This window comes from Oryza sativa, chromosome 5, assembly GCF_034140825.1.
Source record: "Oryza sativa Japonica Group chromosome 5, ASM3414082v1".
NCBI lineage: Eukaryota > Viridiplantae > Streptophyta > Magnoliopsida > Poales > Poaceae > Oryza > Oryza sativa.
In genome coordinates this window covers 15,841,647-15,913,735 of record NC_089039.1, presented here as the reverse complement: position 1 = coordinate 15,913,735, position 72,089 = coordinate 15,841,647, and the positions used below count along the sequence as shown (strand labels likewise).

The window sequence follows — 72,089 nt, the reverse complement described above, 5'->3', positions numbered from 1 at the left end:
CAGACATCGACATCGGAGATGAACCTAGACAGACCCAATCTGGTGCTTGCGTGTCACGACCGGAATTAACCCAACGGGCGTTCCTTACGTGCATGTATTATTCCTTATCCCAGGAGGCAAGGTACACCAAAAGTTTATACATTTCAGAGTTTATCAAGCGGAAGCGTAAATAGTTAATTTATTACATGGGCGGCGAAGGCCCAGCACACACAAAGACAAACGGGAAACAGCGGAAGACTAGGGCGACGACCACAGGCGCTTGACGGCAGGCACGAGCTAGACACCAAAGCCTTCATCTTCCAGGAACTCCACTTCTGGGTTTGGAAAAAATTGAGCAAGACTGAGTACAACCACCGTACTCAACAAGACACACCCACAAGTGCAGGATAAATGCAAGGGAGTACAAGGGGGTTATAATATAAAGGGTTAGGGTTTGCAGTAAACAGCATTAAAAGACACTTAGTTGCTCAAAGATATTTTGTAAACACGATTCTAGAGCTATACAATATTATTAATCAAGGCCGTGAACCCACACGAACCTGCCTTAACCCAAGGCCTACGATGATTCAGACCGAACTAGCAACCCGACCCTGGGTCCCAGCTCGTCCCAAGCCAACCCAGGCCAACCATTCCACATTTTAGTTGTTAAGCAGGTTTTAAGAATTAAAACACTAACTTGAGTACATTGCTCGGCTTGCCCATAACCAAGGGCGCGGCTATTCGAATAGATTATACTCTGATCAGAGGTGTACATCTTTACCCACAAGATACATCTTCCTCACGTGTAACCACGTGCCACATACCACCACGGTATATAGATGGAAGACGTGACATAGTTTCCAACCCATCCTAGCCATAGACAAGAGTACCGACCCAACCCCACCTACGGCCGGAACCCCCGGGACAGGTAGGCAGGACTGAGCCCCTAGCAGCAGGACACCGGCCCTGTGCCATGACATCTCGACTACCGGGCCGCATCTCGTGTAGCCTTCATTTGTCCTAGAGATGTCCATCGACCCCCGACTTCGTCCATCTCCATCCGTGTACTTTTGTTTATAACCAGACTGAGCCACAAACTAAGCCTTACCCACTAGACATGTGGAAGTACGGTAGTGCTTTGCAACAGAGGCCCGAAGACCGGTCCTCATATGGCCGAGGTGCTACTATCAAAACCATGCACCCCGAGCCCAGCCTAAAACCATTTTGAGGGTTTTGAATAGAGGGGGAGGTGTGAATCCAATTCCACAATAATCCAACCATTCCATAGTGTCCAGGTGATGAGAATATTCCCAAAGTCTAGAGTTATAAAACCACCTAATGTTGCCTAATTAATCAGCGAAGCATCTACCTAAAATCATACTAGTGGTACCATGAGTAGAGTGTCCACTAGTTGGGGTTTTGTTTAATCTAGGGTGAACAAGGTAATAATAACAATAACAATAATAATAAGGTCATAACAAAGGTAAATAGGCATGGCTAAATAAAACAGTGATAACGCGGGAATTTAAATAAAGCGATAATGCAATAATTTAAATCAAAATAATTTTATAAACTGGAATTCAATATGTTCAAGGATGATGTGACTTGCCTTGCTCGCTTTCCCAAACGTCGGCTTCAACCTCCACGAAGAGCAGATCTTCCGAAGCTGCAGCGTCTACACGACCAACGGAAAAGAAAAGGCTTTTACTCTAATAAACTCCATATAACAAGCAGGAACAAAGCACAAAAATGGGTTCTTGACTTCTTAAGGAAAAATTAGAGACTTAAACGGTCCAATTCCGAGTTCAAATGGCCAAGTTATGGTCATTTGAAGTTTATATGCTCTTTAAATGAATATTTGCGAATTTCTTCATTTAAATTTTAATTTTAAAAGGGTTTATTGCGTCAGCCGAGGGGAGGGGGCGCGCGGACCGGGTCCACGGGAGTGGGGCCCACGCGGCAGCCTCACGGTCCACGGTGGACCGGGTGCACCCGGGCTCACACCGGCCAGCGCCGTGGGTCCCACGTGTCAGCCGCACCCGAGGGCGCGGGCGGCTGACGGCCGGGCCCCACGCGGCAGCCACTCGGCGCGCCCGAGGGCGGCCAAGCCGGCGCAGCCGGTGGGAGGCGGCGCACGCGCCCCTATGGTCGCCGGCGGCGGCCATAGGCACGGCGGAGCGGCGGCCGAGAGAGGGGAAGGGAAGGGGGAAAAGAGGCGGCGGTCCACGGCTCACCCTAGGTCGACGGCGACGACGAAAAAGGGGGCCGGAGCGGAGGAAGGCGGCGGCGCGGCTCGGGTCGACGGGGTCGACGGCGTTCCGACGGTCGGCGAGCGAAACGGAGGGGTGGACAAGGTCGGCGAGGATGCGGCGAAGCCGAAGGAGGCGGCGCCGAGGTGGGAGGTGGTCCGGGGCGACGATGGCGGCGGACCGGAGCTCGGCGGTGACGGCAGAGAGAGAGAGCGACGGCGCGAGCTCGATTCCGGCGAGGAGGAAGGGCGGCGAGAGGCGGAAACGGACGGAGGAGGTGCGGGGAGGGTTTAAAGAGAGCCGGGGCGAGAGAGGGCGGCCGGGGAAGGAAGGAAACCGGCGTGGGAGGTCGGCCGCCATCAATGGCGCCGGCGAGATTTGCGGGGGCAAATCCGCCCGTTTGAACGCGAGAGAGAGAGGGAAAAATGGGGGGAAAGGGAGAGGGAATCACGGAGAATAATTCCCCCCTATTGATTGCACGCGGGGACGACAGGATGCGGCAGATTCGGCGGCGGCGGCGGCGCTAGGGCGCGGGCGAGGCGGCGGGAGCGGCGGGAGGAAGGGGATGACGGGTGGGCCCCACCCGTCAGCGAGGGTGGCGGGCGGGCCCGCCCGTCAGCGGCGCGCGCGCGGGGAGAGGCCGAGTGGGCCGCGGGGAGAGGAGAGAGAGGGGGAGGGGGATGGGCCGGGCCGGCCCAAGGGAGGGAAGGGGGACTTTTAGGGTTTTTCTTTTTATAAAATCATTTTAACTTTGTTTATTTCTTAATAATTATTATTTGTGCTCTGAAAATTCCACTAAAATTTATTTACGCATTTTAGGCTTTTAGGAAATATACAAAAATCCTCTAAGCCTTGTTTGACTTTTAACTTTGCACATTTTAATTGTTGGAGGCTTTCACACGGATTTTAATTATTCTAGGCATAATTTAGAGGATGTATTTTAGAGTTGTTTTGGGACGTGACACTACAGAGGCCAACAAGAGGGATCTAGCGCCACCTCTGATCTCGACGAGATCATATTCGAGGAGGAAGACTACCCTGTTGTCTACTACGTGTTGGTGATCCATGCCGCAAAGTCGATGACAGCTAGATAGATTATCCCAAATATTGTACTTGTTTGATTCTGATCAATAAGAGCAACACCGGCTTTGGCCAACAGGAGTAGGGCTATTACCTGATTCTGATGAATAAGGGCCCGAACCTGTATAAAAATCGGTCTCTATATCTTTTACCTCAATCTCGCATATACCCTGGTACCAATGATCTCCATACCATACAAATACCATAGTCGTGACCTAAAACATCGGTAGTATCCTTTAGTTTTTAGGAAAGTGTGTTTAGTGTCTGATAAGGACTTTATGTTTTTCCTTTTATCTTTAGAAAATTAATTTTGTGTCCGATTAGGACTCTTATCGGCCTATGGGTATAAATATGTACAACCGGGGTCCTTGTAAATTATGTCTTGATCAACACAATTTCAGTGCATCGCCACCCTTTTTATTTTCATCTTTTTCGACGAGTTCTTGTTTCGAGTTGGGCTGCATCAGCTTCGACCTCCGACTAGGGCTAAGACTTGTTATGGTTGTTTCCATCAAAGGTGCTAGGGTCTGAACACTCTAATCTTGTTGATGTAAACCCCTATTTATCATACACCCTCTGTCCCATAAAAAACAAATATAAGATCGGATGTGACATATCCTAGAACTACGAATCTAGACATACACCGTCCCATAAAAAACAAATCTAGGATAGAATGTGACACATTCTATTGCTACAAATATGGACATATGTATGTCCAGATTCGTAGTACTAGGATATGTCACATCCGGTACTAGGTTGGTTTTTTATGGGACGAAGGGAGTGTTTCTTAGTTAATCTAAGTCAATGTTTCAATTTACCTGTACCGACTAGATCTTTCTAGGGTTTTGATGATATTAGTTAAATTGTTTCATCGATCTAGATTAGCTAAGGTATCTATCACCCATAAAAAAAATCAAAGGCTTAATTGTCTAGATATTATGTTTCTTTTCATACTTAGTTCTACATCAATTGAATTTGACCTACTAAGTCGTGCTTAAAACCATAATCTCTAGCCTGCTTTTTGATAGCTAATAAGGATTTAATTGGGGTTTCAGCCGATGAGTTATCAAGATGTTGCATCCACTCACAAGGATTATATACAAGTTGGATTTAGCCGATGACCACAAAGGTTTCATTGATTATCTGATCATTTGGATTTATTGACATCGGACCTCCAGCCGATTGTTGACGGTCGTTAGCGATCAGTTTCGACCGTCAATATTACCGAAATAGAGGAGAACTAGTTATGCTTGGGAAAAATAGGTTTTGGGAAGATATTTCTGGTGCTCCAATTTGCAAGAAACCTAGGACGAATGATATCCATAATCCTACACTTAGGCTTATGCACAAATGGATTGCTATGACTTTGTTTCCTAGAGGTGATCTTAGATCCATTCGTGAGGATGAATTGATTATCATGTTTGCCATGGTTACAAAAATCAAAGTTGCTCATGTGAAATGTATGATAAGGCAATGTTTTGAGATTTTCTGCTCCTGTTGAGTTCACTTCCTTGATTACTCGGATAGCAAAGGGGCTAGGGGTCATTAACAATGATCAAATTGCTTACATCTCAGCCGCTCGTCCCTTTATTGATGAGAATTATCTAGTGCAAGGGCATATTCTTAAACATGGACTAGATGGATCTTTGATATACTTTTTCCCCGGTTGTACAAATGAAATCCCATTGCCTAACACGGGATATCATTTGTACAACTGTCATGAACTAACCATTCCCCTGTAGACCATAGAAAAATCTCGTGCAGGTGGAACATACAGGGAGACACGCAACATGGCAAGGAATGAATGAGAAGGTTGGAAACCAACTGGGGATGCACCCGGATGGACCCAAGCTCCACGCCACAGCATCGGAGTCTCGAGCTGGGAGAGTGCCAGTGAGAACCGGTGGCGGGCGCCTCATGACATACAGTGGGGAGGTATGAACAATCAGTGCCCCAGATCAAGTACTATGTCTCCATCTCCCGGTGAATGGCGCTCAAGTTCCTCTTGTTGGGACTTGGGAGAAATCACCAGGAGAATGGATACCCTTGATATGCATATGGGAGAGATCCAGCACAACCTCGATGAACACACAGCACGGACGCAAGAATGACAACAAACTGATGAAGCTCAGTCCACCAACATCAACAACCTGATGCAGCAACAGCATGACGACCTTCAAGCATACTTCCCCTTGCAGGGGTTCAATCCTTAACAAGGACCCTGAGCGAAAGCCAAGCTTGGGGGAGATATCTCTCCCCTCACTGAGGTAACTTGAGTCACATTGCATATTTCCCTTTCTAATTGCATGTTTGCTTTTCAATTGCATTCTATAAATTTGAAAACAACATAAAAAATTTGCAAAATAGAAAATATCAAAAAGATAGGTTAGATTTTATTGTGCTATGTAAGACAAATTAGTTCTCTTTGTTGAGATGATAGTTGCTCTGTTTTATATCTCTCATATATGGGTTCATAGGTAAGTGCTCTCTCAAAAATTGAATATAAGTAGCGAACAATTATCTGGGAACCTGAGGTAAATGAGCTGCATTTGCTAATCTGAGTCTAAGTTATTGCGAGATATGAGATAGTAAATAAGAGTTGCTATGATCTTGTTCTAAGTTTGACTTAAATTCTGGATGTTTCATTTTTCTAAATGATAAATTTTTAAAAGTTCCTCATTTGATATAAATTCCTACCAGAGCCAAAAATATTCCATATTGATTAAACTATATATATTTTGGTTACTTGCAATTCCATTGAACTTTGTCAAATTCTTCTGACTTGTGTAGATACTTCTCATGCTCTATGTTCAAGATCATACACCTACATATATGCACATGCTAAACTCCTACACTGAGAGCTAGCAATTATTCATTCCATTTCCATGCTACCACCAAAATAAATTCTCCATGCTTTTATGTGCTTTCTTCTCCTAAAAAGAAAAATCCTTTCTAAAAAAAAGAAGAAGGAGGGAAAGGCATGATTATAAAAATAATAAAGTTACGCTCTCTCAAGCATGAGCATGATTGTTGGTATTTCTTAACGACATTACTAGAAATATAATTCCCAGCAATGACGCAGAAATACTTCTGGTATATTATGGTTATAGAGTTTATCCGCAAGCGCACGGATATACCATTGTACCATTTCACCCGAGAGTATTCCAAGGGTATCGTATTTATTTTATCCCGTGGACAGATCATGTAGAAAGAACTTGACTAATAATTTTTATATTACTTGGGATAATCATGTTCTAAGCAGGGGTTAAGATAATCCAAGGGTAGAGTGACCATTCTCATAATATATTATCTAAGCTAAGTGGATGGAAAAGAGAAAGATAATCTATTCCTATACTTCTAATATACATAGTATACATACATTCTAGTTAACCTATATACTAGCTTATACCCTCTATCCGATGCCCTCCTGGTACTTCGAGGAGCCACACCCTGACTGCTGAGTTCCTTACGACAGCCCGTTATGACCATATAACCAGGGTTAAATACGAAGGAATACCCTCCCCAGGGAATTAACATAGAATTATATACCGGCCCGGAGGAATATCCGTACTGAGCTGTCACCATCAGCGGCCCACCTCTCATCCGCAATATATAACCCCAAATAATGATATTCCGTAATCTAGACACCACGCCTAAACTACCAGATACTACTCTAGTATCATCGTCATGACATAGAGTAATTGCATATGCAAACATTATACCCGCACCAAAGCATCTCCCAGATAAGCTAGCCGTATATTCAGTATACCATGAACATTATGTAAAGTAGGTAGTCATAAACTCGGAGAGTATTTCTATACCATAAATGTATATAGAAGAGTATTCTAATAAAAGTACAAAGCTTACAGAAGAGGAAAGGAAAGCTAGTAGAGCCGTACCCGAACTCTTCCGAAGGCTTCCGGACTCCTGATTTCTACTCTTTTCCTATTCCACCAACTAGATACTACTAAACTAAACTTGAGAGAAATGAGAAAGCTATTACTTGAGGTGTATGAGTGAAGTGAGGAGAGGAACTCCTTAAATAGGCTGCCAATGATGGTTGTGGCAGTTGGAATGGTCGAAATTGCCCTCGAACCGTCATTGGGGAGTGATCCACGCCGTCCAGCCAAAACCTGGATCCAACGGCACTAGGGGAGGTTCGGCCAAACCCCCTGGTTTAAAATGTGTGTGTGGTGTATGATGAAAATGATATATGAAGAATAAAGAAAATGCTTTTCCTTTGTGCTTAGTTTCTTCTCCCAAAAATCCTTCTTTTATTGATTAGGAGAGGGCATGGCTACATTTTTTTTCATCATCATGCTCATGCTTGATGGAGCATAACTTTATTATTTTTTTTCTTTTCATAACCATGCCTTTCCCTCCTCTTTTTTTTTCTTTTTTTAAAAATGATTTTCTTTTTTTTAGGAGAAGAAAGCACATGAAAACATGGAGAATTAGTTTTAGTGGTAGAATGGAAATGGAATGGAATATTGCTTAGCTCCTAGTGTAGGAGTTTAGCATGTGCATATAAGTGGGTGTATGATCTTGATCATAGAGCATGAAAAGTATCTACACAAGTCACAAGAGTTTGACAAATTTCAATGGAATGACAAGCAACCAAAATGTATACGGTTTAATCATGATAGCACATTTTTGGCTTTGGTAGGAATTTATATCAAATGAGGAACTTTCAATTTTATCATTTTGAAAAACAAAACATTCGGAATTCAAGTCAATCTAGTATCAGGATCATAGCAACTCTTATTTACTATCTCATATCTCGCAACAACTTAGCTCATTTACCTCAGGTTCCCAGATAATTGTTGGCTACTTATATTTAACCTTTGAGAATGCACTTACCATGAACCCATATATAAGAGATATAAAACAGAGCAACTATTCATCATTTCAACAAAGAGAACTAGCTTGTCTTACCTAGCATGACTCAAACCTATCCTATCTTTTTGGTATTTTCTATTTTGCAAATTTTTATGTTGTTTTCAGTTTTAGAAGATCCAATTGGAAAGCAAATATGCAATTGGAAAGGGAAATATGCAATGTGATACAAGTTACCTCAATGGGGGAGATATGTCTCCCCCCAAGCTTGTCTTTCGTTCAGGGTCCTTGATAAGGATTGAACCCCTGAAAACAGAAATATGCTTGAAGGTCATCGTGCTATTGCTGCATCATGTTGTTGAAGTTGGCGAACTGAGCATCATCAGATTGTTGCCATTCTTGCGTTTGAGCAATGTGTTCCGTGAGGTTGTACTGAATCTCCCCCGTCTGCATATCAAGGGTGTTCATTCTCCTAGTGATCTCACCCAAGTCCCAACGAGAGGAACTTGAGCGCCATTTACTTGGAGATGGAGGCACACCACTTGATCTGTAAGGCTGGTTGTCCCCCCATTGGATGTCATGAGGCGCACGCCACCGGTCCTCACTGGCACTCGCCCAGGTTGAGACTCCGATGCTGTGGCGTGGAGCTTGGGTCCATCCAGGTGCATCCCCAGTTGGTGCCCAATGTGGACCCCCGTTTTTATAACAGGAATCAATCGTGTAAACAGTACCATTTCCCTGGATCAAGTAGTTTGGTACACACGAATTCATAGCTGGAATATCAAGTGCACATACACGAGTGTCTAATACGAATTATTACATCATAGGCCCGCAGGCATAGTCTTAAATCATCGGACCGAGAGGTCCGGAATACATCCAAAAGCAGAAATAGATAAGGCAGCGGAATTCAGGCCGCGGCATGCCATTGCCACAGGCAACGACCGTACTAAGACCTACTGGACGCCATCATCTTCATCTCCCTCCTGATAGTACGCATAGGGATCCTCCGAGGCTTCATCTCCCGCTTCTGATAAATTTTTATATTTGCAAGGATGAGTACCAACCGTACTCAGCAAGCCACCACAGCAACAATGCATATGAAAGGGGGAGTTCAAAGGATGGCCATAGTTCTTTTGCGCGAAGCAAGTTTTGTAATTCTTTTCACAAGCCTAAGACCTAGCATTGACTGATCAAATTTTAGTACCAGAGTTTGTATTTAAACAACGACGGTTCTGTCCACCATCCATTGTGATCCCAAGGATAGCTTCCCGCCATTGATTCGTCATGGTTTTCTGAGGACGTCCACCTTCCTGCCTCTCAGGAAGTGGCTCCAACAGCATAAAATTCATCATGCAATATCCCCTCCCACACAAGTTAAGAATTTAGAGTCTAGCCAAGTGTAATACACGTCCCGGTGCTCAATAACCGCGAGCACGGCTATTCGAATAGATTTGGTTTACTCACACTGCAGTGGATGTACACTTTACCCGCACTCCGCGACTGCCCAACACATGAGCCTCGTCCCAACACATGAGACGCGTCACGGCAAAGCTTTTCGATAACCTCGCATTGGCAGTACCCGCTCCATGAACTTTTCATCCTCATGCACTCTAGGCGTACACGGTTTCTAGCAGTGAGAGGAGTTCTGGCGCACCCGGGAAGGGAAGACTCACACATGCATTAAGTTATAATTATGTTTTAGATTCTCACATGGCAGTCCTACCGATGGCGACACCACTGTAGACACCCGCCTCGCGGTCCTACCAATGGCTGCCCCCACCGTAGAGCCCCTGCCTCACACATCAAGAAAACCACTATGCATGGATACTGCCTCCGCTCAGCTATCTACTCCGCTAGGTCTATACCCATACGAGAAGTGCGGTTGTACGGGGGTCGTTTCATGCTTAACTTCATGGCTCGGTCCTTAATTGACCAGGGACGGCACTAGCCTTTTCCGGACACCACCCAAGTCCTCCAGCCGCCCCAGTTGAAAACAGTTGTTTTACTTTATTTTCCTTTCACAAATTATGTCGTCAATATCATGGCAATGTGGCGCTCATGTCTCCACATGCCGCATCTCAATTACCTTCCCAAAGGTAATTGCCCAAGCATATAGCATTTGATAAATATGAGTATGCATGAATCTAAAATAGCATTTCTAAGCAAGTGTCATAGTTGACTAGGGACTCGTACGTATCTATGGTTACAAAGATTTAAAGGTGAACAATAATCAAGGCGTGGTATAATCACAAGTAGGATGTTCATAATTGCATGAAATTTTATTTGTAAACAAAACAATTTCGCAATTGGGATCAACATGTTCAAAGAATAGTGATGACTTGCCTTGCTCAAAGTCTTGCGGGTCTTGGCCTTCGCTTGGATCCGCAACTCCCTCGGGCTCTATAGTTACGTGCAAGAATTGATTTGAATTCGGTTAGAATTCAAATAAAAATCCAAATAAATCCAAATAAAAGTCACATGCGAAAGTCGATTCCTTCTTATTAATTTTACTATCTGCGAACTATGACAAACCCAATTTCGATTTAAACTATTTTGCGGGTATAAATGTTTTATTGTCACAAATTTTTAATTTAATCTACCAGAGCATTATATCCATATAATAGGTTAGAGATTTCTAGCGCGAGCTAACTATCTGACAAAATCCTAGAAACATTATATGATTTAATTTAGTCTATGACTAAACGATTAAATATATTACACGGCTATAATCCCTAGTAATTAAATCCAAATTTTCTACCGTTAATTGATTACTTATAGGGATTACCCAAAATAATCTATAATAATTACCGCGAATTGATCTAAATTATTACCGCGAATTGATCTCCTATAGACATTACTAAGAATAATCTATAACAATCTATTAAGATTCATCTAATTGTTTTAATTCGTAAATAATTAATTCTATAATCAAATCTTAGTACTTTAGGTATTTTAAATAGTAGGAGTTCATCTAACGATATTCTCATTAATCCTATAATTAATTTCTAATAGGTTTAATATTCTAAATCTCTTAAATTTTTCCTTTTTCTCTTTTCTCTTTCTTTTCTTTTTCTCTTTTTCTCTCTTTTCCTTTTCTTTTCTTTCCTCCTTCTTTTTCTTTTCTTTTCTCTCCTTCTTTTTCTTTTCTTCCTCTCCCTCTCGGCACTCTTTTCCTCTCCCTCTCCCGGCTCTATCTCTCTCTCGGCTCTCCCTCCTACCCGAGCGGCGGCGGTGGACGCGGGGGGGGGGGGGGGGGGGGGGGGGAAGAAAGAGGAGAAGGAGGGCGGCTCACCGACGGCGGCGACGGCGACGGTGGCGGTGTTGGCTCAAGGCGCGGCGCGGCGGCTTCAAGGCGGCGGCGCGGCGGCTTTAAGCGATGGCGTGGCGGCGTGGAGACGGTGGCGCGGCGGCGTGGAGGAGTGGGTAGGGGAGAGGGGGTGGAGGTGGAGGTGGAGGGGAAGAGGGGGATTAGTGGGGCTTATATAGGGGAGGGGAAGAGATAAGGGGGAGAGGGGAGAAGGGAGACGCGACGGCGGCGCGGGGTGCGAGGTGGGGGCGCGCGGCGCGAGGCGACGCGATGGCTGCGGCGACGCGCGTTGTGACAGCGGTGGCGACGGCGCGCGGCGACGGGATGGCGCGCGGCGCGGCGCGGGGCGCGGAGCAGCGATGGCGACGGCTCAGCAGCGGCGACGCGACGGCGGGCGGCACGAGGCACGAGGCAGACGGCGACCCGTGGCGATGGCGACGGCGTGGCGACATTGGCGCGGCGCGGCAGGGGCGAGGGGACGGGCGCGCGGCGCGACGACAGCGGCGACGCGACGGCAAGCGGTGCGGCAGCGGGACGGCGATGGGAACGGCTCGGCAGCGGCGGCGCGCGGCTCGGAGCGACGATGGAACGCGCGCGGCGATGGGACGGCGCGGCGCGACGGCGATGGCGACAGCGTGGCAGCGGCGGCGCGAGGCGCGAGGCAGCGGCACGGGGCTCGAGGCGGCGGCACGGGGCGCGAGCGGCGCGAGGCGGCGACGCGCGGGCTCGGGGCGGCTAGGGGCAGAGGTGGGAGAGAAGGGGGAAGCCTAGGGACACATCGAACACCTTAGGCGCAATGAACAGTGCCTTTTTCCTATTTCCCGATTTTAGATTACTTCTTTTATAAATTTGATTCCACAACTCCTAATTTTTGTATAAATGAAGTTTACTCCATATTTGTGTTATCCTAACTAAAAATTCACCTTAATTTAATATCTCTCATATTTTGTTTATATAATTTATTTTAATTAGGGTTAATTCTCATTCCATCGTACTAAAATTTAATTATTGCTAATATGGTTGCGATAATATTTTATTTATTTCCAAACCCACCTAACCTTTATTTCAATTTATATTTTAATTATTTATTTAGTCAACTTGATTTTTATGGTTTATTCCTAGCTAGTTATTCATTATTCGCGATTAATAAACTCCGATATCAAAATCCAATGAAACAGGCGAATAAAATCGGCATGATGCAATTGGTTTAAAAAGTTTTTGAAAGTCCGCATTTTTTTAGAGTTTTGGTTTCGTTGGTCGAATTTTCAGGGTTTTACACCCAACCTGCCTCATACATCTGTACGGGGTTGATGATGATGAACTCTCTCGTTCATTCCTTGTCATGTTGCGCGTCTCCTTATATGCTCCACATGCACGAGATTCTTCTATGGTCTACATGGGAATGGTTAGTTCATGGCAGTTGTACAAATGATACCCCGCATTTGGCAACGGGATTTCATTTGTGGAGCCGGGGAAAAAGTAATCAAAGATCCATCTTCTCCATGTTTCAGAATATGCCCTTGCACTAGATAGGTCTCATCAATACACGGACGAGCGGCTGAAATAAAGGCAATTTGGTTGCTAACAACCCCTAGCCCTTTTTCTATCCGAGTAATCAGAGAAGTGCACTCAACAGGAGCAGAGAACTTTATACTTTCTAACCATTGCCTTATCATACATTTCACAGGAGCAATTTTGATCTTTCTAACCATGGCAAACATGATAATCAATTCAACCCCCCTAATGGGTCTAAGATCACCTCTAGGAAACAAAGTCATAGCAATCCATTTGTGCATGAGCTTAAGTGTAGGATTATGGATATCATTCGTCCTAGGTTTCTTGCAAATTGGAGCACCAGAAATATCTTCCCAAAACCTATTTTTTTCGAACCCAGAAATTCCTTTCTGGAGATCGATTTTACAGGAATCGTGAAAACCAAGAAGTGTGCTGAAGCCTTTCCATGTAAGTGTGTACTCCTTATGGAAAAAGCGAAAGGAAATTCCATCTTCTATTTCTTTCAAAGTGCACAGAAATTGCAGAGTAAGCAAACGAGAACCCAGCTCATCTACCACAACAAATCTCTACAACCAATAGCTTTCCAAATAGCACAAAATTCAACATCCATACCTATCTTTTTCAGCAGCTCTGGAGAGTATTCTCGCGTGTGAGCATACTCCCGGTCGCTCAGCATATAGTAGGCTTGTCTCTCCCGATCACTGACAAGGTTGAGGTCGGTGTCGTTTAGGAGTAGTCGCGGAGCCTCGGCGTCTTCCATCGAGACTTCGGCTGATGAACGAGTGCTAGACTCGTCATGATGACTTGATGAAGAGCTGGAACCCTTGAACAGACGAGACAATCGCATCCTCATTCTACACAATGGAGCAAGAACGGACTAACTCGGCGGGTGTTAGGAATGACAAGAGTTTCACCCGCCGGTTAGTTTCACCAAAGCAACTTGTATATATACAACTAAATATTTGAATTTGAGGGAAACTATCAAAGCTTGACTGAACTTGAGAGCAAATTTTGGAGAGGGAATTAAAATGTGTTGAAATGGGGTGGAGTTCCCTCTCCCGGCCAGTTGGCTTAAGTAGTACACCCACAACGGTCAAAAATGACATGTGGGTCCCACTAGCCGTTACCCTGCCAAAAGTGGCAGGTAACCGTTGCCTGGCCGATTCGGCCAAACCCCTGGTGGGCCCAACCGGCCCCACTTTCGGCCGTTGGATTTCAACGGTCAGTGTGGTCATGGCACAATAAATTTTCGTTGAAAATTTTATTTTGGTTTGCTCTGAAAAATTTATTTGAAGAATTTCCTCAAAATTCAAAAATCCTAAATGCAACTTTGAAATTCAAACATGTGTTGATACAAAAGTTCAAATTTTTGAAAGCAAAAAAATGTAGATACATACCAATTTATCTGTTGGCGAAGGTCGCGTCATTTAAAGTCCAACGTGCAAGACCGTACCTCCTTTCAGTTTAGTTTCTGGATTTTCTACCCATCTCCGGAGGTGATGGAGCGGGCGTCTTTGGCTTCTCCCTCCACACCTTCCTTGGCTTTGGTGCGGATGGCGGCTTCTTTTGAGCCGACTGCTCTAGCTTCTTGGCCGGTATGGGTGGTTTTACCGGCGTCTTCCAATAACGGTTCCTAGGCATCATTGTTTCCTTCTCCAGGAAATTCTGCATGAACTTTACTAGGCTATCCGTCTTGGGTGGCTCTACTTCGACCACTTGAATATTCTGCGGATTCGGCCCGTACTTTATCCTGACCATGGAGCATTGTTCCGTCCTCGGTTGAAACTCAAACTTCTCTTCCTTCCCATTGGTGTGGAAACGGATACTCCCCGTTCCCACGTCGATGTTGGCTCCTGTGGTGCTAAGGAACGGGCGCCCCAGGATGAGCGGCGTCTCTTTTCCCGTGTCCATGTCCAGCATCACAAAGTCAACCAGGATGAAGAAGTCCCGTATCTTGACTGGCACATCCTCCGCTATCCCTGCTGGGTAACAGACTGACGAGTCAGCCAGTTGAAGGCGCATTGGTGTTGGTGCCAACACTATGAAGTTGAGCTTGTCGAAGACGTCTTTTGGCATGACTCTGACACTGGCTCCAAGGTCGCACAAGGCCTGGTCGAACTGTTCTGCCCCGATCAAGCTGGTGATCGTAGGACACCCGGATCTTTCTTCTTCTCCGGGAGCTTGTGGAGTATCACGTTGCTGCATTGCTCCATCAGCTTGACCACCTTTGTTGTTGGGAGCAGTCTCTTGTTGTTGAGTATATCTTTGAGATAACGGGTGTATGTTGGTACTTGCATAGCATCCAACAATGGCACGTTGATATGGATCTTCTGGATTACTTCAACAAAACAAGCGAATTGCTCGTCCACTAACAGTTTCCTCATCCGTTGAGGAAACGGCAGCAACCGTGTGTCGTAGTACTCCTGCGGCACTATCTTTTCTGGCTGAACTTCCTTGTCAGCCAAGTCATTAGATGGCACTTCTTTTGATATTCCATTAGTTCCTGCAGGGTTAGGATACGGCGGATCACGAATGAACTTACCTCCCCTCGTCGTGATCGCCTTAACATTTTCAATGGAGGAGTCGGGCTGTACCGGAATCCTCCCAGTTTCATTTGCAGGGACTAAGGATGCCAACTGAGCTAGCTGGGTTTCTATCATTTTGTTAAAGCTCAGCTGATTTTGAAAAGCAGAAGCGAAGCCATCTAACTTGACATTAATGTTTTCTAGGATCTTATCATTGGCCGCAAGCTTTTTGCTTAGCGCATGAGTGGTTTTAGCTTGCGCAAAAACGAGATCCTTCAAGGAGGGCTAGTTAGAAAAATTACCGTTGTTGTTACCTCCTTGATAATATGAGTGTGGTTGGTTCCACCCCTGACCTCCTTATGGACAGTACCCGTTGTTGTTGCCCATGTACATCGCCTCCTCACGGGTTTCGGAGCAGTCATTCTCAGAATGACCCGTGTTGCCGCAGACCTCACACGTAATGTGAGAGTCCAAGGCCTTGACGGTGCCTTGTGGCCATTTCTCATGGTCATCCAATCGCTTCATGAGGAGGTCCAGCTTGGCAGCAAGTAATTCCGTCTCTTTGACGGTATGCATGCCTCGCTGACGGGTCTGGAGTCGTTCCTCGCTCCAACTCATATTGGAGACCATCTTCTCTATTAAATCAACGGCTCCTTGAAACATTTTAGAGAAGAAGGCTCCTCCAGCTACCGCGTCCAGGTGATCGCGGGACATCGGGGTGAGTCCACTATAAAAGTTCTGCAGGATCAGCCAGTCATCCATCCCATGATGAGGACAGGCAGCCACGTACTCCTGCAGTCGTTCCCATTCTTCCAGAATAGTCTCGTCCCTTGTCTGCTGGAAACTGGAAAACCTTCCACAAAGGGCATTGGTTTTGCCCATCGGGAAGAATTTCGAGAGGAATGCCGTAGAGCATTTGTCCCAGGTAATGACAGCAGCATGGTTGGCATAGAACCACTTCTTCGCTCTCCCGAGGAGGGAGAACGGAAACAGCCGCAGCCTGACGGCGTCGGGACTGACGCCCTTGATGGTGTACATGCTACAGATCTCCAGGAACTGTTGCAGATGAGCATTGGCATCCTCATTAGGCTTGCCACAGAACGGGCTAGCCTGCGCCATCGTGATGAGGCTGGACTTCAAGTCAAAATCCACGTCTCCCATGTTAATCTGTGGCCCAATGGCCACATTGTTAGCAGAGGGAGCAGTGAACACGCGGAGAGTCTTGTTAGCCATAGTCTTGAAGGTCGGTGGCGCTGGTACGGCTGGTTTCTCTGTCGGTAGAGTTTTCTACGGAGCAGTGACTCGCGGCCTGACGCTCCGGAAGAAAGCTTCTAGATTTTCTTTGAACTTTTCCGGCAAGTTGAAACCAGTCGTGCACTACCCTGTTTTCACAACAAAAAGTGAAAACAACCAAGGTTAGCCTGCAAAGGAAAATGATTATACGGAGGTAAATATAAAGTATTAGTTCACATAATCTCTATTATGAATCTTCCCCGGCAACAGCGCTAGGAATGCTTGTTAGTATTTCTTAACGACATTACTAGAAATATAATTCCCAGCAATGACGTAGAAATACTTCTGGTATATTATGGTTGCAGAGTTCATCCGCAAGCGCACGGATATACCATTGTAGCATTTCACCCGAGAGTATTCCAAGGGTATCGTATTTGTTTTATCCCGTGGGAAGATCATGTAGAGAGAACTTGACTAATAATTTATATATTACTTGTCATAATCATATTTTAAGCAGGGGTTATGATAATCCAAGGGTATAGTGACACACAAGCATTAGCTACTCATTCTCATAATATATTATCTAAGCTAAGTGGATAGAAAAGAGAAAGATAATCTATTCCTATACTTCTAATATACATAGTATACATACATTCTAGTTAACCAATATACTAGCTGATACCCTCTATCCGATGCCCTCCTGGTACTTCGAGAAGCCACCCCTGACTGCCGAGTTCCTTATGACAGCCCGTCATGACCATACAACCGGGGCTAAATACGATGGAATACCCTCCCCAGGGAATTAACTTAGATTATATACCGGCCCTGAAGAATACCCGTACTGAGCTGTCACCATCTGTGGCCCATCTCTCATCCGCAATATATAACTCCAAATAATTATATCCCGTAATCTAGACACCACGCCTAAACTATCAGATACTACTCTAGTATCATCGTCATGACATAGAGTAATTGCATATGCAAACATTATACCCGCACCAAAGCATCTCCCAGATAAGGTAGCTGTATATTCAGTATAGCATGAACATAATTTAAAGTAGACATTCATATACTCGGAGAGTATTTCAATACCATAAATGTATATAGAAGAGTATTCTAATAAAAGTACAATGCTTACAAAAGAGGAAAGGAAAGCTACTAGAGCCATACCCGAACTCTTCCGAAGGCTTCCGGACTCCTGATTTCTACTCTATTCCTATTCCACCAGCTAGATACTACTAAACTAAACTTGAGAGAAATGAGAGAGCTATTGCTTGAGGTATGTGAGTGAAGTGAGGAGAGGAAGTCCTTAAATAGGCCGGCAATGACGGTTGTGGCAGTTGGAATGGTCGGAATTGCCTTCCAACCGTTATTGGGGAGTGATCCACGCCGTCCAACAAAAACCTAGATCCAACGGCGCCAGGGGAGGTTCGGCCGAACCATAGACTTGTGAATTTTGGCCCAATTCATCGTGTGAATTCTGAGTTCTTGGCCCATTCATGCATAAGCCTAATTCTCAACACGGTCCGATATATTTATCATCTGTGTTGATGTCGATTCTCCTCCACTTTATTGTCATTCTCTACAAAAAGGTTAGTATACCTAATACTAGTGTAATATTATTATTCTAACAGATATATGCATTGCAAGCATCACTAGTTCTCCTCTATTTTAGTTCTATTGACCGTCAAAACTGATCGATAACAACCGTCAACAATGATATAAAAAAAAGAAGAGAGAATAATGTAGCCATGCCCTCTCCTTATTTGTAAAAGAAGGATTTTTGGCAGAAGAAAGTAAGGACAAAGGAGAAGCATTTTCTTTATTTTTTCTTCACATTTCATTTCCACCATATATCACACACACACTTTGCACGATCTTGATCTTGAGTATGTTTAGTCATCTATTTTAATCTAAGTTTTTGACTTAGTAATAAATGTGAATGCAAGTATGCCATGTTTGATCCCTACCAAGCTCCATATATCCAACCTTAGAGTAGGAATCAAAAAGGAAAAATGGTGAGGAATTCATATTAATACACTTGGAGAGACTGAGTGAATCATTTGAGGAACTTTGCTTTCTTTTGCAAAATCATTTGAAAACTTCCGGAATAAAAATTAAATAAAGATGACAGGGATTGGAGGGACGGCTGAGATGACTCCCCAATGATGGTTGGTGGGTATTACCGACCTTTCCAACCGTCATAACCGTCATTCTCAAGCTATATAAACCCCTCACTCTCTCCATTTCTTCGCAACATTCTCTCAAGTTAGTTTAGTAGTCTTAAGCTAGTGTAGTAGAAATAGAATAGAAACCGGAGTCTGGAAGTCTTCGGAAGAGTTCGGGTATGGCTCTAGTAGCTCTCCTTTCCTCTTTTGTAAGCTTTGTACTTCATTTAGAATATTCTTCTTTATGCGTTTCTGGTATTGAAATACTTTCCGAGTATATGAATGCCAACTTTTTACTTTATGTTTATGTTATACTGATTATACTGCTAGCTTATCTGGGAGATGCATAGGTACTGGTATAATGTTTGCTTATGCAATTACTCTATGTCATGACGATGATATTAGAGTAGAATCTGGTAGTTTAGGCGTGGTGTCTAGATTATTGGGTATCATTATTTGTATTATATGCTGTGGATGAGAGGTGAACCGCTGATGGTGACAGCTCAGTACGGGTATTCCTCCGCGCGTGTATATAGTCCTAAGTTAATTTCCTGGGGAGGGTACTCCTCCGTATTTAGCCTCGGTTGTATGGTCTTGACGGACTGTCGTAAGGAACTTGATAGTCAGGGGTGGCTTCTCGAAGTAGTAGGAGGGCATCGGAAAGAGGGTATTAGCTAGTTAATCATATAACTAGAATGTATGTATTCTATGTATACTAGAAGTATAGGAATAGATTCTTTTCTACTTTCTTTCCACTTATCTTAGATAATTTAGTATGAGAATGAGTAGTTCTATGCTTGTGTGTCATTCTACCCTATGGATTTTATTAACCCCTAATTAGACTATGATTATTACAAGTAATATATAAATTATTAGTACGGTTCTCTCTACTATAATCTTCCCATGGGATTAAATAAATACGATACCCTTGGAATACTCTCGGGTGAAATGCTATAATGTTATATCCGTGCGCTTGTGGATAAACTCTGTAACCATAATGTACCATGAGTATTCCCGCGTCATTGTTGGGAATTATATTTCAAGTAATGTCGTTACGAAATACCAACACCGATGTATGTTTTAACCTTCGGATCAACGTTTATTCCATCATATCATTGTTACCCGATTGGTTTCTACTGGTTTATATTTTTGTCTTACTACATTATCATCAGCCGATAGTCTTTATATCATTATTTACTCAAGTATCAGAATATACATTGGATATATAGCCGATTGTTCAAAACCCTATCGACATCAGCTAGTATCGCTCTATCGGCTCGATAGCCGATCGGCTCTTCGGTGATCAATATATTTATCTATCTTGTCAGTTGCACGATCAAATTGACTAGCACGTCCGCATCTTATCAATTTTAGGACCTACACTGGAGTTAAGCAGAACTTCCAGGCCACCGTGTTTTCTCACCAACAGTGGGACCCATGTGCCTATGAGGAAGAAGGCACAGAAGGAAGAAAATGGATGGAAAACATGACAGAAAATCGGAAATGGCAAGGTCCCAATTTTGTAAAATTTCAATGGCATGGCTACGAATAGACGAATTGTAGTGGTATTAATCTGAATTGGTATATTTACAATGATATGGTTTCCAATTAACCCTAAATAAAATCTCACATAAAAAAACTCACATCTATAGTATCATACAACAAATTTCTACCCTCCAATAATATACTACAAAATTTTGTAAGTTTCTTCGTACTAAAGGAAAAATGGATATTTTAATAGGGAATGAGCAAAAGGGGATATACAAGCAAAATTTAAGAAGGCCGAAGGAGGCCATCCGAGAATATTAAGAAGAAATAAAGTTACAAGAAAAAATCGACAAAAGCTGTCAAGGTCAGAAGTGCACCAAAGTGCACAACCAAGAACCACGTGCTAACCACACAAGCACAAGCCACTAAGAGAGGACTCTGAAAACGATGGCCCCAAGAAGGTCACGACAACAAGGACACCGCCATCACCCATCTATACAAGATGTGGTTTTTCACCCAGAGAAACTCGCCAAGGGAGAGAGGTATCCTCGACAGCGCCCAAAGGGGGGTTTGCGACGCCCAAAGGTGTAGCCCCTACCGGCCTGATGAACCACTAGGTGAGGCTTTCGCCTGGAACCCCTTCAACCTTGCTTTGAAGCTCGTCACCCATTAGCTTAGAAACCACCGCACTGGCAGTGACAGCATGAGGCCTCCACCCCACTGCACCGGCACACCTCCACCGACAGACTTCCACACATGTTGCAGCACCTTGCCGCCACCCCTAGAGCTGGCCCAGGACTCCTCTGTCCCACCACCCGCTGGCCTCCTCACCAATTTTGGCCAAAGGAAAACCTGGGACTAGACAGCATCCTGTCGACGGCTAGAGCTTCCCCCATTAACCAGCTGCCACCTTAATTTAACTTAGAAACTCCCGGTAAAGAATAGGAGGACCTCCAAGGGCGAGGGTGCCCACCGGCAACGAGGAAGACGACCTACCGCTGCCAGCTCCCTTTGCACTGCCACCACTCCCTTGCACCTTGCCTCTAGGCCTGCACCAGTGGCGTCTGCGCCAGCGCCACCATTGCCACCCAACCTCCTGGTCATGGCGCCAGCATAGGTGCCACTCCGGCCGTCGCGATGACACCAGCGCCACTTCCGCCGCAACCGCCCTTCCGCCGAGCCATCCTAGGCCACACCTCCACCGGGCAGGCCGCTCCACCACGCCATCCCCAGGCCACCGCACCATCGCCGTTGGGCCATTGCACCGCCGAGCCACCACCTCAGGCCGTCACGCCTAGGTTTCCGCACCTAGGAGGGCCAAATCTAGACGTGGGATGACCAGGTGCGTCCTCAGAGACGCTGGATCCACCGCTTGTCCACGCCGCCCTACCGTCTCCACCTCCGGCTGCTGAGGTCGACGTCGTCGTCTTCGCCCCATCCTCCTCGCGCCGAGGTGGATGCCACCGATCTTGATTGGCCTCTCTACCGTGTTCCAGGCTCGCCACCGGCTTGCTGCCTGCAAGCTCCAGCGGCGGCACGGTGGAGGAGAGGACAGGGTTTTGGCGGCATAGGCGGCTAGTGTTTCGCCCCCCGAGCTGCCCGCGCGAGAGCGACGCGGGGTCAATGGACCCATTTTTCTGTAAAATCAGGTTTTACAGTTTGCCAAATTGGCTCTGTGAAATTCACGATCTTCATGGGTGGTTCTACAACTGCCTTCCAAAATTGAGGTTAAGCCAACCACCTTGGAAGATGTTTGTTAGCGAAAAAGATGATATACAAATAAAAAAAAACCCACATTCAGTTGCCCTCTGCATACATACGGTCCCATTTTCAGAGATCAAACACAATACAAATCAAATCAATATCACCACAAAAACAAGGTTCAACAAGATTCAATATTTACATAGCCGGTTCAACATTCCACGCGGATAGGAAGAACAAATAGAGAGAAACAAAACAAAAAAATTATGGATCTGGTGCTCGTGTGGTGATGAGGTGGTGGTGGCGGAGGAAGAAGAGAGTGGTCTAGAGCCCCACCGCTGGCAAAACCACCTGTCCCAAGCTCAACGGAGCTTGGATCTGTCTCTCCTGAGCGTGCTGCAGGGGGATCACGGTCGTATTAGGGAGCCTAATCATTACTACAAGCGGCTCTCTTAAATCCTGATACAGTTTTACAGGTATGTCGTTTAAAAAAATTGCCTAAAAAATAACGAGGGTGTTATTGAAAATGGTTTTTTATAAGTGCGGCCTGATGAAAATTACACCCTGACCAAGTTGTTGCATGAAAAAACCCAATCGAACCGTTCCCTTGAGATTAAGTACAATAACCCTTTAAGCACTTACCCTTAAGTTAAGTACCGTGTAAGCTTACAAGATTACATAAAAGAGAGAAATAAGGAGAGAGAAGGAGGCACCCCTCATGCTCATGCATGACCATCTCTATACAAACTAACAGAGATGAGAGAGGACAATAATTTGATAGTAAACAAATAAACTAGAACTTGCTCTGACAAGTTTTGACATCTTGAGAGCATGCAATTAATTTACTCTCCTCCATTGGCTTTTTATCCTAATCTTTTCGTACCCTTGGCTGATTAATTAGCCTAGGTTCACTTCGAGTAAACTGGCACCTTTCAATATAGCGAGAATTTGGGATTTTTGTGGCAATTATATTTGCATGTGTGCACTGGTGGAGAAACCATCTTTCGTCGGTCGGCCGAATTCCACAATAGTCCCGGATGCAATAAAAACCGGGACTAAAGATGATCTTTAGGCCCGGTTCAAAATGGTAAAGATCAAATTTGATCTTTAGTCCCGGTTGGTAACAGATCATCTTTAGTCCCGGTTCAAATGCTGTTGGTAAAACCAACCGGGACTAAAGTCCCAACCCTATATATATGTCTTCTTCCTCCTCCAGCTGCCCGAGCAAGCTTCAAAATTTCTTCAAAAACAAGGTGTCCCCGTGTGGGACGAGGACAAACAGGAGGAGTTTAACATACGAGCGCTGCTGTTCGTAACCATCAACGATTGGCCTGCACTTAGCAACCTATCCGGACAGTCCAACAAGGGGTACAAGGCTTGCACTCACTGTATGGATGAAACAGAAAGTACGTATCTTAAGCACTATAGGAAGGTTGTGTATATGGGTCATCGTTGATTCCTTGCAGCAAACCAGCCGGTACGGAAGAAAGGCAAGCACTTCGAACATAAGGCTGACCACCGTACGAAGCCTAAACATCGCAGCGGGAAAACAGTGTTTGCTATGGTTAAAGATCTTAAAGTAGTGTTCGGAAAGGGGCCTGGAAGCCAGCCTATAGAGAGCGAAGATGGTCACGCGGCGATGTGGAAAAAGAACTCTATATTTTGGGAGTTACCCTATTGGGAATTCTTGGACGTACGCCATGCAATCGACATGATGCACCTCACTAAGAACCTTTGCGTAAACCTTCTTGGCTTTCTAGGTGTATACGGAAAGTCGAAAGATACACTGGAAGCACGTAATGATCTGAAGCATATGGAACAACACGGCAACCTTCACCCGGTACCAAAGGAGAAAGGAAGCCATTACTTGAGTCCAGCCAGCTACACTCTCAGCAAGGCAGAGAAGGAAAGTATGTTTGAATGCTTGGAGAGCATAAAGGTACCGTCTGGATACTCCACGAATATCAAGCGAATAATAAGCACGAAGGAGAAGAAGTTCACAAACCTAAAGTCTCATGACTATCACGTATTGTTGACACAACTGCTACCAGTTGTAATAAGGGGTATCCTTCCAGACAATGTCCGGGCAACAATAACAAAGATATGTGCATTCATGAACGCAATTTCGCAGAAGGTCATCGATCCGGATAGATTAGAAACCCTTCAGAATGATGTGGTGCAATGTCTCGTCAGTTTTGAGTTGATATTTCCACCTTCATTTTTCAATATAATGACACATCTGCTTTGTCACCTTGTGAAAGAGATCAGTATTCTCGGGCCTGTGTACCTACACAACATGTTTCCTTTCGAGAGGTACATGGGCGTTCTGAAGAAGTATGTTCATAACCGTGCTCGTCCAGAGGCAAGCATCGACAAGGGTTATGGAACAGAGGAGGTCATCGAATTTTGCGTAGAATTTATCGAAGATCTTCGCCCAATCGGGGTACCTGAATCACGCCATGAAGGGAGACTACGGGGAAAGGGAACTCTTGGAAGGAAAGCAATAATGACGGTAGACAACAATTTATTCCGTAAAGCCCATTCCACGGTTCTGCAACAATCTTCATTGGTAGCTCCTTACATCGAGGAGCACTTGGCTCTAGTTCGCGCCAGGAACATCGGTAAGTCCGATGTATGGATTACACGGCATCACATTGATACTTTCCCCGCGTGGATACAACAACATCTCATGGGTAACGAGTCGATCAACCAACAACTTGCCTTCCTGGCGAGGGGACCGTCTAGGTCGATCGCGACATTCCAAGGATATGAGATCAATGGGTACACATTCTACACGAGAGCCCAAGACATGAACAGCACGAACCAAAACAGCGATGTTCGTGTCGATGCCATGGGACACGATAGAACAACTGGCACGTATTACGGTGCCATCGAGGACATATGGGAACTTGACTATGGTCCTCTCAAGGTCCCTCTGTTCCGGTGCCAATGGGTTAGGTTGACTGGTGGAGGCATAATGATTGATGATAGTGGGATAACAACGGTTGACCTTAACAAGGTTGAATACTCGGACGAACCTTTTGTCCTTGCCAATGATGTAACGCAAGTCTTTTTCGTGAAGGACATGTCTAGCAAAGGAAAGAAGGACAGAGGGCCTGACGAGCCTAAGCGTCACGTGGTTCTCCCAGGCAAAAGAAAAATCGTCGGAGTTGAGGACAAGACTGACGAGGATTACGATCAGTTGGATGGGCAACCCCCTTTCACGGTGACGATTGACCCTAGCATCCTCCTATCAAATGAAGACACCCCTTACTCATGTAGCGATCACAAGGAGGGAACAATAGTGAGGAGAAAGTACGTGCGGTCAACCGTCACCGCCGATGTATTGCCGTAATTATTGTGTACACGATGTAAACTATTTTTGATGTATTGATTATCCATATAAATCAATTGATGTATGGCATATGTTAATTACGCACGATTATTAGAGGTTTTAACAAGTTTAAATCATGTATATGCTAGTTATATGCGATACTTACAATTTTTAAAAGTTTTAAATCACGCAGGTGGCAATTTCATATGTTAATTAGAGTTTTTAACATTTAATTTACTATCATTCATATGCTAATTATAATTGACTATAGAATTTTTAAAAGTTTCAAATCATGCACGTGGCATTTACATATGTTAATTAGAGTTTTTCACAATTTAATTTACTATCATTCATATGCTAATTATATATGACTATTCGAATTTTTAAAATTTTTAAATCATGCATGTGGCATTTACATATGTTAATTAGAGTTTTTAACAATTAATTTAATATAATTCCTATGCTAAGTATATATGATGATTACAATTTTTATTAATTTTAAATCATGCCGTATGTATATACATATGTTAATTAGAGTTTTTACCAATTTAATAATATCATTCATATGCTAAGTATATATGATTATTAGAATTTTTATTAATTTTAAATCATATATTTGCTTATTACGTTTTATCCACTTAATTTATTACAGCCAGCAATAATTTTTCGAAGTAATTGTCATTAATCTTTGTTCTTTAAATAATTGTAATGCATTATCTTCTATTTTAGAAACACATATGTAATAGAAAATAATATTCAGTGCGCTTATCAGTAGTCCCGGTTCTTAACCCTAACCGGGTTTAAAAAGAATTTGGAAATAGCGGGAAAATATCTTTAGTCCCAGTTGATGAGAACAACCGGGAGTAAAGATATCTTTACTCCCGGTTGTTCTCATCAACTGGGACTAAAGATCTAAGGCTATATATATTCCCGATGCGCACCCTCGTCTTCTCCACCAACACTTACAAGTTTTTGCCCGATCGATCTCTCTCGGCTTCTCCTTCGCAGCCACTGCCTAGGGCATCCCCGCGCCGACGCCGCCGCCGTATCTCGCCGTCGTCTCGCGCTCATCGTCGTCGCCGCCGCCTCCGCCTCCTCCGCCGCCGCCGTATCTCTGGGGTGAGAGCCGCCGCGCGCCGCCTCCCTCTCGATCTCTCTCTCCGATCTCGATCTCTCTCTCTCCCTCTCTGTTGCCGCCGGCCGCCGAGTTTCAGACGCCGACGCCGACCTCGTCACGACACGACGCTGCACCACGACGACGCCGCGCCACGAGACGCCACGACGCCGCACGCCGCCGCCGTGCCGCCCCGCCACCGCTCTGCTGCCGCCACACCGCCGTCCCGCTGCCGGCACACCAAGAACGTGAACGAGCGAACGAAGTGAACGAGAACGAGCGAACGAACGTGAACGAGAACGAGCGAACGAACATGAACGAGCCAACGAACGTGAATGAGAACGAGAGAACGAACGTGAACGAGAACAAGGGGAATGAACGTGAACGAGAACGTTGTCGGACGAACGTGAATGAGCCAACGAACGTGAACGTGAAATGCAATTATAGGCAGGTTAATGAACGTGAACGAACAAACGTAGGTGAATGAAACGTGACCTTAACGAGAACGCGAACGTGAACGATATCGTGAATGCAACGTGAACGTCAAATGCAATATATGTTTTTGTATCTTGCAGAAAAGACGTTGTCGGAGTCGTCCCTCGAGCCGGAGTGGTAGAGCTAGCCCTCGAAGGAATTCCCCCAGGCAAGTGACGTAATTATATATATATGATTGTTATATTTGTAATGCAATTAAGATTATTAGATTTGTAATTAGACTTAATTAGCATATAAGATTGTGTAGTGTTCTAATATACAACAGTTACACTTAGAATACATGACTATTTGAGTTTTAGTATAAGATTATTGGAGTTTTAATATAAGATTATTATATTTGAAATTAGACTTAGTATATAATTATTGACTAGCTAGGGTCCTATAATATACGTCACCTAGACTTAGCATATATATCACTATTTGAGTTTTAGTATAAGATTATTAGATTTGTAATTAGACTTAGCATGTAAGATTGTGTAGGGTTCTAATATATGACAGTTACACTTAGCATACATGGCTATTTTTGTCTTAGCATATAAGATTATTTGAGTTTTAATATAAGATTATTATATTTGTAATTAGACTTAGTATATAATTATTGACTAGCTAGGGTCCTATAATATACGTCACCTAGTCTTAGCATATATCATCACTATTTGAGTTTAGTATAAGATTATTAGATTTGTAATTAGACTTAGCTTCTAAGGTTGTGTAGGGTTCTAATATACGACAGTTACACTTAGCATACATGACTGTTCGTTTAGTCTTAGCATATAAGATTATTTGAGTTTTAATATAAGATTGTTAAAACATAAATGTCTCATGACTTAGCAGATGTTTCCTGTATGAACAGATGGTTGATCGCGATGAGGAACAGATATTGTACGATACAATCGCGGAGGGAAGCAGCCAGTATTGGAACAAAGAAGAGGGGAACGAGGATCCAAACCAGTATTTGAACGAGGAAGGGAACGTGGAGAGGGATGCGGAGGGGAACCAGGAGGGGCGCGTGGAAAGGGATGTGGAGGGAACCAGGAGGAGAAGGCTAGTGGAAGTCAACCCTCCATTGGACAGAAGAGGGCACGTGGGCAACGAGGTGCCGCGAAAAAGCTTGAGGGTCGGCACATCATAACGGAAGTGGAAGAAGATGGACGACCTAGTGCCCCGGCAGAAGCCGCCAAGAACTATGTACGTCACAGCTGTTGGGTTGTGCGGGATAACGTGCCTGTCAGTACGGTGTACTGGCGAAGAACAAGGGCACGCGGAGATCATGAGAGCTTTGTCCCAGATTCGGAGAAAGAGATGCTATGGACCACAATGCTCGAGACATCCACCCTTCCCGCGGGTACAGAGGACAAAGTGAAAAGGTGGACTCCGAAGAAAATGGCAGAACAGTTTCAGAGCTTCAAGGGAGAGCTGTACAAGAAATATATCCTGAAGGGGCAGACACAGAACTTCGACACATTCCCAAAGCTAAGGGATCACTGGGACGAGTTCGTTGCATATAAGACAGGTGAACAAGGGCAGGCGATGATGGAAAGAAACAAAGAAAATGCCGCCAAGAAGAAGTACCATCACCACTTGGGGTCAGGCGGCTATAGCGTCGCGATGCCGAAGTGGGACGAGATGGAGGCTAGCTTGCTTGAGAGGGGTATCGAACCGGCCACCGCTAATTGGCCGGAACGATCGAAGTTCTGGTACTATGCTCACGGTGGAACGCTCAACCCAGCTGATGGCTCACTGGTATTCGGCGATCAGATACGAGAGGCTGCGCGTCGACTAACAGACGCAGTGGAAGCCTCTTCTCAGGGCACGTTCCGACCGGATAGAGAGAGGGACGAGCTGTCACTCGCCCTGCAGACTCCAGAGCATCCAAGACGAACATGAGGGAAAGGGGTGATTCCTTGGAAGATTGGGTTCAAGGAGGACATCCACACGTACAGGAGTCGGATGAGGAGCAAGAGAGATACCGAGGCGAAGATTGCAGATCTTGAGTTCAGGGTATCGAGCTAAGAGCTCAGCATGCAAGAGGAGGTGGCAAGGAAGGTTGATGAACGCATGGCCGCACATCGGTCCAATGATCCCCAGCCGACCATTCCTCCTGCAATGGTGAGCCCGTTAGGAAACCGTAGCAGCTGCGCCTCAACGGGGCAGGTAGGATCACAGAGCATGGACGCCATGCAAACCCAGGACGAATCCACCTGCCCCGTTGATGACATCACTCAGCGGACACCATGTGAGCTACATATTCCTTCAAGAACTTATCAATAAAGGTAAGCTCATAGTTTATATATTTTAGATTTGCCCATTCCGCTAGTTGCTGCTTATATATGTTGATTACTAATAAATAACCTCTCACCACATGAAGGTGGCGTCGGGCATGGCCATCCCAACGGATCCTTCAGGTACTTACCACTGCAGGCCGATTCCAGCAGGATACTCCAAGGTCGAAGTTGAGTTGGTCGAAGGCGCGTACGAGGACCTCGAGCTGGATTACCCTGGAGGAGACGGTGAGACGCATCTACGAGACACAAGCCATGCCATTATTCTATGGCGCAGGCGGTACATCATCCTCCCTGGGCGACAAGCGGCGTCTCGTGCACCATCTCCTCCGGCTCCGCCATCTCCTCCTCAGGATCCTGCACCGTCTCCTCCTCAGGATCCTGCACCGTCTCCTCCTCAGGATCCTGCACCGTCTCCTCCTCATGCTCCAGCACCGTCTCCACCTTAGGCTCCTGCACCGACTCCTCCTCGGTCTCCTACACCGACTCCTCTGCAAGCTCCTCTTCCGGCACCTTCAAAGTCAAGGGCCCCCCAAGCTCCACCGCCTGCCCACAGAAGGGCAACGAAGAAGGCGAAAATTGACGCCGCCAAGAACAAGGACCCGGGGTATGATTGCATGCAAGAGGAGCTTGACGCTTACGTGGCATCAGAAGTCAAGAGACAATTCAAGCCTCGAAGTCCAGAAAAGAAGATTCCTATAGACCCGAGTGTCATGAACTTCTTCAGGGGTATGTCTGCACCTGCCAAGTAGGCCATTAAGCTATCGGACTATGAGCGAACGCTGAAGAAAGAATCTTCCGGAAAGTCCAAACCAGTCCCTCAGCTTGGAGAGCAACCAAACCAGGAGATCGGGCCGTTGGTGACCGGTAAAGAAATGACGATAGAAGAATTTATTACTGACACCGGTCTAACTACGGATCAATTGCTAGGAGTCGCACCAATCGAAAAGGCGGAAGTGAAATACATGTACGAACTCGGTAAACCGCTTGTCAAGCCTGAGCTGCTGCAGTCCCTACCCACACAAATGTACAAGTTCCATCAACTGTACATAGAGATGAGCGCCACCGGTAGAGAGATGATCGGAGCGAGGATCAGGGACACGGACTTCTTGCAAGGAGATGACATTCTCTGGATCAATTTCAAGGGAATCTACGAACTATACCAGCTGGACGCCCTCGACGTCTCTATTATGAGTTGCTGGATTTTGTAAGTATATCGTTCAGTTAGATTTCTTACTACGTCTCCTTTAATTAATTAGGTCCTTGTATATAAGTAGACTATAGAAAATAATATACTCTCTTTTATCATTGTAGAATGGAGATTCAAAGGGCCCGACGGCGGGGGGTTTTCGATACTGGATTCATCGACCCTCGGAGAGTAAACGTCGCAATGCTCGACCAATATCCGCAAGCCACAGACGACAATCTCGTCCATCTCCTGAAGGCGCAGCATTACAAGACGTTCATACTGTTGCCGTACAACACAGAATTAGTTTAATTTTACTGTCTTCCTATACCAAATTTCATTCCCGTACGAACTTGCTAAGTGTTTCATATGTAATGCATCCCACACACATTGCAGATTCCACTGGGTGCTTTTACTCTTCGACCTGTCGGCCTGCACCGTCAACGTATATGACTCAATAGATAAAAAAGAGTCTACGTTTGACAAGATTTTCGAACTTATAGACAGGTACCGTCATAAGTTCCTCTGTTAATTAAGAAAATCTTGTTATGTTAATTGCTACTACGAATCATTGCTTCAAACTCCATGTAGGGCTTGGTATCGGTTCCGTCATTTGGTCTGTGGCAAATGGAGAGAAAGACTTAGGCGGAAGTTCAAATTTCCTGCGAGTACACATGCTCTACATTTATATTTCTCCGATTCAAATACATACAAGTGTATATTAATTAGATCTCTCGTTGTTTGTCATTTATTTGTAGTGCGCAAAGCAAAAGAAGGGAACTAACTTGTGCGGCTATTACGTGTGCGAGTATTGCCACTGCCTTGCAGACCAAATCATCACCACAAGAGAGCTCAATGTACGTACAAATAAATTCAAAATTTCATACGTATCGATTTCTTGTTTAATTACTAATCAATTTCATACATTCATATAGTTTATTCGCATGAGGGATAACCTGACCACGCACAAGGAATTTATCGCGGCGGTTCAAGAACAACTCATGGGATTCATCAACGAACAAATCCTTGATCCCAAGGGTGAATTCTACTACGACGGAAACACAATTCATAGGTCCTTAGCTTCTGAGCTAGCGACTACTACTACGTCGAAATCGTAGCTAGCTAGGACATATAATGGATTGTAATTAATACATGACTACATATGTTTCTATATGCATGTGTACACATTTTCTATAATGTAAATATATTTTGGCCATATACATATATATATATATATATATATATATATATATATATATATATATATATATATATATATATATATATATATATATATATATATATATATATATATATATATATATATATATATATGCATTTGCATAACATATATATGTATAAATACATATATATTATGCATGTACATATGTATTGAAACATATATAAATATAATATAATATATATATATATATATATGCATATATTATATATGCATATATATATATATGTATTGAAACATATATATGCATGGTTTATATATATATATATATATATGTATAAACAATGTAGCAACAGGGCCATAAAAAAAAGGTAAGCTCGATCTTTAGTCCCGGTTGGTAACAATAGGGATTACTTGCCTATACTATAATATGTTTATTTGTATGAATGGGATCAAATCCAAAGAAGTCAGTTCGGATCCGTTTGTGAAAGAGTAGAAAAAGAAAGATAGTGAATCTTGTTTGAACCATTAATGAAAAATAGAGGTTGGTACAATAGTTAGGAAGTAAAATGGGCTTTTTATTGGGGATAGAGGGACTTGACTTGAACCCTCACAATTTATAAAGTCGACGGATTTTCCTCTTACTATAAATTTACAACCGGGACTAAAGATGGCTCAGCTCACGTGGCTGAGCCATCATCTTTAGTCCCGGTTATTTCACCCGGGACTAAAGATAGCGATCTTTAGTCCCGGATTGGTAGTACCGGTTTGGAAACCGGGACTAAAAGGGGGTTACGAACCGGGACTACAAAGGGTTTCTCCACCAGTGGTGGTAGTTTGGGTAACATAGTCACACTCACCTACCTTATTATTTCCTTAATTAATTTCTCTATATACATAGGCATCATGGTGTCCAGACATCAAGATTTGAAATATACAAATTGACTTAAATTTTTGATAAATTTTAACTTATGATTATATGCCCAGTGTACAAATTTGATCCATACCAGCAACTAAACAACTTAAATTCAACTTTATTTTACAATACCATACATTACTACATTTCTAACAAATTATATTTTTGGATGGTAAATATCTAAAATCAAAATCTAAAAAAAAATCCATTCCGTTTAAATTTATTTGAACTAAACAAGTCAATGTTTATACCTACAATTTTTTTAAAAAAAAATATATTCGTTTAAATTGGGTATATACTTAATTTAAAATTAATTTAAACCTTAGAGTTTGTTAAGTGAGTGTAGCTCAACTGGTTAGGTTCTTTATGGTGGAACCAGCCCACCTGAGTTCAAATCTTATACTTGACACGTGTAATCACATTTATAGCTAATATTTTTTAGTGGTAAACAATGTACCCGTCGACAACAGTCTTTTAGTGAGCATTTGGTTAAAGGGTTGGGTTGGATTGAACCTATTTTTGAGTGTGTTTCGACAGCAGTCTTTTAGTTAACGTTTGGTTAAACGGTTGGGATGGGTCGGGTTGGGTTGAACCGTTGAACGCATTTTTGAGTGTGTCAACAACAATATTTTAGTGAACGTTTGGTTAAAGGGTTGGGATGGGTCGGGTTGGGTTGAACCTATTTTTGAGTGTGTTTGGTTTGGAAACAGGTGGGATAGGATGGTTCCTGACAGGGAATATTCTCCGAAGATCCTGATTGGCATGGCCCCTCAAAAACTGGTGAACTAATCCAACTCACTTTTTTCTCTCGCTGACATGTGGGTCATTCCTTTAAAAGTAAAATCATCTCATCCCTTATGCCAAACAAATAGATGGGATCATCCCATCAAACAGGCAGATCCCATCCTAAAAATATGGAGAAGTACGACCCATCCCACCTTGTTCCCAACGAAACACATGCTTAGAGATGCTCATAGGCTATGAGCTCATATCGTTCAGTTAGATTTCTTACTACGTCTCCTTTAATTAATTAGGTCCTTGTATATAAGTAGACTATAGAAAATAATATACTCCCTTTTATCATTGTAGAATGGAGATTCAAAGGGCCCGACGGCGGGGGGTTTTCGATACTGGATTCATCGACCCTCGGAAAGTAAACGTCGCAATGCTCGACCAATATCCGCAAGCCACAGAGGACAATCTCGTCCATCTCCTGAAGGCGCAGCATTACGAGACGTTCATACTGTTGCCGTACAACACAGAATTAGTTTAATTTTACTGTCTTCCTATACCAAATTTCATTCCCGTACGAACTTGCTAAGTGTTTCATATGTAATGCATCCCACACACATTGCAGATTCCACTGGGTGCTTTTACTCTTCGACCTGTCGGCCTGCACCGTCAACGTATATGACTCAATGGATAAAAAAGAGTCTACGTTTGACAAGGTTTTCGAACTTATAGACAGGTACCGTCATAAGTTCCTCTGTTAATTAAGAAAATCTTGTTATGTTAATTGCTACTACGAATCATTGCTTCAAACTCCATGTAGGGCTTGGTATCGGTTCCGTCATTTGGTCCGTGGCAAATGGAGAGAAAGACTTAGGCGGAAGTTCAAATTTCCTGTGAGTACACATGCTCTACATTTATATTTCTCCGATTCAAATACATACAAGTGTATATTAATTAGATCTATCGTTGTTTGTCATTTATTTGTAGTGCGCAAAGCAAAAGAAGGGAACTAACTTGTGCGGCTATTACGTGTGCGAGTATTGCCACTGCCTTGCAGACCAAATCATCACCACAAGAGAGCTCAATGTACGTACAAATAAATTCAAAATTTCATTACGTATCGATTTCTTGTTTAATTACTAATCAATTTCATACATTCATATAGTTTATTCGCATGAGGGATAACCTAACTACGCACAAGGAATTTATCGCGGCGGTTCAAGAACAACTCATGGGATTCATCAACGAACAAATCCTTGATCCCAAGGGTGAATTCTACTACGACGGAAACACAATTCATAGGTCCTTAGCTTCTGAGCTAGCGACTACTACTACGTCGAAATCGTAGCTAGCTAGGACATATAATGGATTGTAATTAATACATGACTACATATGTTTCTATATGCATGTGTACACATTTTCTATAATGTAAATATATTTTGGTCATATATATATATATATATATATATATATATATATATATATATATATATATATATATATATATATATATATATATATATATATATATATATATATATATATATATATATATATATATATATATATATATATATATATATATATATATATATATATATATATATATATATATATATATATATATATATATATATATATATATATATATATATATATATATATATATATATATATATATATATATATATATATATATATATATATATGCATATGCATTTGCATAACATATATATGTATAAATACATATATACTATTATGCATGTACATATGTATTGAAACATATATAAATATAATATAATATATATATATATGCATATGTTATATATGCATATATGTACTAAAACATGGTTTATATATATATATAAACCATGCAGCAACAGGGCCATGCAAAAAAAAAGGTCAGCTCGATCTTTAGTCCCGGTTGGTAACACCAACCGGGACGGATGAGCCATCTTTAGTCCCGGTTGGGGTTACCAACCGGGACTAAAGAACGATCTTTAGTCCCGGTTATTTCACCCGGGACTAAAGATAGCGATCTTTAGTCCCGGATTGGTAGTCCCAGTTTGGAAACCGGGACTAAAGGGGGGTTACGAACCGGGACTACAAAGGGTTTCTCCACCAGTGAGAGAATCTAGAAGTTTACATATAAATACATCTTAGGCCCACCATGAATAAAATAGGAATCACCACCTTAACAAGCGCGCAGTAACAAGTACTCCCTCCGTTTTAAGTTATAACACATTTTAACTTTTAGTCTTCAAGCTTAACTAAGTTTATAGACAAATATAATAATATTTATAATACTAAATTAATTTTATCAAATCAATAATTGAATATATTTTCATAATAATTTGTCTTGGCTTGAAAATGTTACTATTTTTCTCCATAAACTTGCTCAAAGTTAAAACATTTTGACTTTGACCAAAGTCAAAACGTTTTATAACCTGAAATGGAGGGAGCATTGAAAAAAAAACTTTTAAAAAGTGACGAGTAAAGAAAAACGAAGATATCACTTAACTAAGTGGTGTATGTTGGCAGTTGGCACTGAGTGCAGTGTTTGCGTTCACCGGACATGTCGTTTTTCGTGATTGAACCATGCACAAATAGAGAAGATTTCTCTTGTTTTTGTATGCACGTTTTCCAAACTGCTAAAATGATACATTTTTTGAAAAAGAAATTATAGAAAAGTTATTTTGAAAATTTCATATTAATCCATTGTTTAAGTTTAAAATAATTAATATACTTAATTGATCATATGTTAATGACTCATCTCATTTCACGTATCTTCCCAATCTTCTCGTTTCTCCTTCGTTTAAACACTCCCTAAGGAAAATTGTTGTGTGACAACTGACAGCCACTGATCAGCATGCAGTGGAAATGTGGAATTAGTTAGGCCGGCGCTATTTGCAGGGAGGTTGAGATAACAAAAGACGTACGGCTACATCAATCAGCAGCCCCTGCAGCGATTATGACGGCTTTGTTTCTGTTTGTTTTCATTTGGTTTGGTTCGAGGTGATGGAATTTATGGCGCGAATATGATCCGAGTTGGTGCGCGTATCAACTTGCTCAATTGGTTGGGTGCAGCGCGTTTGGTCAGCTCGGATGCTGAGAAGAAGCTACTTAGCTAGTATGGCTTCATTAGGAAGCTGAAGGTGTGAAAACCACGCGACTGGACGCCCCCATGCCAAATCCTTTCTTTCTATATAATTAAGACCGAAAGCTGATTTGTGGTTAAGCCACGTCACCCATTTATTCTCAGCCGTTCAATCGAATCTCAACGCTCGGTACAGCAACCATCAGATTAAATCTCAATGGTCTAGATCATGGTTCCCAGAGGCTTGGATCCTGTTTATGGATTAGAATAGCCCACACGGGAGAGCCCAAGAAAGCCCATCTCATCGCTCTCCCTCTCTCCCCTGTGGACCCCACCCTAGCCTGCTCGGTGTCCTCTCCCACGAAAACGCCGCACGCACCGCCGCGCTAGCTCCTCCCTGTGCTTGCGTCGCGCTATTCTTGCTGGCCAGGGGAGTTGTCAACCCCTCCCCCACCGCTTCGCTTCCTCTCCCCCACTTCCCGAGCTGCTTAATCGCCTCCTCAGTTTCTCGCTAGATATGGAAACCGTCGACGCCCATCAATGTGTGGCGCCACTTCATCTCCCGTTACTCCCTGGTTTGCTAGCTTGCCTCCTCATTTGACGATAATTAATGTTTGTCTATAAAATGGATCTCTGCATGTCCTCAACCTCATCTCTTCTCCTAACTTGCATCTTCCATGGCCATGCCGTGCGCCAGCACAATATAATCAAATCCCCTTTGGTTGCATTGGCAACCCAGCATGTGCCATTTTCGTTCCTATCACCCTCCTTCCTTGCTACTATATCCTTCTTATTTGTTTAACTGTGCTCTTATTACTTCAGTCGGAATTGTCTCTTGCCTTTTGTAATATTGTTTTTCTTTTTGGAATGTAATGTACCTGTGCAATTTGGATTGAAAGTTTATCTGCGTTTTCTCTGTGTAAATTCTGATTCTGCTACCCAATTTTATTGCAGTTGGAAGAAGAATGATGATGGAAGGCATTGTCCAGTTTGGATCACGAGCGATCGATCAAATAATTCAGTGGTCTGAGGTTCTATCTATAAAGTCCATGAAATTGCAAAGCTGACAATCATTATTTTATTATAAATTAGATAGGTAGAGATTTTGTAAGAATTACCTTATCCATGTTTGATGGGTAACACACCGAATCTTTTTTTTCACTACCCCAATCTGCTATATATGTGCACACTGCAATGTTGTTTTTTCAAGCTAAAGCTTAAATTGCTTCAGTCCAGCACCAGACCATTGGATGGAAAAAATCATTCAAATCCAGTCCTTTTAGACTAAGGCCTTTACCTTTCATGATCTAGCTGACATATAAACTTGATTTCATCTATAATATGGTCAATATGTGTTTTTTCAATGTTTACAGCAACCACAGGGGAACATCGCTACCTGGTCTCACAATATGGATTAACATTTGTTCATATATGTCTGATTAAAACCAACCGTACACTTTACCTTTTTGCTTTTCTTCCTGCCATATGTGGTTCATGCAGTATGTGAATAACACAAAGGTCAATTGGAATTACACATTACATGTTAGATTGCTTATATGTCACACATATTAATAAGAACCATACTGTAGAGTTCCTTTTGATGGTTGGATTCAATTTTAAACATCTCCTTCAATCATACAGAATTTTATCCGCACAATGTCCCGCAGCAACGCGCGGGGTACCATCTAGTTAATTAAATAAGATTGTTTCGGTCTATCAGTTGGTACCTCGTGCTGGTACCTACCGGTACCAAACAAAATCTGGTTATTCAATCAACAGAGGTACGATCGGAGCGATCGAGGGCCCTCCTTCACGTGCGGCGCGGTCATCGCCGGTGCCTAGCAATCGCCGCTACGTCTCCCTGCTCCACGGAATCGGCAGCACTGCCAACACCGCCACAAACTGTCCTTCCCCCAAGCCCGACACCATCTACCGCCGCCGCTGCAGTCTCCTCCCCAACGCATCTTGGGCGCTCAGGAACCTGCGCCTGCTCTGCAACATCGGGGACACAACACCCTACCCCTGTTCTTCTATTTCTGGTTTCTGTTGTGTGTTGAACCTAGTTCCCTGTGGTAGAATTTGTATTGAGATATTTGACTATATAAAGTATGGTTGAATTTGTTTTTTCTAAGACTTGGATAGAGTGGGGCTTAGGGTTGATTGTAAGGGTTGGGGGTGATCTCGGCCATGTCTCTTTGTTGGCCTAGCGGTGACCGGTCTGGTGCTAGCCTTCTCCTAGTAATGTGTGTTGGCGTTGTCGGTGTGTGAGTGGTGGTATACTTTTTTTATTTTTCCTGTTATGATTTTTTAGGGTTATAATCTTATAATTTTTCTCATGCTCTATTAATAGAACTTCGCACTGTCTTGTCGCTCAAAAAAAATTAGTTTGATGTGTCATGCATGTATACCATTGCTGCAGAACCCATAAATCTGTTCAATCAACTTATTCCGGGATTGTACGATTGTTTAATGAAGGATCTAGTCTGGGATTGTACGATTGTTTAATGAAGGATCTAGTGGAAGAACTGATATAGAGATTCAGAAGTTATTTTGTTGAGAAATAATTAAGATGCCCCAGTTACCTACTAGCAGGACAGCTCTGATGTTTTTGTTCAAACAATTATGAAGTGTTGTACATTTGATACCTAGGTTTGTACTCCACTATACATAATGTTCAAAGCGGAATTGTCAGATTTAATAACTTGCTATCAACCTTCACGATGAAATAGAACAGCGAGTACACTTCTCTGCATCATGACCCCAGGCACCAGAATTTGGCACCCTTTAAACGAGTGAAGTCGACGGATAGATGATTATGCAGCTTAAATAGAATCATGTAGTTTGGGTCTATACAAATTGAATCAGATGTATGTATCTTTTTTACATTGACATTATTTGATAAAAAAAAAGATTGCATAATGCAGTCCTACCAAACAACACATTATACCAAGTCCGAAATTTATTAAAAGTTTCGCATAATCTCCCCTTTATTCATGGACATTCATAACAAGAACGTTGACAACAAAAAAACTTAATATCACATTATTTAACCCCCAACCCAAGAACTTGAAAACATACATACATCAAAATAGCTTCACATGTATCACAGTTCACATACACCCATAGGCCACAGCCCTCCTAATGCACACATATCAGGTTACATATACGCATAGGCCAAAGCCTCCTAACGTACTCCTTGGCTTAAATCCTCCCAGAGGAGCTTGAGCTCACAAAATTCAAACTGATCCAGCCACCTTTGGACATATTTTGGTCCCGATCACCAAAACCTGAAAAAAATCAACACTTTTAAGGTTTGAATAAAAAAGTAGTCCAAGCAGCCTGGCCAGGGAAGGAGCAACCATTGTTAAGTGGAATACAATCTCCAAAATTGGCTTGCCGATTCATTCATAAAAAAGAATACAATCTCCAAAATTGCTTTCGTGCAAAGCTCTATCAGGACAGTGATATGTAAAATTTAACTACTGTTTTTTCTTTGTAAGTGGAAGGTAGCATTGGACCTAAATAATTCTTTTATAGACATAGTGCTTGATATACAAAAGGATATAAAACCCATAGAACATGAGATAGAACAGCAGATATGTGTTCCCATAAAACTCATGTTCTTACAAGACATTTCATACATATTAAGTTCTGACAAAATATGGTTACGCCAGTTAGTTAGCATCACAACATCTTTGAATTCTTGCAAAATAAACTTGCTAAGTTTCAGTCCTCTCTAATTTAAAATACTGTGAGTTGTGAATATATATGATATCGCTTCAAGCATGTAAAATCTAATTTGAAATCCTGTGTTTTTTTACATTAAAATGCGCCCATACAGAAACGTCCTTGTGATCCGTTGAAAATAGGGAAAAAAACACAGGTGTTAGAACCTAAGAGGACTTACCGTTGTTCGATGAATTGATCCTTGCAATCGCGGCAAACCACCATTGTCAGTTTGTCACACAGCCTCACAATCATCGGGTCAAGCTGCCGCCATGGGGAAAGGTTAGGTGCTATGGCTTGGTGGACAGCCTCCTAGATCACCAAGAGCACTGTGCTGCCCTTTGGCTAGAGGAAGAGAACATTGGTGATTGTGGGTGGAAGAACACAGGGTAGCGGGAAGGCAGGGAGGAGGAGGGGACAGCACCCTCGGGGGTGGCGCGACCAGATCTGGAGCCTCCTAGGCTTGGGAAGCCGATCCGATCCCTAGCTCCCGCATTGCCTCCCCCTGCTGTCGGTGATGACGCTCGTCCTCATGCGAGGTGCGGTGGTGCTGGGAGAACAGAAGAGGAAGGGGCGCTAGGCGGAAGCGTTTTTGACAACGATATTACAGTTTTACCCTTCAGAGCATTTTTACTAGGGGGGAGCGCTGGTACTGCCAGGTACTCGATTCTTGTTAGCCATCCGATCGGCCTGTATCGACGGCCCATATTTGGTACCGCCCTCCCCTGCTGGACAATAAAAAAGCTCAAATTAAATGTTAGGAGTAAATTGTTGATTGGGTCATACTTTTAACCATCCCTACATCCCTATTCAACCTTTTCACATAAAATCGGGTGTTTTTACCCATGCTTTATGTTTTGGATCGGTAGCTAACCGACCTATAAGATGACTAGGAGATTAAAGAAGGAACGAGCTTGGCAGCAGGAAGGATGTCGGCGAGCTCTCCTCGCATCCGAACATGACCTTTCCTTATACACCCACCCGGTCGAAGATAGTAGCCTGCAATAATCGATCATTCACTGGGCACTAACATTCGTTGGCACTGAGATCACCTCTAGGGCAGAAATTGGTGAGGAGAAGAGACAACTGGCCTATCAATCTCGATGACGTCGTATAGCTGTGGGAGCAGGAGGAAAGGTTGCTCAATTGGCCTCGATCGAGGATCTCACTCACGGCGACTCTTCTTGTTCCTCCTCTTGAGCTCCTCCATGTCCATCATCTTAGCCACCACAAACTAGGGCAGCTATTGCCACAGCCACCAGTACCCCTCTTCTTGTTGATGTCCTCGATGCTAGGCCTCTTCATTAATTGTATGTCGGACAGTGTAATGGTGCCAAGGTGCAGTCGATGGGCAAGGGAGGAGCACACGAAGGAGATGGTAATGGTTGAGTGCAAGGCGGTGACGGTCATACCAAACTCCAGTCAACTCTCATGAAGGACTACAATTAGAGTAGCGGTAGCTGTTGTTCCCAAATCCGACTGCTTGATCTGGAGTGAAGCAGGAGAATTAGCAAGACGGTAGGGAGCTCGTGGAAGTCACTTGTGCTCGCACTGTTGCCCTCCTCCACGAAAGAGCTTTAGCTTGAGTTGGAGGGGAGGCGGAGCTCGACCACTCGAGCTTAGTAAAGGGGTAAAGCTCACGATGAACATGACAACAGTCAGTGATGGTAATTAGGGAATGAGGTGAGTAGGCGTTGATAGCAACAGGTAGCGAAGAACCAGAGGTAGGAAAGAAAGCCATGGGTGGTCCAAACTGCAAAGGATTGGTAAATATCGGGCTTCGTATGAAAACATTTGAGAAAGAATGATTTAAAGTGAAAGTTTGGTAAAAATATAAAACCTGATATGCAATTTACACTATTATTTATTTGTCATTGTTGTCTCACCAACATGTGTGGTTTGTGATCTTTCGTATTATTTTTACATCAAGTACGAATTAAAAAATGAGTGTAATTTACCTCAAATATATAATACGGTCTAAAGAGGCTATTGCATCTGTAAAAAATATAGCAAGTTTTAGAATTCAAATTTTATCCTAAATATAACAACTTATAACATGAGCGGTGTGTAATTCCAAAGCAGGTTCTATAGGAGAGAACCCCTCTAATTCCAATGTTGCACATGCTTTTAGGATACATAAAGGGTACTCCCTCCGTCCCAGAATATAAGAAGTTTTAGGGTTGGATACGGTTATTAAGAAAACTAGGTGATACCTCGTGCTTTGCTGCGGAATTCATGAATGAGTATATGTTAAATATTGTCAAAATGATGAAAGTTGAAATGTTAAGAAAATAATGTGAGGAAGATGATTTGACATATACTTGTTGATCTCTATAATATAATATTGTAGATAATGTGTCATGCTTGCATGGGATTTAAAATAGGCTAGAATAGTAATTGCTAGTGAGTGAAGATGTGGCATGCTTGTATGGGATTTTAAATGGGCTAGAATAGTAATGGCTAGTGGGTAATGATGTGGCATACTTACATGTTGAGCTTTACCTTCTAATAATTGTTAGTGGGTACCAACTATATAGAAAGTATAGATAGGTAAAAGTGAATGGTGAAGGGTTGTGATTGGTTAGGAAGAGAATGATTGTAGAGAAGTTGTTATATTTTAGGATAAATCCTGATGGCTAAAAGTTGTTATATTTTGGAACGGAGGGAGTAGCTTTTTACTATTAAACTACCCATAGTACCGGTGCGGTATTCTCACCAAAGAATTTTTGCCATAAAATATAGTAACTTTTTACGACTAAACTACAGCCCATACTAAAAAAAAGGGATAAGGTGGGCTCAGGATGGGAGACACTCCCGGGTGTGAGCAGAAAGTTTACGTAGTGTCCTTGTATCACTCCGTAAATTACCGGGTGTTTCAGGGGAACACTCTGCAACAACTTCTGTTACGGGGTGTTCATTCAGAACACTGGGGAACACCAGGAAAATGGAGTATTACACCAGCGAATGTGGGTCCCCCATCCCTCAGTACAGCACGTTTCATTGGTGTGGAACGGCTGTTTCTTTTGGCGTCCGTGCATTTGCTGTGGTGGGGACGGCGCAGGAGCGAATCCCATGCGGCGGAAACAGAAAAGTAGCAGAAAACGTGACGGCGTCTGATATTTACAAAGAGCTATTGCATATCACTCGGCAACCGTAACAAATGTAACGGAGGAGATGGTGGTGGCCTGGTGGGGACCACATGTCAATGAACATTGAGAAATATTTCCGTTAGTTGGAGAGTTATAAAAAAATTGATTTGTTTAATTTGCTACGTGACTTTTTTAATCTGAACATCCCGTTTCTCTTGGGGTTTTTTTTGCTAAATAAAATAGTCGTCATTCTTAAAATAAGGCATTTATATTTCGGTGACTACTCCCTCTATTACCCTGGCAGTTCTGTAAGTAAAAAAAATATCGAAAAGCATGGTAATATTTTCAACACCAAATAAATTAATATAATATATAAAATATATTTAATATAGGATTTAATAAAATTAATTTGGTATATGTTATTTTTTTTATAAACTTGATCAAACTTTAAAAAATGAGTTCAAAAAATCAAAACAACTTACATTCTACTCCCTTCGTCCCAAATAAGTGTAGCCATGAGTTTTCATGTCTAACTTTTATCTTCCGTCTTATTTGAATTTTTTATGATTAATATTTTTATGTTATTAGATTATAAAACATTTCTAGTACATTAAGCGTGACTTATGTTTTTTTAGTTTTTTTTAAAAAAAATTTAAATAAGATGGACGATTAAAGTTGGACACAGAAACTCGTGGCTGCACTTATTTGGGACAGAGGGAGTAGAACGTAAGTTGCTTTGATTTTCTGAACTCATTTTTTTAAGTTTGATCAAGTTTATAAAAAAAATAACATCTACCAAATTAATTTTATTAAATCCTATATTAAATATATTTTATACATTATATTAATGGCAAATTTTGCTACAGGACACTTGTTATGTGTGGTTTTAGCCCTAGAACACTGCCCAAACTCACTTTTAGGGGAAAACACTCCATAAACGTGATAATTTGCCAGTGGACACCGCGCCGATTAAAATAATACTTTCCGGTTGGGGAGGAGAGAGAAATCGCGTGAAATGTCAAAAATGCCCTTGGGCCCACATATCAGCTCTATCTCCTGTCTCTCTCCTCATCTCTCTTTTCTCTCTCAGATGGCGAGGACGGCGGCCGGCAGAGTTGAGCGGGGCGGTGGCCGCGGTGGACGAGCGTGTGGCCACCGGAGCCACCCCTCGCCGCCAACGCTGTGCCCGTGCCCGCTCCGCCAGGCGTGGGGCAGCCTCGACACGCTCGTCGGCCGCCTCTGCACCGCCTTCGACGAGCATGGAGGCCACCCCGAGGCCAACCCGTTCGGTGCCCGCGTTGTCCGCCTCTACGTCCGCGACAGCCAGGCCAAGGTGCGCGGCATCGCCTACGAGAAGAAGCGTCGGAAGCGCCCTCCCACCTCGTTTTCTCACTCTCAGGCCGCCGCCGCCGCCACTTGCCCGGCGAGCCCAGCCGCTAGCCCGACGCCGGAGAGATCAGCCGACATGGGAGCTTGCGTCGCCATCGCTGTCGCCGTGGGGTGCACGCCACTCTCGCTAGCCGCCCGCCGCGGCTGCTCCTATTGCGCGCTCGCTTACCGCCGCTAGCTGCCGCCTGCCGCGCGCTCGTCCACCGCTGCTGCCACCCCGCTCCACTCCGCCGGCCGCCGTCCTCGCCATCTCCGCCGGCCGCCGTCCTCGCCATCTTCGCCGTCCTTGCTTTCTTATATAAATTTTCCACCATTTCCCCAAATATTTCCACACATTCCTACAATTTTCCTTTATTTATTTTCAAATTTCATCACATTTAAACTGAAACTTGTTTTTTCGTAAAACTATTTTATTTTCTCAAAACTCATGGGGGATGCTTGTCTCGGTGCTTTTAATGAAAGTCCATCAGAGTTTGACATAAACCGGTCCAAATTTGTGTTCAGTTAGCTTAAAAAACTAGGTAGCATTCAAATTCAATTTCAGAAAAATCATGGTAGTTTCAATTAAAAAACGGAGATGTTTCTTCAATTTGATGGTTATCAATGAATATTTTTGAAGTAGAAAGAAACCAGTTATAACAAATAGAAAATTATTTGCTTAATGTGCAAACGAAAAGAAAATCTCTCCCAAAATTTACAATTTCTAGTGGCGCACGCGGGAATGCAATTTCCCCATCTTTATCTTACTAGGGCGCCTCTCCAACCTTATCCTCCTCCCAGAGTAACACCTTTCACGCATCCCTTTTCCCTTTCTCCGCGTCGGCGCGTCCAAATCCTCCTGCTCCTCCTCCCCTTGAACTCCTCGCCGGAGCAACGGATCCACCGGCTCTGACGCCGATGAACGCGGGTCAGCTAGATCCAGCGCCACCTGCTCCATACTCCCCCGAATATTCCACTTACGAGCCCTGTCGCCACGTCTGGAGGTCATGTTCCCCACTTCGGTGCTGCCGCCGTACTTGCGGCTCTCCCCCCTCTTCCTGCTGCTCCAGCTCTAGCCCTCCCTCCGCAACATCCTCTCCTTTGCCCTACTCGCCAGAGCAATGGGGACACCAGACTGCCGGCAATGAGTCCGGGGCAGCCAGATCCAGCGCCACCTCACCCATGGCAGTTGCTCCGGCGCGACGATGGCCAGGGGCCGCGCTGCCCTCCTCAGGTCAATTCCTTCCCACAAGCTCCTTTGTCCCAGATCTATAATATCTGGGCTATTCCCTAAGTTATCTGGTTCATTCAAGATTTTTCTAATTGGGGATTTTTTTTATAGGTTAATGCAGAAGTTAGGTGAAGAAGGACCCGGGCAAGACTTACAGGCAAGCTACCTCTCCATGGTATGATCTCTCTCTTCCCACCCCATGTCTCTTTCTTCCCTCCTGCACGCATGGAGAAGGGCCTTTGTGGATTTGATTTGTGAAGAGAAGCATTTTACTTTTCACCTGGACAGCTGCAAAGGGCTTTTTTCTAGAATATGATTTTTTTCCATCTAAATATAAGAACTACGCATTTTGGTTTCAGGTGGAGAACTTGGAGCTCAGATTTGATTTCTCGTGTAGCTAGTAACTACTCGTAAGACATACTTATATTCAATTTGTCGTGTAGGAGTACTTTTTTATAGAACCTTTCTTCAGTGCTCATTTGTTTTCAGGGTTTAAACCTATTTCTGATAATGAAACTACTTTTTTCATCTTTCATAATGATAAAGTGTAGCTATTTACAATTATCAATTTTTTCACTTTATTAGTGTTAGTAAGAAGAAACAATTGTGCTTTTGTGCAAGTTACTGGAATTAAGTGGAGATAAAATTCTTGTTTTATCTATATGATGCAATTCCTTTTCTTGAGGATTGCTTCCATGAGCCAGCCAGTACAACACAACTAAAATCATATGGAGTATGAACCAACTGTACATATATCTGTAGTTTGATTTAGAGATGCCTAAAATTTACTTGTGTGAAATTATTATTCCCTTTTTTCAGAAGATTGGAGGCATGTTCCAAGAAGTCATTGCAATGTCTGTTCCAGTACTGAACCAATCTAGCTCGGCTCCATTTCAAGCCATCATAGGCACCACCTCAGACATTCTACTCACTGCAAAGCCAGGGAGCCATTTCTCTCTCTCAGGTTGGCATGTTTCCTTTTTATTAGTTAAATCATAAATTAACAGGCCCAACGTAATTATCATGGAATAAGCTGTTGACTAAATTTGTAATCTTGTGCTTCGTATTTTAAGTTGTTGCTTAGACTAGTTCCTGCATAGTTAGTTTTCAGTTAGTTTTTTTTTCAGTTAGCTGCATTTTCGGATCGGTGACCTATCTTGATTCTGTTGTGGGATGGCGCAATGTATGGATCGAGTGTTTACGTGGTCATATGCATGTAACAAACTCTAGTTTATAAGGAGGATAATAAATAGATAAAGAGGAGTGACGAAAAAACTGCAAGTATTGCGCAGCACAAAAACTATGTTCTCTCGTTTTGCTCTGTTTTTCAGTAAACTGTTTTTCGTCTGAAAAGGTCAGAGTTCTAGGATAGCCACAGTCTCGCGTGAGTAAAACAGGGGATTTGCTGACATAAGCCACAACAATTTTACCCACCTAAGGTCACTCTGTGTATTCATTTCAGGACAATGACAAGCATTGGGATAGCCAAGGCAGTAGATTCTCAATCAATTGGTGCTCTGTCTACTAGGTGAAGAGTGACAAATAAAGAATGTAAATGACCAACACCAAAGCAGGTACTACAAGCAAAGTTCCGTTGTCTACTACAATGTCTGAATATTGAATTTACTATTGTATATTCTCTTAATTGATTCTTCTCATACCATTGGATTTCTGAATATGAGAAAATAACACAGAAAAATTAGTAGGGGTAACCCTAATTAACTCATGTCATCTGATTACATGATTTACAATTTTGGTGCTAGCAAATTGATGAGTTTGTTTGTACAAATCCCATAAATTGTTGATAGTAAGATAAACTTTTTGATAGATGAGCAAGAATTGTTTGAGTTAGGATCATAATCATTTTTATCCTAAATAACATTATATACCAGGAATCATGAAGATAAGAGAAGTTTGATTTCAATCTTGCATTTCCCCCTATTTTGAACATGTGCAATCATTTATTTGGATTTCAGTGCAATACATGGGCACTTGGCTAGTATAAAGAAAGAACTTCTATAAGCACTTGACCAGTCACTTGGGTGCATAGCGCTTCTTGGCATGTGCCATCAATAAAAGTTTCCAATATCAATTACTTTTGCTATACCTGAATTTTGTAATAAACCTAGACAATTCTTGAAGAAAGCATGAATAAGTTCAGGTAGTTTTTTTATTTGCATAGATCATTTATATAAACTTTCTGCTATTGCTATTTCATATAAATGTGCTATCACTGTTTTAGATACATGTACATAAAATGTTGTTTTGAAGTAAAGCTGACCTACCTAATTAATCTTACCTCTTTTTTTGCAATCTCAGGATCTGCAAGTCAACTGGCTCATCTGCATATTATTTGAGGTGTTGTCGGACTGCCTGCGATACCATTCGTCAACTCTTTTCTAGTTGCACTACCTCTTTGGTTATCTAAGCTTAAGAATTAATATTCAAATTACATCTCAGATGTAGCTGATGAGATTGGCATTGCTATTGTTTCATATTAGATTGTTGCCAAACTGATTAATTGAACATGGATGTCAATGCATTGAAATCCATTCTACCATTGTATGTGTGATCATCTGTGATGTGTTATTAGGATCCTACTATTCTGATGTAAGCAAATAATATAAATGAATCAGCAAACCCATTTTAGTTTGCCCTCAAGTAGAGTTCTTGTGTGTCACATTACAGTGTCCTAAACTGAACACATGGTAACGAGGGCACTGTTGGTGTGTGTTTCTTGAAAAGTTAACGTGTGTCATGCTATGTCAACACCCGGTAACAAGAGAAGGTTTACCGGGTGTGTCCGATTGAAAAACACACGGTAACTTTCTCTGCACTACGCAACTGTGCCGTGACCGTTCCGTCTCTGTCGCCGTTGCCTGTGGAGTTCTGTTGGACGGTGGGGTGAAAATGTTACCGAGTGCTTAGAGCACACGGCAATTATCACACTGTTACGCGGTGTATCCACCTAGGACACACGCAACTATGCACGGGAAGGAGAAATCTCTCCCGGGCGAAGATTACGGAGTGTGGCGCTAGGTAACTCTGTTACAGAGTGTTTTTCATGCATTGCCGAGTGTTTTTGACACTCGGGAGTCTCTCCCTCTCCAGTAGTGTAAAATACCGTATCATTTTAACCCAAACCTGCTCTAATAGAATAATTATTTGGAATAAGTTGACCGGAGGTCCCTCAACTTAACAGTGAGATTTTTTTGAGGTCTATTAACCACGAAAACTAGAAATGTGTACCCCTAAACTCAAGGTCCTATGGCAGTAAATATGGGTGGTTTCACTGACGTGGCATCTTAGTCAGCAAAACAAAATTAAAAAAAGTATGTGGGGCCCACATCTCCGATGCACATTCACAAGCAGGCGGGCAGATTCGGGCGCAACAGCTGGCGGCGGAGCAGGCTCGGCGGCGCGCGGGGAAGAAGCGGAAGAGGGGGAGAGGAGGTGGGCGCGGGTTCGCGGCGAGCCGCGGGAGATGGGGAGAGAGTCGGCCGAGACGGTGGGTACGGCGGGCGGGGCGGCAAGCAAGAGCGGCAGGCGGAGCGGCGAGCGAGAGCGGCAACGGAGTGACGGGCAAGCGAAGCTGGCCATGGGCGGCGGGCGAGAGCGGATGGTGGAGCGGTGGTGCTCGTCATGCTCCAGCTCTTCACCCGCCGGCGTCGTCATCATCGTCGTCATGTTCGTCGACTTCCTCCACAAGCGCAGCAAGCGAAGCAGCGGTGTGTGGAGGGCGGCGGGCAAGTGCGGCGGAGCGGGGGGCCTAGTCGGGGAGCGTGAGTAGCCCAGCGCCACACTTGCCCGCCTCTGCTGTCATCGGCTGTCAATTCCTCTCTCCCCCATTCCTCGTCGTCGTCCCCGGCACACCAAGCTACGGATGGGCGTGCTTGCGCGCAGGCGGGGCGAGCTCGCTGGCTGCCTCCCCCTCCCTCCCAAACCACTCCGCCTGGCACCTGTCGACCGCGACGATGATGCGGAAGATGGTGACGATGAGGACGCCATCCTACTAGGCATCGTCCGCCGCATCCCGTGCGCGTTCGACTGCGCCGACTGCCTCCTCTCCTCCTCTCCTGCCACTGCCGTCACGCCGGCTGTCTGCTCTCTTTTTCTCCCGCTGTCGTTGTCGTGCCGGCCGGCTCTCTTCCCCTCTCCCACCGCTGCCGTCACACCGGCCGCCTCCTCTCCTTTTCTCCCGCTGCCTCCGTCGCACTGGCCGGCTCTCTCCCCCTCTCCCACCACCCCCGCTTCACCGCCAGCCACCTCTCTCCCGTCTGTCGTCGCGCCCACTAGAGAGAATTGGGAGAGAAGAGAAGAAAGAAAGGAAAGGAAAAATGTGGGTCCCACACCATTTTCTCTCACTTACATATGGGCCCACATATTTATTTTAACTTTTTTGCGAAACCGGGCTGTTATACTGCCTTAGTACCTTTTTCGATAGTTTTACATAGTTTAGGGGTAGACATTTCTGGTTATGTGGTTAAGAGACCTCAAAAAATCTCGATGTTAAGTTGGGGGAACTCCGGTGAACTTATTCCTAATTATTTTCTTTAGTTTGCAGCCCACGTCTGGCCCATGGGCTCATGCACTAACAAGCCCAGTTGGGCCTCCCCCTCCTTAGCTTTGCCAGCCCAATAACCAAACTCCCGCACCCTATCCATCAAATAAGCAGCCAAGGATAAGAGGAGGAAGAAGAGCCGTTGGAGGAGGTCGCAAGCCAGCGAGCGAGCAAAGCAAGATGATGATGACCATGTCGTCGCCGGCGGCCACCGCCTGCCTCCCCGCCTCGCCCTCCCTCGGGCCCCGCTCCCTTCGCCTCCTCCGCGGAGCTCTGGCCCGGAGGGGCAGCCGCCGGCTCGGGGTGGTGCGCGCGGCCAGCGCGGAGGTGGCCGCGCCCGACGCCGCCGCCGCCGCTCCGGGCTACACCTCCGACTCCCTCATCCTCTACTTCAAGGCGGAGGGTACCATGGAGGAGAGGGCCATCCCCAAGATCACCCAGGCCCTCGAGGTTCGCTAATACACCCTTGAGTATTGTTACTTCCTTCCGAATTTGGGAGGGTGGGCGGCAAAAACGGAGAATGGGCAAGAAATCGTGAATGGATCTGCAATTGATGGAGAATGAAATGAAATGTGCGTGGTTTTGTGGTGTAGGGGGTGGAGGGGGTGAGCGACCTGGAGGTGCTCATCGAGGAAGGCATCGGAAGTGTTGTGGTAAGCTCGCCTGCTCCTACGCCATCATAAATTTGTTCTGCAATGCACCTAGTTATCCAGCAGTGAGGTCAAACCCAATTGTGCAATAGTTTTGTGTGTTATGTGTCCTGGAAGTGGTCAAGCACGTTTATCTGACAACCTGACTAGCTAGTGAACAAGGACAACCTCAACTTGGAAGCAAGAGATGGTGGCAAATGTCCTATGTTTGTCTTGTAGTTGCCACCCTTGAATTATTTTGTTCTAAAGTACATCTTTAAGAAAATTTATGGATTTGTTGTGGTATGTCAGCACTCATCAGATAAATCGCGTGGCATCAGGAAGAAGATCATTGATTTTGCGTCGCTTATCTGTCTGTAACAATAAGCTTCAAAATAATATGCAATAGTTTAACATACGGATGCACAGAGTTTTGTCTATAATAACAGGTAGAACAGATCTCTCTGACAACTTATTAGTAGCTAGTGAACAAGAACAACTCAACTTGGAAGCAAAACAGGATGGCAATGTCTCCTATATTGTCTTATAGTTGTCACCTTTGAGTTATTTTGTACTTAAGTACATCTTTAAAATTCCATACGCTGTACTACAAGAAAAAGATATGCAAGTGATATGAACCTCGCTACCAGGAATTCTACAAGAACAAATTTGTATCCTAACTGTATTGCTCACGGGTGAACCATTGTTCAGTTACAAGAAGATGATATATTTTGCTTGTTGCATTTGCAGTAACTGAACTAGATATTTTTCTTACCTCAGAACAAGAGTGAACAACATGTTTAAGCAGGGCAATATTTGCTTTCAAATAAAGATCGGCTAAAATATCTCAGCCTGCAAAAACTTCAGTGCTTTGTTTGAATCAAAGATTATGACAGCCAAAATGTACACAAATACTACCAAACCAATAGTTTCCCAGAAATTTTAAGACATCGGTTTCCAATTGTTTGTTGAGCTCATGGTCAAGAAAGTGTTCTATTTAATCTGACAAAATCTCTTATTGTTATGATTTCTGAATTCTGAGTGGTGATATACATGTATGCGGTGATATTGTTGTTTTTCTCCTGAAAATTGCTTTTTATCTGTATTGGGATCTTCTATGTTACAAACAGATTTAGGCTCTTTAATCACTATTACCTAATCTTGATGCAAAGATACCTATCTTTTACCAAATAAAAGCTTTATTTTCCTGAAGACTGGAGAAGGGATTTATTACAATGGAGGTAATAATCACTGTGCAAAATCTCCAAGGCAAGTGACTATACGATTAATAGGGAACATATCCTATGCACATAAGTCCTCTCGTGTACACACCATGCACACTAACTAACAAATTTCGCCAAAAATTCTATAAAAAATTGTACAGGTACTTCCAATAGTATTACACTTGTGTGTAAAATCTTAATCCCAAATTCATTATAATTTAACCTAACAAAAGAAGATAAAAATTCTGACAGTTTTGAGAGTATAAATCTATCAGTATTTTGTCTTTTTTGTTGCCCCATATATATAATGAATTTGAAGACGAGACTTTACACATAGATGTACATGCATAATTTTTTGTGATATTTTTTAGTTGATGTGCACGATGTGTACATGATAAGACTTGTGTGGAAAGGATACGTTCCTTGATTGATAATCATCAATGGTTGAGAAATTCACAATAAGAAATTTCCATACCTGATCATGGTGCCTTAAACCAGTCAATTGTATCACCGATTCTTTTCCTGCTGCCTTTTCTGTTTTCTCATTTATTCTCAGACTACCATGTTTCTTTCATATTCTAGAAGCATACACAACAAAAGGCCATATAACCCCTGACTTCAGGTCACCATGATTTCATTTTCCTAACAATACAGAGATTAACTCCAAGCATGTTTAACAATGTCTAACTCTGTACTGATATCTGGGCTGTGCTGTGTTAGCTCAGCCATTATTTCTTCATCCATCTCAAGCCTCATGATGCAAATCAACATGAACTCATTTCTTTCATCCGAGCTTTTTTATTTATAATCTTCACTCCAATAACTGAACTGATGTTGTCGATCTACGCTTCTGTTGCTGCTGGTTCTACAGTTGACAAAGGAGACGACGGTGCAAGCTACCGGGGTGGCCTCAAACCTGGTAGAAGCCATCCAGGGAGCTGGCTTCAAGCTGCAAACACTTAGCCTCAGCTTCGACGATTTTAATGAGGATGCAGCCACAGTCGCAGGAGAGGATGACGACCAAGCCACAGAGTGAGTGACTATGTCATGTCAACAGCTGCTGATCAGAGCTACTTCAATTTGCGGAATGCATACGATTTGCTCATGTTATTGGCACTCTTCAACATTTTGTTTAGTTGCTGCACAGCACTCCCTCTCCTTGTAATCTCTGAGGAAGTTCGTTGAAGTTCTAGCTTATGGCCAACAAAGGAGGAAATGGTGTTTTTACTTGTGTATTCTGATTCAGAGAAAGTGTTCTGATTTTTTTTCAAGGTCCATATTAATTTGTTGAGATGTTTCAGCTAGCCTAGTGGCCTATCCATTACACTAGTTAGTATGAGACTTTTAACCAAACAAGCCACAGAACTTGCTGTCTGCATGCTCAAAAGCTGTTACCATCATAATGTCTGCTTTTGCACTCAACAGGTGACCACACCTATTTTAGGAATTAAGATAATCCCAAATCAGACTAGCGTCAAGTTCTTGCCATTCTTCCACGGTTCCATACCTGTCGCAGGCCTACTTTTAGGTTTTGCACTTCAGGACGTCATACTGGCCAGATATTTTGCAACTCTTAAGTGGTTGATTGGATCTCTGATTTTGCCAAAATTAGATTTTGTTAAACTTTATTTTTTGTTTGAATCACATGAATAAGAGGGTTATAAAAAAATGTCAGTGTGTCACAATTTTAGCTATGTGTTTCAAACAAAGTTTACATCATCTCCAAGGGACTAACCTACTCCTTAAAATTAAAAATTATCAATGTTATAAAATAGTGAAGTGCACACGCGGTTCCCTAAACATCTACGGGTATGTTATTTAGGTTCCAGAATTCTCAAAATGTATTTTTGCCGTCTCCAAACTTGTTATGGTGTCATACGGGTCCAAACGGACGTCAACCCTCTCCATGTGCCGACGTGGCATGCCATGTCAGCGCCTATATGTTGGTGGGACCCACATATCAATCAAATAGAAAAAATTATAATTACAAAACATCTTTTCTCACCTTTCTCTCTCATCTCCCTTTAATCTTTTCGATTTACTTGATGGGAACCCCGCTGGCCACACGTTGCTATGGGAGAATTGTGTAATGAAATAATATATATGACTATATGAGTTGTAAAATTTTCTTTCTTACTTACTATACAATTTTTTTTCACGTGCTTATATATGTTGTAAATTGATTAATTATCCAAAAATTATAAATGATTGTGTTGTAAGGTGTGACTTTTGAGGAGAAAAGGTGCAATTTGTACCTTTGATGAATCACCCAAAAGCTAAAAATAATTGAGCTGATATGGTTTCATGAGATAAGAAAAATTAGCATTAACTATACTTAGTAGGGTTGAACTTTATAGATATATAGGATTAGAAGAAAAAAAGGTTGGTCGGTTTTCCCTGGTTCGAGGAGGCCTGATATTGGCTCAGCTCCACCGGTAGTGAGAGAGGCGGCAAAGCAGCAGGGAGGGTTTGGTTCTGTCATCCTGGAGGGATGAAGAACCCAACCCGGGGCTCCTCCCATGTGGCGACAGTAAAGGTCGGCGGCTGCTAGAAGGAGAACAACAATACGGTAGTGGCGACTCTGGTGAGTTGGCCTTCAAGGAGGGGGTAGCGGGCATCAGGGCGTCGAGAGGAAGCGGATGGAGGCGGCGCATAATAGTGCGACGGTGTGCAGTCGGCGAGCGTCTAAAATAGGCAGCGTCAAGGGGAGACCCGGAGGCTTTGCGGCTAGGAAACAAGACAGGAAATAAAGGTCTTGGGGTTGGGAACTCATTCCTACCTTCAATTGTGCAAAATGATGATCGATGGCGATGGATTTTTGGACCGGGCGCCGACGGTCAGCCTAGGGTTCCAGCTATTCCAGGATGTGCCATTTCCTTCCTCTGCATGAGTCCATAGTTCAATTTCCTTTCCCTACGCCGAGCCCGTCACCGGCTGCCACTGGATTGAGCAGAGGACGTGGCTGCCGGAAGAGGCTCCTTTGACTTACTGCACTTTGACGTGTGGGTCACTAATAGGTGGGCCCACAGGCTATTGGACCCACCTGTTAGCCATTCAAAGTCAGAGAGCACTAAGTTAATAATCTATTTCCCTGGCCATTGTTCTCGACGCCGGCAGCTGCAGCAGAAGAAGAAGATGGAAAAAGAATGAAGAGAAAGAGAGATGAGAGATGAGAAATGATGATTTTTAATTTTAATTTTTTCTATGTGACTAACATGTGGGTCCCACTAACACATTTGTGCTGACGTGACATGCTAGTTTAGCACTCAGAGCAGGTTGATACCTATTTTGACAAGTTCGTGCATCTTCTTTTTAGAAACATGGTATAAACACAAGCGCTTATAACTGTGCACACACACCCTACTCCTATGAGAGCACCTTCAGAAGAATAGTCTAGCATATCTTGAAATTGATGAAGTTATCACAAACACCTCGCTATGAACGGATACGCTACCGATAACTGAAAGAAAAATTACCATAAATATAAATGTCCTTATTAAGTCTAGGACCTGAACACAAGATGGTGGGTTGGTTCCACCAAAAGGAATTAAAAAAATGAGCTACATTCACTTCGTCTCGAAAATGTATTTTAAAGTTTAGGGATCTAGATAATAAACCCGCACAAGTATAATCCGTGCACTTTGCCCTTAAAAAAAACAGTGTTACTCTCCATATTTAGGGGCTCCAATCATGACCTCCTTCCCCATATAATTTGACAAGACCTTATTGTAGATCGCCATCTGCTATGTCTGCTGCTTGCGCACCGGTAAGTCTTCCTGTATTGTCATACGGAACTTCAAAAATCAAACCTAACCATCGCCAAGGTTCTATATGTTTGTAAGTTTTTAAACCACCCTTTCCTTGTCAGTCAGCCGGTCAACATGCCATTCACCTGGCTGCCGTTGCCACACATACTCTTTGTTGTTGTTTGGACCTTAAAAAATCAAACATCATCTTTGCGGGTTTGTTTTTCCTAACCTCGCCACCTTCCTCTAGCCTTTTGTTCAACCGTGCCTTGCTGACCCAACTCTGTTACCCTTACAGTATTATACATTAAAATCGTAGCTATTAAAAATAATGACATTTTAATGAAAATTAATAAATATGGAAAAGTTGAATAAATAGAGTAGGTTGAAAGGCAAAGAAGTATAAGGATGGAAGATTTTTATGAAACTTTCTATTTGAAGATTTTTCAAGAGTCCCTTGGAGATGCTCTTAGGTCTAAAACCTAGACAAAACTTCTTTTAGTATTCACCCCACTTTGCAGGCTTTCTATGTGGTTTTGCTATTTTCGAAAATCATGCTATTGATGTTGGTTCATATGGTACCATAGATCCGGATGCAATATTGGATTAGTTCTATTAACCAAATGTATACGATTAATTAATTAGGAGTAGCATGTTTAGTGTGTTTTTTCTCTATTACATAGAAGATTCCACTACACACAGAAATACACTCCTTAACAAATGATTAATCTGAGTTGTGTGTGTTCAAGGGAGGATTCAGCGTAAGCGCTGAGGGGACTCAAATGCCCCACTGGATCACCAAGGAGAGAGAGAAAGGGAAAAATGAGGGAGATGAAAAAGAGAAGGGCCAGGGGCTAAAGGAGAAAGAAGTAGATAAATCTCCCCTATAATGTTTTTCTAGATCTGTCTCTGTGTGTATTTTGTTTTTACATGGATTCTTATGTTAGTTAGCGACGCTTCGACACTTTAACTGAAAACATGGGTTAATGTGGTGATTTTTTTTATGTATGTGGGTTGGGTTGGGGAGGGAAGGTTAATTGTGCTCCTTTTTATAGTGAAAGTGGAAGATGAACCGTTTTAACAAAGGTTGTTTCCTCTGAACTCGAACTTCAGTCGGTGTAAAATCATATGATTTACCAAAATGACAGGCATCATGCGCATCACTGAACGGGGTTGGATACTTTGCTGTCGGCAATAAATTAAAACCACTCTTACGTTAGGCCAAATTAAACAACAAATGCCAGCATACCTGCACTTGAACCAACTAATATTTTATAATTAGCCGATTTCTGAGCAGAGATCGAACAAGCAACAAATTGTAAACCCCAGGAGGAGTCAGGACAGATGACAACATGGAAGGAAACGTTACAATGGACATAAATAAAGTTGCAGGTAGCAAAAAGAAAAGTGGCATTATGTGAGCACGTGAGGGAATTTTTGGAAGGTGACCTCGTACGTATGTGGGTATATGTTCTCCTCGTGAGTCATCGTTTTGGCCTATCCGTGTCCCTTTTCTGCCCCTCTCTCATCCTCTTCTCGGCCTTTAGGGCCTTGGATGCACCTGAAAGAATCACTTCAATTGGACCGAAATCTCCTATTTAATTGGAGCAAACAGTGAAATAATTCCCTGCCCTGGGACGTGTTCTAAGCTATACGACAGTTTTGTCACTTGTCAATCGCACAATTCCATGACAGTAACATAAGTTAGCTCTTTGTGCATTGATTTGTCTAGGTCGTTATATCATCAGCTCGTCATCAATTTGGATGCAGATGCATTATTCTAAACCAACCAGTGCGTCCTCACGGTATAACCTGAAGTCTCTTTGTTTTTAGAACTTAACCTGAAATCCCTTTCAATAGAACAACTTGCTCATGATACTCAATTCAAATTAAGAAAGTGGTCTAAAATACCAAGATGGGGTAGTTGTCAAATGGGGGGTTTTTTTGTTACCTTCTACTATTGACAGTAGGTGGACTGTACAATTGAAATTTAATCATTAATTTTCATAAAACGTTTTAATTGAAACTGATAATGGGATATTTAAATTTAAAAAATTACCATACTGTGAAATCATGTGTGATATATATGATAAACAATAGACAAAAATGATAAATGTTTGGACTAATGTGGATCAAACTAGGAGGTGATCATGGTAAGGCCATCCCCAACCTAAAAACTATCAAATAGTTTCCACTTTTGCCATGTCATATAGACACTATGTATAGAAACTATATATCCAATGGATGGTGTCTTCAAATTAAATTCTCATCCAATCACATCTCATCTCTCTCTTTTTATCCACCTATCCCCTTGTTTTCTTTCTTGGTTCATGTGTAGAGATGGTTTCTTCATCTTTTTACCCCTCTCCTCATTAACTCTCTTGCCACATCAGATTTTCGTTTATATGGCAATGTAATTAATGCTATGGACACTAGATGATATGGAGGGTTAGGGATGGCCTAAGTGACGAGGGACTGAGATTAGAATGTGGTTTTCGAGGTCAAAATTCACTAGATGGAAGACGTGGAACAACTATGTTTTGTGATTATTGGGCTTCCTCTATCTTTATTATATATAAAAGGTACATATAGAGAATATACGAAAGCAAATAAAAGAGACACTACACCAGAAACAATATTACCAAACAACTAAAATGCACTTTAGCATGTAGGTGTAGCAACCGGCTGCCCCCAAGTGTTGGTAAAAATCAGAATTTTGCCAGGCAGACAGGACAACCTCACGCGAGAACGGAGATTTTTGGACGCGGGCACATTATGCAAAAAGAATTTTCGGAGCAAAAATTCTAAAAAGAAAAATTTCTGACACACTAGCTCAGTAGCTGCGGCCACTCCCGTGTCCGGCGGCCATCGGCGCCGTCGCTCCAACGATGTTGCGGTGGTCAATTGCCACTTCCATGTTTTTGCTTATTAGCATAATTGCGTTCCATTGTTACTATATATTTTACCTCCTAAGCTCCACATATATACTTCTAGGCTGCATAGTTTTGACCCTTGCAATCGTTGCATCACGTCCTTAAGGTATCATGAACCAACGATCGGTTGCACCGTCTCTAGTGTTGCTGATAAGACACTTGTAAGACCTTAGTAAGACGCTTCCATTTGCTAGCCTCTATTACAATCCTTGTTCCGTAGTTACTAGGATAATACTCTTTTGTTGTTTCTTGTTTTGTACTAACAATGGCAGGTTACATCACTTATCTACATGAAAAAAGTTGGATGGGTAGCAAACCATAGTTGCTACATCATATTCCTCAAGTGTAGATAATGTAAGTACTATGGTGAAAAGGAATTAAGTTTTCAAATGGAGAAAGCAAAGCATAAACAGTGCCACGATTTATTTCAAACAAGGTTCATGGTTAAGGATAGAGCATGTAGTGTTATAATCGATAGTGAAAGTTGCAGCAACCTTGTGAGTTAAGATTTGGTTGAGAACCTTGGATTGCCTACACAATGCATCCTCATCGATATTACTTCAAATGGTTCAACTTTTGTGGTAAGTTAACAGAAAGTAGAATTGTGAGAGTAAAATTTTTGATTGGAAGTTACCATGATACTGCAAATTTTGATCTTGTGCCTATGCAAGCATGCTCTTTGTTGTTTGGTCAACCATGGATAAATGATAACAATGTTTTGCATAATGATATTGCGGATACATACTCATTTACATCCAATTATCGAAAAATAAAATTGGTACCAATGAGTCTTGGTGAAATTTTCAAAGATGAACTTGAGAGAATAATGAGTGGTATCAATGAGATTTTCACAAATATCTTGGATGATATTAATATTGCGTTACCTTCAATTATTACAAAACGAATGCATCATTGTACCTCTTACTTTGGATACAAATATTTTTACAGGTATCTGAGAATAACCAAGGTAATGAGGAACACAAATAAAGGCGTAAATAAAAATGGCCTAGTCATAGCTACATGAGTGCATGAAAATGTTTATCTTTTTTACTTAAAGTACTGCCAGGGCTTTGCCTCGCAGTGTGATTTTCATTTACAGCAAAATATTTACAAACTACAAGGAAGAAAGAACATAAAACCAGGAATTACAAAAGTTGTAACCAATAAAAAACTATTTGTTTTAAAGGGTCCTTCATTCTGCACATGCAGAAGAACTTCTTTCTTGAACAGGATTCTCCATGATTCAAAGGAAGGTTGCTCATTTTGAAAAAAATTCCCATTCCTCTGCTTCCAGATATGCCAAGCAGTAATAAAGAAAACTTCCAGGAAACCTTTGTGGCTAAACTGCAGGCGTGCCGATACAATCATTTGAAAAAAAGTTGAGATTAGGATTCCACAAAATACCCAAATGCTGCCAACATCTCTAACTGAAAGGACAAAAGAAGAAAAGATGCTATCTTGTTTCCCTTAGATTATTAACACAAAGTTCACAAGTGAGGTCATCGTTCTCCTTTGCACAGTGACGACGATCAAGCATATCTCCGGTGTTCAATCTATCATTGAAATGAAGCCAGGCAAAGACCTTAATCTATCAATGAAAAATGTTTAATTGACCAAGTACCTATAATTTTTGAAGATGAGAACAAAGGTAATAATAATGGTGCTACATTTACTCAAAATATTATAGTTATGATGTATGTCCACTACTTATGCTACAACAGAGCAACTCATAGTGAAAATAATTGATGAAATACATTTGTCACAAGATAATTTGCTTGCTGTTTCTGGTGATAAAAAAGAGTTGTGTGACGTTTCACTCATATCTATGCCACAACTAGTGAATAAACATGTTAAGTCTATAATTGAACCACCATGTGTTGTGTTTAAACATATTATTCGCGTTGCAAGAGAGAAAGAAGATCTTAGATTGTTATCTTTTTTAAATACTTGGGGCTATATTCAATTTGATGACCTTTGTCCACTCAATTGTTTAGATAAGAAATTATTTGTTAATTTGAATTGCCATGTCCTTCTCATATAGTTTTTCATGTTATTTGCAATTATGATAATAAAGAGGAGTATAATGTGCATAGAGTATATATTTATTCGAATAATATACCTCATTTTCACGATGATATGTATTATCTAGAGGACTGTCACACCCAGAAATTTAGCCCAAATTTCTAGAATATTTTGTGTATTAAATCCCTGTCCCGGAATCAGCCAGGGTACATAAAACAACAAATTAATACATAGATCCAAACAAAAGTAAAGCATAAAATACTTACAAAAGAGGCACTTAGTCCTCACACCGAAAAGAAAGCAGTAGTAGCGGAAAAGGCGATCCTAGCGGGGCTTCAGCTCCACTCCACAGGCAAAACTCAACTGGGGTCTGAGTCTTGGTCCTCTAACTTCGTCTTCATCTGAGAAGAGCTACACTTTTGAAAGGGGGAATAATGCAAGCCACACCAATGATGCAGACGTGCAAGGGGATACAAGGATGGTTTGTGGTTATTTGCAAAGGCAGTTGTAAAACATTTATAGTTGAAAACAGTAAAACAGTTGATTAATTAAGGAAAGATTACATCTCCACTGAACAAAGCTACACCGCGTTGAACAGGCCCAACCAAACCACCTGAACTACACCAATTCATTAAGCCAATTTATTATTAAAGGTGAGACTAATCATGGTGATTCTGGTCGATCGCCCATAACCGCGGGCATGGCTATTCGAATAGTTTTACTCTGGCCAGAGGTGCACAACTGTACCCACAAGACACAATCCACCGTCATGTCATCGTGCCATGCATGACACTTCACCATGTTGAGTGATTGTGACAAGACCCTTTGCATAACTCCCCTGACCAATCGATGCCACACCTCAGGTTTCGCCCCCGCTCCCCAGTAGGCAGCGGACAGCCCCCCTCGTGCCACAGTAAATCCGGAAGCCGATCAACCGAACACCCCGGCCGACCCAAATCCATCACGCGCACCCTAGCCTCGGTACGTTAGCCAGAGGAAAGTTATACTAGAAGTCAAGCAGTTGCCCATTCCCACTTGTGGTAAGCGCGGTAAGTCTTCCAGTGCATCCCGCGAACCATATAAGTAATTATCTATCTAGTTTCTTTAGTTGTTTAAATGAGTTACAGGTTGGTTTGCAAGAAGGGGAGTGTTGTGGTTCTCCAAGTCTAATTTCAGAATCCAACCATATGGCTATCAAGAAGTCTACCTCACCCTATGTTGTGATAGATATGGATAAGTTCAACAGGCTCAAGACAATGTGAAACCGAGGACGGTTTCTAATCAACGAGGGGAGGATGATGAGGACATCACTAGATCGGATAAGACCATGGCTATCTTATATATTCATAAGTCAAAGGTACATGCTTTTTATGTCAGATTTACATGTTATATATTTGAACAAAGATTGCTATAGAATGAGTTTCATGTGTTTTCATTTGCAAAGGTACTTGCTTGGGTGAAGGAAAAGAGACCGAGCACAAGGAATGCATGGATGATCAAAGAAGTTGATTGGTGACCAAATCAAGACCTTCTCCATGTCTGCTCCAACCTCAGTATGTCACTTTTGGTTCATAAAAGGCAGAGATGAAGTTTTACATGTTTTGGATTCGGGTTCGGGTCTCCTAGAAGCATCAACATCAAACGGGCCTATGTCACATCCTGATTTTCGTTTCAGGATTTATAAATTATTTAATAAATTATTATTAGAATTTATATTAAATGTTCACTAATTTACAAGTGAAGTTAAATGTGGGAAATAAAATTTCCTAAATATAAAGCATGGATGGATTTAATTTTTATTAAATTCTCCATAGTTAATTATACTCTCTGGAATTTTCTCGGATTTTTCGGAGCTCAACTCTTAATTTTAATCATACAAAGAGCAGTTCAGAAATTATTTAAATATTAAATTAATCATTAAATGATCTGATTTTAATTTTGTTAAATACTTTGAGTGTCCAAGTATTTTCAGGATTTTTCTTGAAATTATTTGAGCATTGAAAGTATTTTTAACAATTCAAAGATCATCTCATTGATTAATTTATTAAATTGGAAGTCCTTTGTTGCTCCCTTCCGGCCCAGCCCAAAAAGTCTAGTTTCTCTCCTTGCCGCTACAGTGTCGTCTTCCAGCTCCAGACAGAGCCGAGCCAACCTGTGCAGTCGCCTCCTCCTCCATCAAATCCGGTGCATCCGTTGCTTCCCTTCCAAAATTGATTGCAAAAACGGATTCCTCTCTTTCTACTCTACCTAATCCCGAAGAAACCCCCATCAATTCGTTATCTATCTCACAAATTTTGGCCGTTTTTATTCGGGTGAACTCGGATAAATCCTAACTTCCTTCACCAAATCCATCCGTTCCTGAGCCGATCTCCTCCACCCATGCCTATAAATAGCATCCCCTAGTCGTCCTCTTCCGTTTGCCCCAAGTCCTGAGCTCCCTCGTCGCCCGTAGCGCCGCCGCCACGTTGCCCTAGCCGCCGCCGTCGCCGGCGACCTTCCAGCCGCGTCGCGCCGCCGCGGTAGCCATCGCCGTTGGCGTCCGTCGCCGCCGTCGGGTGCGCACGGAGGAGAGGAACCCCGGCCGCCCCTTCGCAGCCGCCTAAGACCGCCGGAGCGCCGCCGTCGACGTTGAGCCGAGCCGTGCCGCCTTGGGACCTCGTCGCCGGTCGCCGTTCATCGTCGTCCGTCGTAGTTTCTTGCACCGGTGAGTTCGCGTCGTCGTCCTCTACGCGTAGACGTCCTCCGTTAACCCGGCCGACCCCTCTACCGCCGGTGGTCACGTCACTCGTGCCATGGCCGGCGATGATGACATCATCATGACGTCATAAATCCCTTTTTCTAGGTTTTCTTTATTAGATGAAAATCGATTAAATTTCGGAAATTCATAACTAAATCATCGTAACTCGGATTCGAGTGGTTCAAGTTGCTAAATTTTTCTAAAATCAAAATCTACATGTTAAAAATATCCACATGTACTGTTTATGCTTGTTTTTGTACTGTTTTATTGATTTTATTCATTTGCTTTAGTTTCCGATATTCCGGAGGAGAGCGTTTTCGTTGAGGAAGGTTCGGAAGCGTTTGCGGAAGCTCAAGGCAAGTCACACATATCCCAAACAAACCTTTGAGCATGTTGAAACCGTTTAAAGCTAATGTTTTATTTCAACTTATGCATTATTTTCGAATGTCATTGGGTGGTGAGCCTTTTCCAATTAATTAATGGCCGAAGATGACTTTATTTTCCTATGAGTTATAATTTGATTAGCTAGAACCTTATATATTGGTTTGGTTCAACTAAATGCTATATATATATATATAATTGCTTAGCCATGCTTAGAAACATTAGCATCATTAATGGGGTGAATTATACTATATTATTAATTATGGTTATATTTAATGGTATCTCACGATGGTTAATCGTGTTATGTTAATTAATTGATAATTAAAACTGGATTAAGGTGGGTTGTGAGCATATGGTTTTGAAGGTCGTGCTCATGACAATAAAGGATCGGTTCGCGAGCTACTGTTGTGAGACATTAACCGTGCCAACCACAAGCCAGCATGGGCAACGGCTTTACCTTTTATATAGCATCATTCATTACGGGGTGCCAGACTGAGAAGCGGCGAGAAGTCCGTGGGGTCGCTGGGGAGTCCATGCCTCTGGTTTTTGAGGGGGTGATTATGATCCAGGAATGGTGCACTGTGGTGAGTTGTGTTGTACAAAGGGTACTGTCACGATTTCCCTCTTTGCAGTGCCGTGGTGGTACTTCGGGGCATGGCAACATATGTAGAATCGTGTCTTGTGGGTACAGTGGTACTCCTCTAGCCAGAGTAAAACTATTCGAATAGCCGTTCCCGCGGTCATGGGCGGGTTGAGCAATGTTTTTCGTGATTAGTCCCACACTACTCATTAATGATAATAATGTGAAAATAAATTTGACTCCTGGTTTGGAATGGTAAATTCCTGGTTTGGAGGTTTGATCTGTACGACCGGGGTTGGTTGTTCAGGTTTGGTTGGGTCTGAGCAGTATGGGTGTGCTGTTCAGTATTGATTAAAATTTCTGATTAATTACTCTACTGTTTCACTACTCTTAAATCTTTGTTAAATGCTGCTTTCGCAAATGAGACTATATTATGCCATCCTTTGGTATCCTTGTGCACTTGCATATTTGCTGTGTGGCTTGTTGCGTATGTCATATGCTCATTCTTGCAATAATCAATCAACCTCAGTTGAAGAAAAAGGATCCAGAAGGAGAAGACGTTAGGCTTATACCCCAGTTGAGCTGCCTGTGGGAGTGGAGCTGAAGCCATCGCTAGACCGTTATTCCGCTGCTGTTTTCTTTTCTTTTGTAAGTATGTAACGTTATTATTATGATGGATTTGTATATTAAATTGTCAGTTTGTGTATCTCGGATGATTCCTAGACAAGGATTTTATGCACAAATAAGTTCGGAAATTACTAGTGAATTTCCGGGCGTGACAGCCTAGCTCGCTGATCTAGAAGGAATCTCGAGGCCCATGAATACTTGTTGCAAAGCTTAAGGAGTCTACTTTCAGATGGTTTTGTTTCTACATCAAAATTCCTACTGAGGTATCGGGAATCTGCAAAACAAGCCATGTATCTCATCCAGTCCGAATCTGATTTTGTCGTCATCACTTAGAGTCGGATTTTGCTTATATTATTTCCGCCATTGCAGTTTCACCGCTTGTTTGGTTTTTGTGGGACCCCAAATTTGAGTGCTTAAACATTCATAGGCAATTAAGTTGCAATCCACCTTATTTTTGCTTGTGTTCTTTGATTCCCATGTAAGAATTAGCCTTCTCGGTGAGGTCAACCGGGCAGTGCACGATTGATAACAAGAGGAGACGTCATGCTATGATTGCAGGGTTCGGATCGTGTTGATCGGAAGTCAGATCGTGTGTGTCAAGTTTCCGCCAAATTGAGAGTTATCAATACCTATCAGAAGATCGGGACCTAGTTCCTCATCAGACTGTCTATACGCCATTTGATAAGAAAACTCCCCAGAAATCTTGCAAATTTTGGACCACTCGATTGCTTTAAAAATTGTGCAGGGCAACCAAACCCTAAAAACCTCCTCTTCATCTCCTTTCTCTTAACTCCCTTACACCGCTGCCACTCAGTAGCACGAGAGCACGATTCACATAACCTCCACCGCCACCCGGCCTCGCCGGCTGGCTGGAAGGCATCAACGGTGCTGGCGAGGCCCTCCCGGTTGGCTTCCTTGCCCTACCCATCCCTCTCCTCTCCTTTTCCTCATGCCGGTGGCGGCAAGCTGCCCCTGTGGTGCCGTCTTCCCCATCTCCTGCGGCTCTCCACCACCACAGGCCACTCCTCCAAACAGGCCGATGTTGGCGGCGGTCACCCACTCGATGCATGCGTCGCCCATCATCGGGCTGCCACCTCCCATGGCCACCTCTCTAAAGCCAGTGAACTCCCCCCTCCTTCCCCTCTCCCTCCCACCCCTCCCACCCCCACCCCAACCCAGGACCCTAATTCGTCAGTCTTCCGCCGAAGTTTGGGTTGTCACCGGCACTGAATAAGAAGAGAAGGTCACCGGAGTTTGAGAAGAAGCACCTTGAGCACGAATCGTGAAGTGGCCCCAAATCTACAAGATTTGGGGATGGATTTTCCGTTGACAGATAGTTATATTAGCAATCCCGTTAATAAAATTTGGTTATCACTACTTTACCGTGTAAAAATGTATTAGGTTGGATCACTCATTTCTTATCTTCAGAACTTCAACTTAATTTGTAGGTGGCGGCAGCGGCAGGTGGCCAAGGGTTTCCGGCGGCAACATCACCGATGAGTTCATGCATGATTGTTCTTGTTCGTGTAGTTCTTGCTTGTGTAGTTCTTAATGGATTGTTGTTTTTCATGGATCTGTGATGGATTGTTGTTATGACCTGTGATTGGTCTATGTTGAAATGTGATTGTTGTTGACCGGGGAATGGGCCTGAATGGGTCGGCTCGAAAGCATCGGCTCGGCTTGGAGCCGGCTTCTTCTCTTTTTTTTTTAATCAGAGAGGATGCAAGTGCTGGTTGTGGTGCCAACAAATTGATGCCGGCTAGGAAACCGGCACCTATTAGAGTTTGTGTGCTAGTGTTTACCCCTATTTTTAATTCATATTACTTTATATTGTGCGATATGAAATGACATGCAAACGCGCGCGCCAACCAGCAGCGGCACGCGTCGGTAGCTACTCTCTCTGCATCGATCGTTGCTGCCGCCTAGCCGCGCGTGATCAGCGAGCGAGCGACGACGGCTTGCTGCCGTACTGTACAGCCATGCTCGATCGATATACGTACACACACGTGAACTATACTGCAGCTAGACGCGCGCAGCAGCAGCAGCAGCAGCCGCAAGCAAATTAAGACCTCGGGACAGGGCAAAGCCAACCAAGGTGACGATTTTTGCGAGATATCGATCGATCGAATTGAATCCCCGGCCGTTTGGGTTTTGGCTGCCAGGGACGATCGAGACGACGACACACGGGCGCGAGCTCGCATGCAGCAGCGGGAGCTCTAGCTAGTGTTGAGTTGTGATCCAAATTCATTTGCACTATATCGTCATCCCTTTTAGGATTCCACCATATATATATACCTCTTGTAAGCCGCCGTGCGGCGATATAACCTCACCTCAGATATAGTGAAAATATTTTGCTGGCTGGTGCCCGTGGTTTTTTCTCTTCTGTTTTAGGAGGGTTTTCCATGTTAAATCTCGTGTCTTCTGTGATTGATCTATTATTTTTTATCATTTGTTCGCCTATCGTTTCCTAACAGCTAGCTAGCTGATGCTGATGCTAGCTGCAGCACAACACGAGCATGCATGCAGTAGACACAGCTAGCTACAATATGGCTCTATATGGGATCGATCGGTGCGACGACGACGACGACCACGACGAGTACGTACACTGGGATCGGGAGAGATCACGAGACGGCGGCCGCTAGCATCGGGGCATGGCATGGCATGCGTCGCGCCAAATCAACCCCGCGCGTCACGAGACCCCAGCCCTCCTACGTACGTACGCTTCACGTATATGTATAGTATATATATACATACGTATATATGTTTGCTAGCTAGCTAGAGATCGATCGAGCTTGTGAACTCTCCCCCCAGCTTGTACACATCGTCGACTCTGATGATCTGCAGCTCAATTGTACGCTTGCTTGCATGCGTGGCTGCAGGCCTGTGCCCTCTCCCTGCTGCCATGTCCAACTGGCAGAGAACTCATATGTGTGTATATAGGTCTTATATATGTGTGTGTGTGTGTGTTTCTCTGTGACTCTGGCTTTGTTTGCTAGCACTACTAGTATCACATGCATAGTATACATGTCTTCAGCTCACCTCCAATATATATGCTGTTTGCTAGCTATAGCTTAATTAGCTGCTGTTACTTGTTCAGAGTTACACCTAGATAGCTTGCTACTGTACATGCTTGATTAAGAGGTAACAAACAATAACTGATGAGGAGGAGTACAAGCACAGCAGGGAGAGATAGACATGAATGACCAGTGGCTTAGCATGTTGATGTGGCAATCAGTGAATATACAGGTAAAAGCGATGATGACTGATTGAATTGAAGTTGAGGAGGTGGCTCCCCTACCCTCTCTTTGTCATATGTTTTGGCCGTGGGCACATATCGAATGATGCGTTGGGAGCTAGTGCATGGGGGGGAATGTGTGAGGCCATTTGTTTAAGGGTAGAGAATAAGGGAAGGAATTTGATGTTTTGGTTGCTGCCCCGGACCGGCCAGGAGTCATGTGAGGAAAAAGTACATTCCTTTGTACTTTTCCTGGTCCGTGCGTGAACCAAATTTGGTCATGCAACACACAAGAGCCTTACCGGCTCAGACTTGGCATGACGTGGACGTACATACAACGGCGACGCCACTCTAGCTATAGCCCTCTCCTCACTCATTGCAATGCAACCCTCTCTGTTAATTTATCTGTGATATTCAATCAAATCAAATTATAAACAGATGTGTTGGTAATAATCACTTTTTTAAGATGATACAATTGCTCGGAGATCATTTTCGGTTTCTGTATAATTAGGATGCACACGGTACGTCCAACTAATTCATTGTCGATTACCACTAGAATATTAATCAAGATATGTTTTAATTAAGATAATGGAAGATGTAGGAAAGATACTAGATATGATAGATTAATTTCATAATCCCTCGTTTTTCAATTCAACATGATATGTGGTCAATGTTACTTAACATTATTATTATTTTTACTTTTGATTGTAACGCGTTTTGGTTTAATTAGTACACGATCCTAGTGAGCACGCATACTTTGAGCTCCGGTCATTATCGATCTTGACCAGAGAGAGTATCAAAGGCTCCAATGAATAGCTAACATGTAGTAACCGTGTCTCATGTCAGGAGGCTCCTGTGTTGCCCAAGTCTTTAAATAGCTCTCTCCTCAGTCTCTCACGGCCTCATCACCACCATAGTAGTGAGCTAGCTTAGCTTGTTCACCACGAGAGAGAGAGAGAGAGAGAGAGAGATGGTCTCCCGGGAGCAGAAGAGAGCGAGTTTGCATGAGAAGCTGCAGATTCTCCGAACTCTTACCCATTCTCATGCGGTATGTCTTTGTACTATCTCTCACACGCTTATTCATCTTTTTTTTCCATGGAATAAACTTAATTTATCCTAGCTAGATGAACAAATAATCCAGAGAAACTGCAAGAAGTTTTTTTCCATTGTGCTTGCCTCGTTTGATTGACCCAATTTCTTTTTTTTTTGTCTATTATTAATGAACATATCTGGTGATTTCTTTCGAGTTCCTGTAAGCTGCCTGGCCTAAATTTACCTTGAAAACATTTTCTTAGTTCTTAATTTGTTTCTTATCCTTTGTGAAAGAATATATGTCACGCATATCAATTTATAGAAATTAAGCTTTTTCTCTCTGAAGAATTGTAGAGAACAATTTGAACGGCTTTCGATCTTTCACTCTTTAACTGTAGAGTATGCCTGCAACAAGTTCCAGTAATAACCCCAGGTGTGAAAATTAACAAGTTCCAGTAATCTTTGACCTGCAACAAGAATTATATTAAGGGCCGTGAACAAACTAGCTATCTGTACCTAATGATCGACGGGAAATATTGCTGTTGAATCTTGGAGATATGTAGTCTACGTTGTAGAGATATTTTTATCGATAATAGAAATCAATACAGCCTCTATATGCTGCCTCCACTTATATATTATTACAGAATAGTCATCCAATATAAAGTTGCTAAATGAAAGAAGAAATATTAGAAGAGTTTAATAACCACCCTAACATCATAATATATATCATATAGATTTCCTTTCAAAAAATATATCATATAGATTTGTCTTTTACAAAATTAATTAACTAGTTTAAAGTGGGAAACTGAATTAAATGTATACGTTTCCCACGCAGGTAAATAAAATGTCTATAATCTCTGATGCATCAACATACATCAAAGATCTGAAGCAGAAGATTGCCGCACTGAACAAAGAATTAGGGTGTGCAAAGAACATGAATATTTGCGAAGAACCCTCACCTGTGGTAAGATCAATGTGCTGATATAGGTCATCCATTCTCATCGATTGAATGACATGATGTGTACAAATTGGTGTATAAATTAATATGTCTATATAATGGTCGATCAGGTGAGAGTTCAAGTTCTAGACAAGGGTTTCCTCATCAATGTGTTCATGGACAAAAGCAGCCCTGGGCTACTATCCTCCATTCTGCAAGCCTTCGATGAGTTAGGACTCACTGTGATTGAGGCTAGGGCTTCATGCTCCAATTCATTTCGACTCGAAGCAGTAGGAGGAGAGGTAAGATATATTCTTTGTACACAATTAATGTAAATACATGTAGAAATTCTCTTTGCATTCGAATCTACACATTTTTGAAGATGCTTGAGTTTGCATTTGCTCATGTACTTCGATCGGATTCTATTTTGTCATTGTTACAGCACGAGGAAGCCGATGGAGGGATCGATGCAAATGCAGTGGAGCTAGCGGTGATGCAAGCCATCAAGAGCACTCCAGGAAAATAGAGAACATTCATGTATATATATGTGTGTGTATATGCATGCTTGATCGAGCTGGAGCAAGGAAGAGCCAAAAATGACCATCTAAATCTCTAATTAAGATTACTGCTCTAATGCTATTATTCTACTTTACATTGAGCGCGCTCTCTCTCTCTCAGAAGGGGACACCCTCTTAATCATCAAGAGATTTAAATTATATACTCCCTCCATCCATTAATATTTGACGTTGGTTATTTCACGTCAAACAAAAAAAAAGAACCGGAGGTAATATCTCGCAAGAGTTGAGTTTTGTATGTGTGCACTAAGCACCAGCTGGGTGACATCTAATGAAAATGTCTAGATATATAAATATATCAGAGGTATTTTTATGGTCTATATTAAAGGAGGAAATAACCATATGTACCACAATTTTTGGTGTTAACTGTGGTATATCTTATTAGTGTTGAAGTAGCATAATGTTAGATTAACAAGGTAAAATATGTACCTCATTTCTGCTTAAGGACATTATTAACGCCTTTTTATAGCTAACATATGCACCGAGCCTCTCTTGGTGATGGGGATGTCAAAAGTAGATGCCTACTTATGGACCCCTGATCAAGGCAAGAAAATGGAAAAAAAATCAGTTAGCTGAGCCAATTTAGAGTTAAATTTAGGGTAAACATCTATCTTATGGACGAACCAAAAAATCTAATGCAAATTGATAAATACCTACAAAACTAGAAATATATACTAGAATAATGTTCTCTGATCGACTGATCAAACCTGATCGCCATGGCACCGATCAGGCCAATCAGACCGATTAATCGTTGATCAGCCTGATTAATCAAGCTTGATCGGTGCAGTATGTTGCCAAAACCTTAGAACCTATATAGTACATATATATATATACTATATAGTGCACAACATAAATCAATAATAAAGGAATCATTTGATGGTTATAGAAGGTACTTACCTTTAAGTTTTGATGTATGAGGTGTCCATAGCTCCATATCCACTCCATATTTCTTTTGACTTGCTGCTGAAAATAAAAATGAACATAAACTAGTAGCTGAAAAATAAGACTTGGAGCTTGAGGCCTAAAGCAAATATATAAAC

General features: G+C 42.8%; 4 protein-coding genes, 1 long non-coding RNA gene and 1 other non-coding gene across 7 annotated transcripts; 5 read left to right on the top strand and 1 right to left on the bottom strand.

Moving 5' to 3' along the window:
• Positions 1–14,430: 14,430 nt before the first annotated feature.
• Positions 14,431–16,529, bottom strand: LOC136356648 (uncharacterized). The gene is made up of 3 exons (XM_066310892.1): positions 15,862–16,529; positions 15,340–15,723; positions 14,431–15,229 (listed from the first exon to the last, which is right to left on the bottom strand). Exons 1-3 carry the CDS (start codon positions 16,527–16,529, stop codon positions 14,431–14,433), a joined length of 1,851 nt encoding a protein of 616 aa, XP_066166989.1.
• LOC112939135 (small nucleolar RNA R71) lies at positions 16,252–16,358 on the top strand. The gene has a single exon (XR_003242677.1). It is a non-coding gene; the product is annotated as a small nucleolar RNA R71 (small nucleolar RNA).
• A 27,793-nt stretch (positions 16,530–44,322) lies between the features above and the next one.
• Positions 44,323–44,799, top strand: LOC107280956 (protein G1-like2). The gene has a single exon (XM_015783106.1). It carries the CDS (start codon positions 44,323–44,325, stop codon positions 44,797–44,799), a length of 477 nt encoding a protein of 158 aa, XP_015638592.1.
• Positions 44,800–45,388: 589 nt separating this feature from the next.
• LOC9267030 (uncharacterized) lies at positions 45,389–48,492 on the top strand. 2 transcript variants are annotated; one of them, XR_010741576.1, is made up of 5 exons: positions 45,389–45,834; positions 45,943–46,006; positions 46,651–46,795; positions 47,294–47,405; positions 48,151–48,492. It is a non-coding gene; the product is annotated as an uncharacterized lncRNA (long non-coding RNA). The 2 variants fall into 2 exon arrangements; XR_001545719.2 differs by lacking the exon at positions 45,389–45,834 and adding an exon at positions 46,191–46,241 and having other exon boundaries at positions 45,937–46,006.
• Positions 48,493–50,546: 2,054 nt separating this feature from the next.
• Positions 50,547–53,521, top strand: LOC4338460 (uncharacterized). Its single transcript, XM_015782592.3, has 3 exons — positions 50,547–50,842; positions 50,986–51,045; positions 53,116–53,521. Exons 1-3 carry the CDS (start codon positions 50,573–50,575, stop codon positions 53,278–53,280), a joined length of 495 nt encoding a protein of 164 aa, XP_015638078.1. The 5' UTR covers positions 50,547–50,572; the 3' UTR covers positions 53,281–53,521.
• A 15,750-nt stretch (positions 53,522–69,271) lies between these two features.
• LOC4338459 (transcription factor SCREAM2) lies at positions 69,272–71,126 on the top strand. The gene is made up of 4 exons (XM_015783313.3): positions 69,272–69,553; positions 70,373–70,501; positions 70,606–70,776; positions 70,917–71,126. The coding sequence occupies exons 1-4, from the start codon at positions 69,476–69,478 to the stop codon at positions 70,998–71,000; spliced, it is 462 nt and encodes a 153-aa protein (XP_015638799.1). The 5' UTR covers positions 69,272–69,475; the 3' UTR covers positions 71,001–71,126.
• Positions 71,127–72,089: the final 963 nt, after the last annotated feature.

Excerpts from the sequence above, each read along its gene's own strand:
- LOC136356648 (XM_066310892.1), bottom strand. The coding sequence starts at position 16,529 with ATGTACACCATCAAGGGCGTCAGTCCCGACGCCGTCAGGCTGCGGCTG. Across the intron at positions 15,724-15,861 it reads TACATGGGCAACAACAACGG|CAAAAAGCTTGCGGCCAATG; the intron begins GTACTGTCCATA and ends TCATGCGCTAAG. Across the intron at positions 15,230-15,339 it reads CCTCAACGGATGAGGAAACT|ATATACTCAACAACAAGAGA; the intron begins GTTAGTGGACGA and ends GTTATCTCAAAG.
- LOC107280956 (XM_015783106.1), top strand. The coding sequence starts at position 44,323 with ATGGCGAGGACGGCGGCCGGCAGAGTTGAGCGGGGCGGTGGCCGCGGT.
- LOC4338460 (XM_015782592.3), top strand. The coding sequence starts at position 50,573 with ATGATGATGACCATGTCGTCGCCGGCGGCCACCGCCTGCCTCCCCGCC. Across the intron at positions 50,843-50,985 it reads AGATCACCCAGGCCCTCGAG|GGGGTGGAGGGGGTGAGCGA; the intron begins GTTCGCTAATAC and ends TTTGTGGTGTAG. Across the intron at positions 51,046-53,115 it reads AAGGCATCGGAAGTGTTGTG|TTGACAAAGGAGACGACGGT; the intron begins GTAAGCTCGCCT and ends CTGGTTCTACAG.
- LOC4338459 (XM_015783313.3), top strand. The coding sequence starts at position 69,476 with ATGGTCTCCCGGGAGCAGAAGAGAGCGAGTTTGCATGAGAAGCTGCAG. Across the intron at positions 69,554-70,372 it reads CTCTTACCCATTCTCATGCG|GTAAATAAAATGTCTATAAT; the intron begins GTATGTCTTTGT and ends TTTCCCACGCAG. Across the intron at positions 70,502-70,605 it reads GCGAAGAACCCTCACCTGTG|GTGAGAGTTCAAGTTCTAGA; the intron begins GTAAGATCAATG and ends ATGGTCGATCAG.